Consider the following 72,089-nt stretch of genomic DNA (forward strand, 5'->3'; position numbering starts at 1 on the left):
AGTCCAATGAGTGCTGAGGCATGCAGTGGATATCATTATGTTCTTACTTCACAGATGATTTGAGTAGATGCTGAGAATATTTACTTGATGAAACACAAGTCTGAATTATTGAAAGGTTCAAGTAATTTCAGAGTGAAGTTGAAGATCGTCGTGACAAGAGGATAAAATGTCTGTGATATGATCATAGAGAGTATCTGAGTTACGAGTTTGGCACACAATTAAGACATTGTGGAAAGTGTTTCACAATTAATACCGCCTGGAACACCATAGTGTGATGGTGTGTCCGAACATCATAACTGCACCCTATTGGATATGGTGCATACCATGATGTTTCTTATCAAATTACCACTATCGTTTATGGGTTAGGCATTAGAGACAACCGCATTCACTTTAAAAGGGGCACCACGCAATTCCGTTGAGACGACACCGTTTAGAGAAACCTAAGTTGTCGTTTCTTAAAAGTTTGGGGCTGCGAGCTTATGTGAAAAAGTTTCAGGCTGATAAGCTCGAACCCAAAGCGGATAAATGCATCTTCATAGAAAACCCAAAACAGTTGGGTATACCTCCTATTTCAGATCTGGAAGCAAAAGTAATTGCTTCTAGAAACGAGTCCTTTCTCGAGGAAAAGTTTCTCTCGAAAGAATTGAGTGGGAGGATGGTGGAGACTTGATAAGGTTATAGAACCGTCACTTCAACTAGTGTGTAGCAGGGCACAGGAAGTTGTTCCTGTGGCACCTACACCAATTGAAGTGGAAGCTTATGATAGTGATCATGAAACTTCGGATCAAGTCACTACCAAACCTCGTAGGACGACGAGGATGCGTGCTACTTCAGAGTGGTACGTGATCCTGTCTGAGATATCATGTTGTTGGACAATACTGAACCTACGAGCTATGGAGAAGCGATGGTGGGCCCATATTCCGACAAATGGTTAAGAGCCATGAAATCCGAGATAAATGGATCTTTGAGAAGAAGACGGACGTGGACGGTAATGTTACCGTCTATGAAGCTCGACTTGTGGCAAAGAGTATTTCCACAAGTTCAAGGAGTTGACTACGATGAGATTTTCTCATCCGTAGCGGTGCTTAAGTCCGTCGGAATCATGTTAGCATTATCTGCATTTGTGAAATCTAGCAGATGGATGTCAAAACAAGTTTCCTTACCAGTTTTCGTAAGGAAAGGTTGTATGTGATACAATCAGAAAGTTTTTGTCGATCCTAAGGATGCTAAAAGGTATGCTAGCTCCAGCGATCCTTCCATGGATTAGAGCAAGCATCTCGGAGTCAGAATATACACTTTGATGGAGTGATCAAAGTTTTTGGGTTTATACAAAGTTTGTTAGAAACTTGTATTTACAATAAAGTGAGTGGGAGCGCTACAACATTTCTGATAAGTATATGTGAATGACATATTGTTGATCCGAAATGATGTAAAATTTCTGGAAAGCATAAAGGGTTGTTTGAAAGGAGTTTTTCAAAGGAAGACCTGGATAAAGCTGCTTACACATTGGGCATCAAGATCTATAGAGATAGATCAAGACGCTTGATGATACTTTCAAAGAACGCACACCTTGACATGATTTTGAAAGAGTTCAAATAGATCAGCAAAGAAGGAGTTCTTGGCTGTGTTACAAGGTGTGAGTATTGAGTAAGACTCAAGACCTGACCACAGCAGAAGAAAGAGAAAGGACGAAGGTCGTCCCCTATGCTTCAGACGTAGGCTCTACAGTATGCTATGCTGTGTACCGCACATGAAGTGTGCCTTGCCATGAGTTGGTCAAGGGGTACAATAGTGATCCGGGAATGGATCACATGACAGCGGTCGAACTTATCCTTAGTATCTAGTGGACTAAGGAATTTTCTCGATTATGGAGGTGAAAAGGAGTTCGTCGTAAAGGGTTACGTCGATGCGAACTTTGACACTAATCCGGATGACTCTGAGTAGTAAACCGGATTCGTATAGTAGAGCAATTATTTGAAATGGCTCCAAATAGCGCGTGGTAGCATCCACAAGATGACATAGATATTCGTAAAGCACACACGGATCTGAAAGGTTCAGACCCGTTGACTAATAACCTCTCTCACAAGCATAACATGATCAAACCAGAACTCATTGAGTGTTAATCACATAGAGATGTGAACTAGATTGTTGACTCTAGTAAACTCTTGGGTGTTGGTCACATGGTGATGTGACCTGTCAGTGTTAATCACATGGTGATGTGAACTAGATTATTGACTCTAGTGCAAGTGGGAGACTGTTGGAAATATGCCCTAGAGGCAATAATAAATAGGTTATTATTATATTTCCTTGTTCATGATAATCGTTTATTATCCATGCTAGAATTGTATTGATAGGAAACTCAGATACATGTGTGGATACATAGACAACACCATGTCCCTAGTAAGCCTCTAGGAGACTAGCTCGTTGATCAATAGATGGTTACGGTTTCCTGACCATGGACATTGGATGTCGTTGATAACGGGATCACATCATTAGGAGAATGATGTGATGGACAAGACCCAATCCTAAGCCTAGCACAAGATCGTGTAGTTCGTTTGCTCAGAGCTTTTCTAATGTCAAGTATCACTTCCTTAGACCATGAGATTGTGCAACTCCCGGATACCGTAGGAATGCTTTGGGTGTGCCAAACGTCACAACGTAACTGGGTGGCTATAAAGGTGCACTACGGGTATCTCCGAAAGTGTCTGTTGGGTTGGCACGAATCGAGACTGGGATTTGTCACTCCGTGTAAACGGAGAGGTATCTCTGGGCCCACTCGGTAGGACATCATCATAATGTGCACAATGTGACCAAGGAGTTGATCACGGGATGATGTGAGTTACGGAACGAGTAAAGAGACTTGCCGGTAACGAGATTGAACAAGGTATAGGGATACCGACGATCGAATCTCGGGCAAGTAACATACCGATAGACAAAGGGAATTGAATACGGGATTGATTGAATCCCCGACATCGTGGTTCATCCGATGAGATCATCGTGGAACATGTGGGAGCCAACATGGGTATCCAGATCCCGCTGTTGGTTATTGACCGGAGAACGTCTCGGTCATGTCTGCATGGTTCCCGAACCCGTAGGGTCTACACGCTTAAGGTTCGATGACGCTAGGGTTATAGGGAAAGCATGTACGTGGTTACCGAATGTTGTTCGGAGTCCCGGATGAGATCCCGGACGTCACGAGGAGTTCCGGAATGGTCCGGAGGTAAAGATTTATATATGGGAAGTCCTGTTTTGGTCACCGGAAAAGTTTCGGGTGAAATCGGTAATGTACCGGGACCACCGGGAGGGTCCCGGGGGTCCACCAAGTGGGGCCACCAGCCCCAGAAGGCTGCGTGGGCCAAGTGTGGGAGGGGACCAGCCCCAGGTGGGCTGGTGCGCCCCCCCACCAAGGCCCAAGGCGCATGGGAGAGTGGGAGGGGGCAAACCCTAGGTCCAGATGGGCCTTAGGGCCCATCTAGTGGGGCGCCTCCCCCTCTCCTCCCCTTGGCCGCCCCCTTGATGGGATCTAGGGCTGGCCGCCTCCTCTTGGGGGTGGAAACCCTAAGGGGGGCGCAGCCCCCTTCCCCCCTATATATACTTGAGGTTTGGGCTGCCATACACACACGAGAAAGTCTCCTTTTGGTGCTGCCCTACCCCTCTCCCTCCTCCTCCTCTCCCGCGGTGCTTGGCGAAGCCCTGCGGGATTGCCACGCTCCTCCACCACCACCATGCCGTCGTGTTGCTGCTGGATGGAGTCTTCCCCAACCTCTCCCTCTCTCCTTGCTGGATCAAGGCGTGGGAGACGTCACCGGGCTGCACGTGTGTTGAACGCGGAGGCACCGTACTTTCGGTGCTTAGATCGGAATCAACCGCGATCTGAATCGCTACGAGTACGACTCCCTCATCCGCGTTCTTGCAACGCTTCCGCATCGCGATCTACAAGGGTATGTAGATGCACTCCCCTTCCCTTCGTTGCTAGTAAACTCCATAGATTGATCTTGGTGATGCGTAGAAAATTTTGAATTTCTGCTGCGTTCCCCAACAATATGTGGGGAAAATGATATGAGAGGTTTATAAGTGTTGCTCGTCTCGTGTCACCGATCTCCAGGGGCGGACCCAGCCCAAATTTTTCAAGGGTGGCCCATGTGGGAGTGGGGTCACACTTGCTGTTGGGAATCGTAGCATAATTTTAAAATTTTCCTACGTTCACCAAGATGCATCTATGGAGTATACTAGCAACGAGGGGAAGGGAGTGCATCTACATACCCTTGTAGATCGCGAGCGGAAGCGTTCCAATGAACGTGGATGACGGAGTCGTACTCGCCGTGATCCAAATCACCAATGACCGAGTGCCGAACGGACGGCACCTCCGCGTTCAACACACGTACGGTGCAGCGACGTCTCCTCCTTCTTGATCCAGCAAGGGGGAAGGAGAGGTTGATGGAGATCCAGCAGCACGACGGCGTGGTGGTGGATGTAGCGGTTCTCCGGCAGGGCTTCGCCGAGCTTCTGCGAGAGAGAGAGAGGTGTTGCAGGGGAGGAGGGAGGCGCCCAAGGCTGTAGGTTGCTGCCCTCCCTCCCCCCTTTATATAGGCCCCCTGGGGGGGCGCCGGCCCAGGAGATGGATCTCATGGGGGGGCGGCGGCCAAAGGGGGGAAAGGGGTTGCCTTGCCCCCCAAGGCAAGGGGGAAGCCCCCCACCCTAGGGTTCCCAACCCTAGGCGCATGGGGGGAGGCCCATGGGGGGGCGCCCAGCCCACTAGGGGCTGGTTCCCTTCCACTTTCAGCCCACGGGGCCCTCCGGGATAGGTGGCCCCACCCGGTGGACCCCCGGGACCCTTCCGGTGGTCCCGGTACAATACCGGTAACCCCCGAAACTTTCCCGGTGGCCGAAACTGGACTTCCTATATATAATTCTTCACCTCCGGACCATTCCGGAACCTCTCGTGACGTCCGGGATCTCATCCGGGACTCCGAACAACTTTCGGGTTTCCGCATACATATATCTCTACAACCCTAGCGTCACCGAACCTTAAGTGTGTAGACCCTACGGGTTCGGGAGACATGCAGACATGACCGAGACGCCTCTCCGGTCAATAACCAACAGCGGGATCTGGATACCCATGTTGGCTCCCACATGTTCCACGATGATCTCATCGGATGAACCACGGTGTCGAGGATTCAATCAATCCCGTATGCAATTCCCTTTGTCAATCGGTATGTTACTTGCCCGAGATTCGATCGTCGGTATCCCAATACCTTGTTCAATCTCGTTACCGGCAAGTCTCTTTACTCGTACCGCAATGCATGATCCCGTGACTAACGCCTTAGTCACATAGAGCTCATTATGATGATGCATTACCGAGTGGGCCCAGAGATACCTCTCCGTCACACGGAGTGACAAATCCCAGTCTCGATCCGTGCCAACCCAACAGACACTTTCGGAGATACCCGTAGTGCACCTTTATAGTCACCCAGTTACGTTGTGACGTTTGGCACACCCAAAGCACTCCTACGGTATCCGGGAGTTGCACGATCTCATGGTCTAAGGAAAAGATACTTGACATTGGAAAAGCTCTAGCAAACGAAACTACACGATCTTTTATGCTATGCTTAGGATTGGGTCTTGTCCATCACATCATTCTCCTAATGATGTGATCCCGTTATCAATGACATCCAATGTCCATAGTCAGGAAACCATGACTATCTGTTGATCAACGAGCTAGTCAACTAGAGGCTTACTAGGGACACGTTGTGGTCTATGTATTCACACATGTATTACGATTTCCGGACAATACAATTATAGCATGAACAATAGACAATTACCATGAACAAAGAAATATAATAATAACCATTTATTATTGCCTCTAGGGCATATTTCCAACAGTCTCCCACTTGCACTAGAGTCAATAATCTAGTTACATTGTGATGAATCGAACACCCATTGCGTCCTGGTGTTGATCATGTTTTGCCCTAGGGAGAGGTTTAGTCAACGGATCTGCTACATTCAGGTCCGTATGTACTTTACAAATATCTATGTCTCCATTTTGAACACTTTCACGAATGGAGTTGAAGCGACGCTTGATATGCCTGGTCTTCCTGTGAAACCTGGGCTCCTTCGCAAGGGCAATAGCTCCAGTGTTGTCACAGAAGAGAGTCATCGGGCCCGACGCATTGGGAATCACCCCTAGGTCGGTAATGAACTCCTTCATCCAGACTGCTTCCTGTGCTGCCTCCGAGGCTGCCATGTACTCCGCTTCACATGTAGATCCCGCCACGACGCTTTGCTTGCAACTGCACCAGCTTACTGCTCCTCCATTCAAATATACACGTATCCGGTCTGTGACTTCGAGTCATCCAGATCTGTGTCGAAGCTAGCGTCGACGTAACCCTTTACGACGAGCTCTTCGTCACCTCCATAAACGAGAAACATATCCTTAGTCCTCTTCAGGTACTTCAGGATATTCTTGACCGCTGTCCAGTGTTCCATGCCGGGATTACTTTGGTACCTTCCTACCAAACTTACGGCAAGGTTTACATCAGGTCTGGTACACAGCATGGCATACATAATAGACCCTATGGCCGAGGCATAGGGGATGACACTCATCTTTTCTCTATCTTCTGCCGTGGTCGGGCATTGAGCCGTGCTCAATTGCACACCTTGCAATACAGGCAAGAACCCCTTCTTGGACTGATCCATATTGAACTTCTTCAATATCTTGTCAAGGTATGTACTCTGTGAAAGACCAATGAGGCGTCTTGATCTATCTCTATAGATCTTGATGCCTAATATATAAGCAGCTTCTCCAAGGTCCTTCATTGAAAAACACTTATTCAAATAGGCCTTTATACTTTCCAAGAATTCTATATCATTTCCCATCAATAGTATGTCATCCACATATAATATGAGAAATGCTACAGAGCTCCCACTCACTTTCTTGTAAACACAGGCTTCTCCATAAGTCTGTGTAAACCCAAACGCTTTGATCATCTCATCAAAGCGAATGTTCCAACTCCGAGATGCTTGCACCAGCCCATAGATTGAGCGCTGGAGCTTGCATACTTTGTTAGCATTCTTAGGATCGACAAAACCTTCCGGCTGCATCATATACAACTCTTCCTTAAGGAAGCCGTTAAGGAATGCCGTTTTGACGTCCATCTGCCATATCTCATAATCATAGTATGCGGCAATTGCTAACATGATTCGGACGGACTTCAGCTTCGCTACGGGTGAGAAAGTCTCATCGTAGTCAACCCCTTGAACTTGTCGATAACCCTTAGCGACAAGTCGAGCTTTGTAGATGGTCACATTACCATCCGCGTCCGTCTTCTTCTTAAAGATCCATTTGTTTTCTATGGCTCGCCGATCATCGGGCAAGTCAGTCAAAGTCCATACTTCGTTTTCATACATGGATCCTATCTCGGATTTCATGGCTTCTAGCCATTTGTCGGAATCCGGGCCCGCCATCGCTTCTTCATAGTTCGAAGGTTCACCGTTGTCTAACAACATGATTTCCAGGACAGGGTTGCCGTACCACTCTGGTGCGGAACGTGTCCTTGTGGACCTACGAAGTTCAGTAGTAACTTGATCCGAAGCTTCATGATCATCATCATTAACTTCCTCCCCAGTCGGTGTAGGCACCACAGGAACATTTTCCCGCGCTGCGCTACTTTCCGGTTCGGAAGGGGTGACTATCACCTCATCAAGTTCCACTTTCCTCCCACTCAATTCTTTCGAGAGAAACTCCTTCTCCAGAAAGGACCCGTTCTTGGCAACGAAGATCTTGCCTTCGGATCTGAGGTAGAAGGTATACCCAATAGTTTCCTTAGGGTATCCTATGAAGACGCATTTTTCCGACTTGGGTTCGAGCTTTTCAGGTTGAAGTTTCTTGACATAAGCATCGCATCCCCAAACTTTTAGAAACGACAGCTTAGGTTTCTTCCCAAACCATAATTCATACGGTGTCGTCTCAACGGATTTCGACGGAGCCCTATTTAAAGTGAATGCGGCAGTCTCTAAAGCATAGCCCCAAAATGAGAGCGGTAAATCGGTAAGAGACATCATAGATCGCACCATATCCAATAGAGTGCGATTACGACGTTCGGACACACCATTTCTCTGAGGTGTTCCAGGCGGCGTGAGTTGTGAAACTATTCCACATTTCCTTAAGTGTGTACCAAATTCGTGACTTAAATATTCTCCACCACGATCTGATCGTAAGAATTTTATTTTCCTGTCACGTTGATTCTCAACTTCACTCTGAAATTCCTTGAACTTTTCAAAGGTTTCAGACTTGTGTTTCATTAGGTAGACATACCCATATCTACTTAAATCATCAGTGAGAGTGAGAACATAACGATATCCTCCGCGAGCCTCAACACTCATTGGACCGCACACATCGGTATGTATGATTTCCAATAAGTTGGTTGCTCGCTCCATTGTTCCGGAGAACGGAGTCTTGGTCATCTTACCCATGAGGCATGGTTCGCACGTGTCAAATGATTCGTAATCAAGAGACTCCAAAAGTCCATCTGCATGGAGCTTCTTCATGCGCTTGACACCAATGTGACCAAGGCGGCAGTGCCACAAGTATGTGGGACTATCGTTATCAACTTTACATCTTTTGGTATTCACACTATGAACATGTGTAACATCACGTTCGAGATTCATCAAAAATAAACCATTGACCAGCGGGGCATGACCATAAAACATATCTCTCAAATAAATAGAACAACCATTATTCTCGGATTTAAATGAGTAGCCATCTCGAATTAAACGAGATCCAGATACAATGTTCATGCTCAAAGCTGGCACTAAATAACAATTATTGAGGTTTAAAACTAATCCCGTGGGTAGATGCAGAGGTAGCGTGCCGACGGCGATCACATCGACCTTGGAACCATTCCCGACGCGCATCGTCACCTCGTCCTTCGCCAGTCTCCGTTTATTCCGTAGTTCCTGTTTTGAGTTACAAATATGAGCAACCGCACCGGTATCAAATACCCAGGAGCTACTACGAGTACTGGTAAGGTACACATCAATTACATGTATATCACATATACCTTTGGTGTTGCCGGCCTTCTTCTTGTCCGCTAAGTATTTGGGGCAGTTCCGCTTCCAGTGACCACTTCCCTTGCAATAAAAGCACTCAGTCTCGGGCTTGGGTCCATTCTTTGACTTCTTCCCAGTAACTGGTTTACCGGGCGCGGCAACTCCCTTGCCGTCCTTCTTGAAGTTCTTCTTACCCTTGCCCTTCTTGAACTTAGTGGTTTTATTCACCATCAACACTTGATGTTCTTTTCTGATCTCCACCTCCGCTGATTTCAGCATTGAATATACCTCAGGAATGGTCTTTTCCATCCCCTGCATATTGAAGTTCATCACAAAGCTCTTGTAGCTTGGTGGAAGCGACTGGAGGATTCTGTCAATGACCGCGTCATCCGGGAGATTAACTCCCAGCTGAGACAAGCGGTTGTGCAACCCAGACATTCTGAGTATGTGCTCACTAACAGAACTATTCTCCTCCATTTTACAGCTGAAGAACTTGTCGGAGACATCATATCTCTCGACCCGGGCATGAGCTTGGAAAACCAATTTCAGCTCCTCGAACATCTCATATGCTCCATGTTTCTCAAAACGCTTTTGGAGACCCGGTTCTAAGCTGTAAAGCATGCCGCACTGAACGAGGGAGTAATCATCAGCACGCTGCTGCCAAGCGTTCATAACGTCTTGGTTTCTGGGATTGGTGCTTCACCTAGCGGTGCTTCTAAGACATAATCTTTCTTGGCTACTATGAGGATGATCCTCAGGTTCCGGACCCAGTCCGTATAGTTGCTGCCATCATCTTTCAGCTTGGTTTTCTCTAGGAACGCGTTGAAATTGAGGACAACGTTGGCCATTTGATCTACAAGACATAGTGTAAAGATTTTAGACTAAGTTCATGATAATTAAGTTCATCTAATCAAATTATTTAATGAACTCCCACTCAGATAGACATCCCTCTAGTCATCTAAGTGAAACATGATCCGAGTTTAACTAGGCCGTGTCCGATCATCACGTGAGACGGACTAGTCAAGATCGGTGAACATCTCCATGTTGATCGTATCTTCTATACGACTCATGCTCGACCTTTCGGTCCTCCGTGTTCCGAGGCCATGTCTGTACATGCTAGGCTCGTCAAGTCAACCTAAGTGTATTGCGTGTGTTCCGAGGCCATGTCTGTACATGCTAGGCTCGTCAACACCCGTTGTATTCGAACGTTAGAATCTATCACACCCGATCATCACGTGGTGCTTCGAAACAACGAACCTTCGCAACGGTGCACAGTTAGGGTGAACACTTTCTTGAAATTATTATAAGGGATCATCTTACTTACTACCGTCGTTCTAAGCAAATAAGATGCAAAAACATGATAAACATCACATGCAATCAAATAGTGACATGATATGGCCAATATCATTATGCTCCTTTGATCTCCATCTTCGGGGCACCATGATCATCTTCGTCACCGGCATGACACCATGATCTCCATCATCATGATCTCCATCATTGTGTCTTCATGAAGTCGTCACGCCAACGATTACTTCTACTTCTATGGCTAACGCGTTTAGCAACAAAGTAAAGTAAATTACATGGCGTTATTCAATGACACGCAGGTCATACAAAATAATAAAGACAACTCCTATGGCTCCTGCCGGTTGTCATACTCATCGACATGCAAGTCGTGATTCCTATTACAAGAATATGATCAATCTCATACATCACATATATCATTCATCACATCTTCTGGCCATATCACATCACATAGCACTTGCTGCAAAAACAAGTTAGACGTCCTCTAATTGTTGTTGCAAGTTTTTACGTGGTTTGTAGGTTTCTAGCAAGAACGTTTCTTACCTACGTATGACCACAACGTGATTTGCCAATTTCTATTTACCCTTCATAAGGACCCTTTTCATCGAATCCGTTCCGACTAAAGTAGGAGAGACAGACACCCGCTAGCCACCTTATGCAACTAGTGCATGTCAATCGGTGGAACCTGTCTCACGTAAGCGTACGTGTAAGGTCGGTCCGGGCCGCTTCATCCTACAATGCCGCCGAAACAAGAAACGACTAGTAGCGGCAAGAAGAATTGGCAACATCAACGCCCACAACTGCTTTGTGTTCTACTCGTGCATAGTAACTACGCATAGGCCTGGCTCATGATGCCACTGTTGGGAATCGTAGCATAATTTTAAAATTTTCCTACGCTCACCAAGATGCATCTATGGAGTATACTAGCAACGAGGGGAAGGGAGTGCATCTACATACCCTTGTAGATCGCGAGCGGAAGCGTTCCAATGAACGTGGATGACGGAGTCGTACTCGCCGTGATCCAAATCACCGATGACCGAGTGCCGAACGGACGGCACCTCCGCGTTCAACACACGTACGGTGCAGCGACGTCTCCTCCTTCTTGATCCAGCAAGGGGGAAGGAGAGGTTGATGGAGATCCAGCAGCACGACGGCGTGGTGGTGGATGTAGCGGGTCTCCGGCAGGGCTTCGCCGAGCTTCTGCGAGAGAGAGAGAGGTGTTGCAGGGGAGGAGGGAGGCGCCCAAGGCTGTAGCTTGCTGCCCTCCCTCCCCCCTTTATATAGGCCCCCTGGGGGGGGCGCCGGCCCAGGAGATGGATCTCAGGGGGGCGGCGGCCAAAGGGGGGAAAGGGTGCCTTGCCCCCCAAGGCAAGGGGGAAGCCCCCCACCCTAGGGTTCCCAACCCTAGGCGCATGGGGGGAGGCCCATGGGGGGGCGCCCAGCCCACTAGGGGCTGGTTCCCTTCCACTTTCAGCCCATGGGCCCTCCGGGATAGGTGGCCCCACCCGGTGGACCCCCGGGACCCTTCCGGTGGTCCCGGTACAATACCGGTAACCCCCGAAACTTTCCCGGTGGCCGAAACTGGACTTCCTATATATAATTCTTCACCTCCGGACCATTCCGGAACCTCTCGTGACGTCCGGGATCTCATCCGGGACTCCGAACAACTTTCGGGTTTCCGCATACATATATCTCTACAACCCTAGCGTCACCGAACCTTAAGTGTGTAGACCCTACGGGTTCGGGAGACATGCAGACATGACCGAGACGCCTCTCCGGTCAATAACCAACAGCGGGATCTGGATACCCATGTTGGCTCCCACATGTTCCACGATGATCTCATCGGATGAACCACGGTGTCGAGGATTCAATCAATCCCGTATGCAATTCCCTTTGTCAATCGGTATGTTACTTGCCCGAGATTCGATCGTCGGTATCCCAATACCTTGTTCAATCTCGTTACCGGCAAGTCTCTTTACTCGTACCGCAATGCATGATCCCGTGACTAACGCCTTAGTCACATAGAGCTCATTATGATGATGCATTACCGAGTGGGCCCAGAGATACCTCTCCGTCACACGGAGTGACAAATCCCAGTCTCGATCCGTGCCAACCCAACAGACACTTTCGGAGATACCCGTAGTGCACCTTTATAGTCACCCAGTTACGTTGTGACGTTTGGCACACCCAAAGCACTCCTACGGTATCCGGGAGTTGCACGATCTCATGGTCTAAGGAAAAGATACTTGACATTGGAAAAGCTCTAGCAAACGAAACTACACGATCTTTTATGCTATGCTTAGGATTGGGTCTTGTCCATCACATCATTCTCCTAATGATGTGATCCCGTTATCAACGACATCCAATGTCCATAGTCAGGAAACCATGACTATCTGTTGATCAACGAGCTAGTCAACTAGAGGCTTACTAGGGACACGTTGTGGTCTATGTATTCACACATGTATTACGATTTCCGGACAATACAATTATAGCATGAATAATAGACAATTACCATGAACAAAGAAATATAATAATAACCATTTATTATTGCCTCTAGGGCATATTTCCAACACTTGCTTTGTCAACTAGGGGGGCAACTAGTGAAAACTGAGCTTCCAAGCTAAAAAACAAAAATTGAGTGGGCCTAGGCCCCCACTCGGCCCAACATGGGTCCACCCCTGTCGATCTCCACTCATGTCTTCGGGGGGGGGGGGGTCTCTAACACATCCTCATAAGTTGATAAACAGTCATATCGTTCAACAAAAATGATGGTTCCTTGAAAAATCAATATGAAATAATAAAATTAAAATGACAAAAAGATTATATTTGTGTTTGCAAACATGTCGATTGGTGCGGAATAATCTAGCTTGATCAACTCAAAGCAATAAAAGACCAAGGGGTTGGAACAAAATTTATTCTAAACCTGACATAACAGTGACTTTTCAATCGAATAGACAACAATGTCAAACAACTTGGCACTCTGCGAAGGAAGTTAATGCAAATGTTATATGCAGTTTGCAAGTGTTGACCATTACGGCTCAACGAGCATTGTCACTCCTATCTCTAGGACGGTTCGATTCTTCACACACACTGGTTGTGTAAGCACAACGCCCTGACTTTCCAAATAGATGGACAGATGTCAAATAGCTAGGTGGGCCACGATAAAAAGAAAGATATATGTGGAAAATAATGCTATCGTAGGTTCGCAAGTGTTGCTTGCCTCGTGTCACCGATCTCCACTCATATCTACACAAGGGGGGGGGGTGCTCTCTAACACATCAAGATAAGTTGACAAACAGTCATATCGTTCAAAGGAAAGATGATTATACAGGTGTTTCTCGTATAGTATAGATGAGCACCATGTGTGTCTAGGGAAGGTGCTATGTAGAACATACTCAGCACCAGATGTGTCTAAGGAAGGTGCCTTGAACAACACTATTTCGAGGAAGTTCTTTACAAAACATGCTAAGCAAACTAGACAACTTCTCTAAGTGAGACAACAAATGTAGAATACTTTGAAGCTCACGATGAGTTAGTGTATGTGTCGCTTCCGTGTTATCAATGGGTGACGCTTGTATCTAGCTAGGCATGCATGAGTATACTAGCAGGTTTCTCAAGCAAATCAGCAGAAGTTAAATAACTCGAGACTTCAACAGAAATTTATACAAATGTTATTTGAGTTTACTAGTGTTTCTTGTGTTGGGAGGTGTGCAACACCCATACATGGGCAGGGTGCTTTCTTTCTACAAAATTTTAGAATACAAACCGATTTTCCGACAAAAATGAGAGTTCCAAAAGAAAAAAAAATATGAAAGAACAAGATCAAAATGACAAAAATATCACATACATGTGTGCAGGCGTATTGATTGGTGTGGAAGAATCTAGCTTGATCAACACAAAGCGTGTGCAAACATGTTGATTAGCATGAAATAATCTAGCTTGATCAGCACAGAGCAACACAGACCAATGGGTTGGAACAAACTTAATTGTAAACATGATATAACTAAATTGTGTATTTTGTAGGATTGATTGCTATGGTTTAGAGGGGGTTGAAAATTCTGCTCTGTTTTAGTTTGGCAAGTAGGAGTATTTAACTTTTTTATCAATGTTCCTTAGACAACCTAAACATGCAAGGCTTCAAAAAAAGTATGAATATAGAAGTGAAATGTGCTGAAGGTAGGAGTATGAGAAAATGTTGCAAACACAATTGACGTGGTGATGTTTTCCCAGGGTTCAGATAGTTGACGCTTTATTCTCCTCGTTGGTGCATAATTGGCTACTGAATCCTAAGGCTACAAAGATCTCGACCAAATTATTACAAAGATGGTCCACTAAGGTCAATGACACTAAACTTCGGGTGCACTAAACACCTTGGCCTCCCATTCCACCATGGAAACCGTTGAGGAATCTCACTAGGGTTGATCTTGCACGAAGAAAGTGATCTTTGTGCCTTGCACAGACTCTTGATTCCTTCACATCTTGAAGGATCTCCAGTGAATTCTAACTATCTAGGAGGCGCATACCCTTACAGGCGAAGCAATGTCACCTGGATGAACTCAAAAGTTCTTCAATCAACTCTCTCAAGAACCCATATGATCTCTCTCTATCGAAAAAGGGTTTTCACTCTGCTTTATATATAAAGCAACACTAAGGTTTCCACTAAGGTCAATGAGACAATGACACTAAACTTCGGGTGCACTAAGCACCTTGGCCTCCACCATGGCAACCATTGAGGAATCTCACTAGGGTTGATCTTGCACGAAGAAAGTGATCTTTGTGCCTTGCACAAACTCTTGATGCCTTCACATCTTGAAGGCTCTCAAGTGACTTCTAACTGTCTAGGAGGCGCATACCCTTACAGGCGAAGCAATGTCACCTGGATGAACTCAAAAGATCTTCAATGAACTCCCTCAAGAACCCATATGATCTCTCTCTATCGAAAAATGTTTTCACTATGCTTTATATATAAAGCAACACATCCGGACCGATGCAAGGGGGTAAGAGATCCTCTTACAAAGCATATCAAGTGTAAAAATAAAAGTATAACAACAACCCATCCTACCACGAAATGACTTAGATTACTGACAAGAAAAGGACTGGGCCTCCTTGGAAAACTTGGACCTCAATGCACCGCTCACACCAAGCTATCATCAGGCGCTCCCGCTCCGAAGGTGGAGCACTAAGAAATGGTACAAGAAAAGGGAGTATCTTGGTCTCCAAACTCTCAAGTTTATGCTCTAAAGATATGTCCAAGTCTTTCCTAAATGTGCACCCAACACATGGTGTATGTGGTCTATTTATAGAAAAAGGATAGAAATCACACAGTTACTAAAACAAGTAGCTAGCCTGTTAGCCCTGGAAGAAAATTCTCGGTACTGCCATACGCGTTCAAATTTTCAGCCGGAAGAGAAATGAATGTTCCCAGAAATGTGCGCCGCTGTGATGTACCAGCTTGTTGTGTAAGCCTTATAGAAATCCAAAAACCCGAGGGTATTGGAAACAAAAAAGCTAGTGTACTAGACACAAAAGGCAGCTCATTTATGCGAGAAAAAGAACATGCCTGGAGATGCTAGAGAAATGACTCTTTGAGGTAATAGGGTCGATAATGCATGTCTCACAGGGGGGGGTGTAGAAATGGCTAAGTCATAGCTTGGAGGTGTTGGGAGTTTTTGCTTAGAAGTACCAAATCTATACTAAAACATCGAGTTGAATCAAAATGAGAGGTGTTCGTATGTGCCAAAAATGGTTAGGCTCGGAGGTACCGAAGGTAACATACATAGTCTGGATGAAAACAAAGATCAGTTGTACTGGAGAAAAGTTCTTGGTAATTCCAAACCAAGCCAAAGAAATGAAGTGGAATTATTGGCATTAGGTCGAGAATGTTGACGTGGAGTTCAATGCTAGTTATTTTTGCCTATGCCACCTCTTTGATTGTACGGTTGTGCTTAAACTCAAAGCACAAAAAGTATGGGCCATCAACAAAGTTTCCACTTGTCAAAGTAAACTCGATAAATTCTTAAATTGCCTTGTTATTAATCACAAACCCACTTAAGATGCACTTTCAATGTGCTAAAAGTAGACTACGATGAAGGTGCATGAAGTGGTTAGACGCATGGAGGCAGTTTTCTTTAAGCATGGTTTATCCTCGCTAAAATTTACAATATTTTTCAAAAAAGAGAGCAGACTCTCCTATTTCAGTTAACAGAAACCACCATGTTCACAACGAAACTTAGAAAAGGACAATAAAAGGACAAAGGAAGCGTGGATCTGCTATAAACTAGACTTCCATGTACCGGAATCTAGTACAACAGTCCACAACCCCGCAAACGGGAAGTTCACTGCATCAACCAGGATCAAAACAACACACATGATGGAGACTCCAACACAAAAAACATATAAAGTTCATAAAGGAAGAGGAAACCCATGTCTAACTGAACGGAACTCCAACAAAAGAGCACAACATGTGTATGTGAAGGAGAGAATAAACCAACAAGAGAGGGAGGGTCAGCTCACCGCGATTCTGCTCGTTTACACCCGCCACCCATGCACCATTATGAAGACCTCATGTGCTATCATTTCGAATATTCTTACCCCCCATCACATTGCTCTTTGATTTTTTGGTTCTGTCTGCAAAACAACCTAATCATCGAGCCATCGAGCAACCATATTAACATGAATAGTAGGATCATCAATTCCTTTATTATCAAAGACAACACTATTTCTTAGATGATGGTCCAAAAGACTGCAGACATCCCAACTAACATGAGGTTTTCTCATTTTTACCAAATCTTTTAATCCACACATCAAACATTTCATGCACATTATCAAGAATGTTTATCAGATCAAAAGCACATTTCATAATATTCCAAAGCATTGCATATGCACTTATTGAAAAGGCTTTTGCCCCACTTTATACTTAAAGCAACCCGCCACAACCACAAGGTAACACAAATAAGTTCACACACACATGGCAGCACACGCACAAAGAGGTAGTAAGGGTACTACCGAGGGCACAACTCGACAAGCTCTAAAGAGAAAACACAACAACAGGTAGTAGCCAAGGACACGACCCCAAGACACTGCAACGACAACACGAAGTGCCTAATCTGTCTCAGGAGGTGGCGATGGAAGCGGGCGGGGTCAAGCGGAAGGCTAGCGCACGAAGATCGATGATGAAGATGTCGATGGCGTCCCGATCATGCAAGCGACTAAGCAATCGCCAAAGCTGCAAATAGCCACACATTTTAAAAATCATGCCAGTGGCACATCGAAGAGGAGCACGCTGGATAACAAGCTTATTGCGGACCATCCAGAGCGTCTAAGCAAGAACCCCAATGCCTAGCCACCTATTGTGGCGGGAGCGAGGCGCGGAGAACTGGAGTTCTACGAACAGGTTGGAGAAGTTGGTGTTGCACCAACGACCCCCAACCACCTCGCAGAAGCAACTTCAAAGGAATTGCGCAGGTACACACGTGAAGAAGATGTGATTCGAATCTTCCGCCGTGCAGCAGAGCGGGCAAGTCCCATCCCCAGGGCCATTCCGCTTAAGAACCTCCACCCCAGACGGAACCCGGCCCCGAGTCCAGTGCCATAGGAAGATCCTAATCTTCAGCGGCAACCGGATATCCCAAATGATAGCAAAAGGCGCGGGGCCGGGGAGGACGCAATCGCATGGTATAGCAACTTGGGGAAGAAGCAGCCCGACGGTTCCAGGTGCCAAGAGATGTTGTCGTGCGCGTGATTGACGTCCATGGGTTGGAGAGCGATGCTCTCGAGCAGCTCATTCCAGGCGGCCACTTCTGGAAGACCGAAGGGCTGACAGAACGCGAGGCGCCCTAAGTCAATAAGGGCCACCTCGACAGAGACCCGAGGGTCCACCGCGATGGAGAATAAGTCTGGAAAGCGGGCGGCGAGGGGGCGATCCCCCACCCACCGGTCAAACCAGAAAAGGGTCGAGGAGCCAGACGCAACCAAGACGGAGGTTCCTATGCGGAGGACAGGCAAGAGCTGGATAACGGATTGCCAAAACTGGAAACCACCAGTGCGCTGGCAGAAGGCAAGCGGGTGACCTCGAAGGTACTTGTTTCTAATGCATATGCACTTCATGCCTACTCTTCAAGGTTCCACATCTAAGCAGGACTAATTTTCATCCATGGTCTTCTTCCCTCTCATTATCGGCTTTCAAAAACCCTAGGATATGACACATCCAACGTACTGTTTTCAACTTTCCCGGGTTTTTTCCTTTCTCGTTAGCTTCGTGCAACAAACTTTGTTGTCGGTCGTGGTGAGTTCTGACCCTAAATTAAGGTTGTACTACACATATATATGGCGTTATTCTCGGCAGCTATCCACCGGACAAAGCCAAGCATAATTTATCTCAGGTATGTACGTAGTCTGCAACGGTATACACACAACCGTGGCTTCCAAGCAGGCCATAGTTAATAAGGCGCACGCACCATCGAACTCTTTATAGGAGCACGTCGTTTTCCTAAACCGTTGCAAGCTAGGTCACTCACGCATGACATGAGCATGCTGCGTTAGTGTGTTTGTATATGAGCCATGGCCAAGTAGCCTAGCTCAGCTTAGCTCAGCTTCGTGCATGTTTCCAAGAGTATTACCAACGAGAAAAACGTGATCATCGACACCGGGAACAAATGCCGCGCCAACAAATTTTGAAGAACTGCCTTTGGTAGTGGAATAGTGGCTGCAAATCGGCCCAGTGATATCTACGTTACGAGTAGCCGTTACCCGCAAAAAAAAAAATCTACTAGTCATTAACTTGAGGTTTATCTTTTCCTTTTGCCAGAAACTTGAGGTTTATCTACTACAGGGCAGTGGTGCTAATCTTGATTCTATCTTTTTTCCGGAATAAAGACAATACCTGCTGCATGCCTCTATAATTTATTATCCAAAATCGTCGGGCCTTTTCCTGCAGATTCTTACTTCTGCGCCACTCTTCCTGCACAGTATAGCACTTTAATATTCCTACCAGCCACAAAACGGTACTAGCATGGTAAGATTCCATTTCCATTTCCACAGGAGATAATTTGCGTACGAAACAAAACGTGCATTTTCAGGCCCGGAATGTGTAGTACGAGCGGATAAGTTACCTTCTAGAAGGAGGGATTAATTTTCTCAACAAATAATTTACACCGCCAGGTGGCAGATTCTTTCATGCAAATTCATCTTATATATCTTTTCGAAGGAAAAAAAATGCAAATTCAGGATAAAGAAAGTGGGCCGCCAGATCGGCACTGCAGTAATTATTGTTAGCAAAATAATACTACAAATGAGTAATTTTGATTTGGCATATATCTTTTAGGGAAATCAGAGAAGAAGTGGCAGGGCTCGATCGATGATGGTAGAAGCTGCTGGGTTATTATAATCTCAAATTGCAAGCTTGCAACTACTAACTCAGCATCTCATGATCATGCCTAGGATTCACATGTGCAGCGCCCTCCCTTTTTTCTAGCAGTTACGCATATGGAGAAAATATTTGTATTAATCGTTCGTGTAGTAGCTAGGTAAGCCATGATGCGAGAAGGCTAAATATACTAGTGTCCAAGCAGCAAAATGGTGGCGACCGACCGATCAATCTAACGAGGCCATCAGCAGCAACATTTGGATTATTTTCTTTCTAGGCACCTTAATACGGCTGGCGCGGGCAAAATAAAAGGCGAGGCATGTTGTTAACCATGTGATGACCCGCTTAGTTTATAGTTTCGCCTTACAGGCAGGCAGGTCACTTGAGCAGGAATCCAGACTTTATCGGCTCATGCTACTACATGTCAGCATGCATCTACACACAATGCGTGGTCGACCGATCCGTCCTGAAAGACTCGCCAATATATTCTCAAAGAAGAGTTCAGGTCTGTCGCCGTATGCATTTTTCCCAGGCTCTCGCTTGTTCAGATGCAGCGAACTGTCAGGAAAAATCATGGCAAAAATGGCCTCCGAAGTCAAGACCGGCTCCTAGAAAACCCCAAAACTGCGTCTGACTGACCTCACCTGCATCGCATTGATGTCCTCCTCCTCCTCCTCTGGCGATGAAGCCAGTTCTCCGGTGCCTTCCCTGCAGCACAGCTCGGATCTAAAATCTGCCGAGGAGGAAGGAAGGATGACGCTGCGTGAGTCAGCAGTAGAAAGGAGAGTGGAGTGAGATATACTTTGTGATTTAACTAGTCCTAGTATGGTTAGATTAAAGTTAAACGTACCCTAAAAAAAAGATTAAAGTTAAACGCTGCACTTTGGCGGGGGGGGGGGGGACTACTGACGGACGGACCTCTCTTTGTGGAAACCATCCATGATGATGATGCTGTCCTCCTCGGGCGGGGAATATTTGGTGGCGTCACCCCGCGTCACCGCAAAGGCCGGCCAGAAGAGCAAATAAGATTTTGGGCCGCTTTTGTCAGCCCAGCCCCCACCCACTGCCACTGCTACTGTGCGTGCGTGAGGCAGCGTGCCAAATCATGGCCGCGCTCATCCCTAGTTTAAGCCTAAAGCCTGCGTCTGATGCCGGTAAACACGCTCTCTCTCTCCCTCTCGTCTCTGTGTGGGACGAGCACCGTGGCAGTACGTGTCGCCCTGCGAGAGGCTGCCCAAAACCATTGTACTAGTACGTATACTTGGGAGGGTCAAGATAGAGTAGATAACCATCTGCCGCCAACTAGCATGGACGGGACGTCGCACGGCGCCAGTGCAGACCCTGGCGCGTACCTACGCTTCGGAATGCATGTCCAGGATGGAAGATGGATGGATTGACGGACGGACGGACGCGCGCACGCCGGCCGCCACCAAGGAACAAAACGGGACGGAATCACTCGTGTTGCCTTCGCCTTGCCCTGTGGCTGTGGGCGTGGGCATGGCCGCATGGGGGACGAAGAAGCAGCAGCGGAGCCGCGGATGCAGGCATGGCGTATGGTTATTCGATCGGTCCTAGCTGGAAATATCGTCTAGTATAGCTAGCTTTAATACCGCCGGTGCTGGATTAGCTGGAGCCCCGGTGGACCAGCCCGGAGACACGCTGGCGTTGCCATGCATGTGTGCTCGCTCGTTCGCTCGTACGACCGAGCCTGGCGGCAAGCAAGCGACCGAGGATATACGCACGCCCATCTGCAGCGGCTTCTTTCGCTCGCGCGCTACCCATCCATGTCCAACCGAGGGAGGCCGCCACGAGCGATCTCTCACGACGAACCAACGCATAAATGACCAAGGAGCTGATGCTAATCGCATGCATGGATAAGTTGATACCCCCCTTTTTTTTGCTGTACTCCTCCATGGCCGAGACGGAGACGTATGTAGTTCACGGCCAAGGAGAAGCGACAAACAATAACTTGCATATCCCAACCCTAGCTGCCCCTCCTCCTCCCTAGCTGCCCCTCCTCCTCTTCCCTTCCTCGCCGCCGCCGGGCAAGCCCGGGGCGCCAAGGATGGTGGCGGCGGGGCCTCGGTTGCCCTGCCTCTGCATGGGGAACTCCGGATCTGGAGCGGCGGCTTCATTGGCAAGGCACGGCCGGCTACCAGCCGTGCGGGCGGTGGATCTGGCGTCCCGACCATGCGGGCGGCGGGATCCGGTGGTCGTTGGCGGCCGGCGGCGGTTTCTGCGGTGACCGGTGCGCGCGATCTGGCGCCTCCCCTCCTCCCCTGTTTGGTGTGCGGGCCAACCTCGTCGGGCCGCGCTTCCTTGGGTCGCCGGTTCTGTACAGGAGGCGCTGCTGGTGGCGGGGATCTAGTTCGGGAGAAATCCCTGGTCGGCCATGGCCGGCCGCGTCGACGGCGACGCCCGAGGGTGCCGTTCCCCTCCTTGGAGGCGTCGGTATGGACTGATCCCCTCACTTCCCCTTCCTCTAGGTCTCCCGGGCGAAAACCCTAACTTTGTTGGGCGGCGACGGCGCTCACGGCGCAGTTCCCTTCTTGAAGGCGCCGCTTTGGGAACCTTGAGGCTGGGTGGCGCTTGTGGGTGGTGGGCGACGGCAGTGGTGCGGCCCTATCCTAGCATGGATCTGCGTCCGTTGCTTGGAGATGGACTCACGTAGGTGGATGTCGTCGTTTGGCGTCATGATGGCGGAGGCACCTACCAAGGTTGGCACCTCAACCTGCTCTGAAGATGGACTAGTGGAAGATGGCGGCGACGACACATGTGAGTGCGTCAGACCGGTTTGTGCCCCGGACCCGGTATGTGGCTCGGTCGGGGCCTCCGGCTTTAGATGTAAAGCTTAGGTGAGAGGTCTGGGTATTTGGCCCAGTTTGCACCCCTTCATCATATGGATTGGAGTAGCGGCAGATGTTGCCAAGATGATGGATTCAGGCATATTGTTGTACTACTTTGTAAGGTCCTAAATAATAATCAATAAAATGGCCGTATGCATCTCTCAGATGCAGAGGTCGGGATCATCCCTCCTTTTCTAAAAAAATACGTAAACGTCAGGACAGACCGTATGAAGGTACATCTTGCATGGTATTATAGTGATCTAAACAATCTTATATTTCTTTATGAAGGCTCAGAGGTACCCAAAAACCTTACTTCTGAATTCTGACCACAAGTTGTGATGTCGTACAGTAACAGTACATAACTGGTTACAGAGGCCGTGTGAAGGAAAATGTTGAAGCAAGCATCCACGGCGCGCGTGTTCCCCGCCGTGGAACCAACCATATGGGTGTCGCCCCAAATGCAAGAATTAATCATTTGAGACGAGCAGGAGAGCAACGGGGGGTGCACCTATCTTGTTTTTGTTTTGCGAAACAACGGGAGATGTATTATGCATGTGATCGAGATCATGAGAGTGGTTGGTACGGTATTCTACTGGTATGAATGAGGAGCTACCTACGCCAGCCGCTAGGGCCGGCATACCGTGCGAGAGATCTAAGGTTAGGGGCTGGTTCATGAGTGGTACGTAGTATGCTTGTTGGGCAAATGATTGATGTGTCATTAAAAGGTTGCATACGTGTTGCGTGTACCCAAGCTTTGCAGGAGGCCAAGATTTTCTTAGAATACTATAGCTTGGATCGATTTTGCATACAGAAACTGATCATATATATATACACACACACACACACATGCAGTGTAAATTTTTGCGTTAAAAAATATGCGAGAAGCGCAAAGTTATTCTTATGCCTTTCTTAAACAGTTCTACGGTTCATTCATTCATACATAACCCTCTTTTAACTTGAGGAACTCGATCCGAGTCATACAACAAACACACGATGCTAGTCAACTCAAGGCAAGCCAACCAAGCGATTCTATCACTAAATTACGGTTACACCAGGGATCTCGATGAGGTGGCAGCACATGTGGTTCTTCAGCGCGAGGATCAGTTAGGTTAGTGCTCCTTAATTAATCATCACTGAGACTGAGTGGTAGTAGTAGTAGCCTGCATGAACAAACCAGCTTATTCAAACCGTTCTTTAATCGTCCTCTGAAATCAACGTCCCTGCTGCAGGTACTGCTCCTTCGGGATCTGAAAAGAACCTAGTCTCCCGGGAGGTCATTCTCCTCCATGCTAGTGCATAATTTCTTAATCAGTCGGATACTTCACTTGGATATATGTTACTCTGAATAAACACCGCTGTCAGATACGCAGTAATTTACAGCTACTGAATCCACCATTGTTGCGTCCGGAAAACCGCGAGAGCGAGTCTGAACCCACCGGTGGTCCAGCTTGCTTTGCGGACGAACGCAAGGCGATCCTGCAAGCCACCATGAACACGTTAAGCGGCTTAATTACCTGGGACTGGGAACACGTTGATACAGATCTCACTGTCAGAGGCGAATAGTCTCTGCCCGGGTTCAACAGTGCCGGCCTCCAGTGGGGAGCGGTCAAGGTCATGCATGCTTGTCCCACCCAGACCCAGCCGAGCTGAAGTTGAAGCTGAAGCTCTCGTTCATGTCGATTCGACTGTTGCAACACATGGGGATGGATGGATGGATCCCTCCTCCTCCTCTCCCCGGGTCCTGTATATCTCTCTACGGTGGCACTGCACCACCTACCTGCAAGTCACCGTTTTTTCGAGGTTGCATGGAAAAACGGGCCAGGCTGAGTAGAGCCTGGTTGAGGAGATACATGCTAAAATACAACATCTGCATGTTGATTAGTTACCTGCATAGTAAAAGACTCCTCTACTTTGTGTTTGATGGTATACATGCATCGTGATTAGGAGTTAACAACTACATTGAGGTGAGCGGCTAAAGTAGAATGCTCACTCTCACTATGACTGGAACCGAGACTCCTCGCCTCCTCCTCCTCCGCGATGGTAGCACGAAGCGCGGGCGAGCGCCGGGGGTCCTCCTTCGCAAGCACGGGGGGCTGGAGCCCATGAACCGCGATAGGAGGTCGCTGTCGGACGAGGCGCCGCTGAGCTTGTGTCGTTGACGAGTGACCTCCGCAGAGAGCATGGACCGCACCGTTGCAGATCATATGGCACCGTGTCGCGCGTCCACAAACGCCAATACCGGCATGAAAAGCTCGAGGCAGCCCGGGTCGAGGCCGAATGAGATCTTGCGGGCCTGTGCATGCCATGGCCAGCAGGGGCAGCGAGCGCCACGGTGCACCGCGTGACCGCGAAGAAGGCGCCGACCACGCGCGCCTGCAACGAGAACACCCTATTGCGACAAGCAAGCACGGCGGGGGAGGCGCGTGGCAGGGGGATGTGGGCGGCGGGGGACGCGGATGGCACAGGACGGCGAGCGGCGGGGGGACACGGGCATGCGGGCGGCGGGGGAGGCGGGCAGCAGGGGGCGGCTGAAGGAAATATGCCCTAGAGGCAATAATAAAGTATTATATATTTCCTTATATCATGATAAATGTTTATTATTCATGCTAGAATTGTATTAACCGGAAACATAATACATGTGTGAATACATAGACAAACAGAGTGTCACTAGTATGCCTCTACTTGACTAGCTCGTTAATCAAAGATGGTTATGTTTCCTAGCCATAGACACGAGTTGTCATTTGATTAACGGGATCACCTCATTAGGAGAATGACGTGATTGACATGACCCATTACGTTAGCTTAGCACCCGATCGTTTAGTATGTTGCTATTGCTTTCTTCATGACTTATACATGTTCCTATGACTATGAGATTATGCAACTCCCGTTTACCGGAGGAACACTTTGTGTGCTACCAAACGTCACAACGTAACTGGGTGATTATAAAGGTGCTCTACAGGTGTCTCCAAAGGTACTTGTTGGGTTGGCATATTTCGAGATTAGGATTTGTCACTCCGATTGTCAGAGAGGTATCTCTGGGCCCACTCGGTAATGCACATCACTATAAGCCTTGCAAGCATTGTGACTAATGAGTTAGTTGCGGGATGATGTATTACGGAACGAGTAAAGAGACTTGCCGGTAACGAGATTGAACTAGGTATCGAGATACCGACGATCGAATCTCAGGCAAGTAACATACCGATGACAAAGGGAACAACGTATGTTGTTATGCGGTCTGACCGATAAAGATCTTCGTAGAATATGTGGGAGCCAATATGGGCATCCAGGTCCCGCTATTGGTTATTAACCGGAGAGGTGTCTCGGTCATGTCTACATAGTTCTCGAACCCGAAGGGTCCGCACGCTTAACGTTACGATGACAGTTTTATTGAGTTTTGATGTGCCGAAGGAGTTCGGAGTCCCGGATGAGATCGGGGACATGACGAGGAGTCTCGAAATGGCCGAGACGTAAAGATCGATATATTGGACGACTATATTCGGACTTCGGAAAGGTTCCGAGTGATTCGGGTATTTTTCGGAGTACCGGAGAGTTACGAGAATTCGTATTGGGCCTTAATGGGCCATACGGGAAAGGAGAGAAAGACCCCAAAGGGTGGCCGCACCCCTCCCCATGGGCTAGTCCGAATTGGACTAGGGAGGGGGGGGGGGGGCCCTTCCCTTCTCCTACTCCCACAAGGAAAGGAGGAGTCCTACTCCCGGTGGGAGTAGGACTCCCCCCTTTGGCGCGCCTCTTCCCTTGGCCGGCTGCCTCCTCCTTGCTCCTTTATATACGGGGGCAGGGGGGCACCCCATAGACACAACAATTGATCCTTGAGATCTCTTAGCCGTGTGCGGTGCCCCCCTCCACCAAATTACACCTTGATAATACCGTTGTGGAGCTTAGGCGAAGCCCTGCGTCGGTGGAACATCATCATCGTCACCACGCCGTCGTGCTGACGAAACTTTCCCTCAACACTCGGCTGGATCGGAGTTCGAGGGACGTCATCGAGCTGAACGTGTGTAGAACTCGGAGGTGCCGTACGTTCGGTACTTGATCGGTCGGATCGTGAAGACGTACGACTACATCAACCGCGTTGTGATAACGCTTCCGCTGTCGGTCTACGAGGGTACGTGGACAACACTCTCCACTCTCGTTGCTATGCATCACCATGATCTTGCGTGTGCGTAGAATTTTTTTTGAAATTAGTACGTTCCCCAACAGCGGCTAGGGCGGCGGCCGACAAGGGGCGAGCGGGCAGGTGAACGCGGCGGTTGCTGCGGCAGGGTGCGGCCATGGAATGAGGAAGGGGACGAGGGGGCAGATGGATACGTGATTAGGTGCTGACACGTTTCCAGCGAGCCACCCGCGTATGCTTCCTCGCATCGCTCGGGCCTGACTTGCTGGAAATGGCCGATTTGAGCATTTGCAGCGATGCGGTAACAATGATGCTTTAAGAACTGTGCTATATAGACTCAACAATGTTTGCATATAACTAAACAACTCAACACCGAAAAGATACTGTATATAGCGGGCCAGCTTAAACTTCTGTGGGGACCAAACGCATCCTTAGCGTAGGTGGGAGTACGTGCGAGCGTCGACGGCCAGCTTGTTCGTCAAGAATTCATGACCTCATCAGATCAGAGTCAGGGATGTGCCCATCTTTTGTTTGGTTTGTCATCGACCTGCGATGGGCGCGGCGGTACGGACCATTGATTGTTCCCTGCCTGAACACCCACTTGAACAGTAGGACGAGGGCTACTGTGGCAACAAGGTGTCGGTGTAGGCGTCGGTGCGAGATTTTCAGATGCATGCAAGGGATCACTTGTGACCTGCAGGAGCACAAATTTGAAATCAATCGATATGTAGCCAATCTTGATATATTGCTGCTGCTTCTTTGGGGGTAGCTGTACTGATTTTCTTCAGTCCAGCCTTTTCGGAAAAAGAACATCTTCAGTCCGAATCCTGAATAATTTGCAGTTGAGAGCGGAGTAAAACTCTGTCATTTGAGAAAATAGACAAACTGACAGGTTTAAGTTCCACCCAAAAGTCTGAATAGCCTGGAAAATGTCAATTCTTATACAAATCAGAAGACAATCAACCCAAGCAATGTTCACATGGCACTTTGCTTTTGTATCTCCACGAGCCACGACCGATGAAAAGTCAAGTCGCACGATCTTTGCATCGCAGGCTCAGAGTCAATCTGTGGGCGAAGCCGGATGGATCCACCATGCATGCACCAAAGCGTCCTACTGTCGGTTGGACGGTCCGAATAATCCGTGGAGCCGGCCGTGTCAACAAGAAGAGCTGGAGGAGTCGAACGTGGAGACCCTCCGGCGTTTGTTGCCGGCCAGGAGCGAGTCCCTCGGCGAGAACTCGAAGGCGGCGGCGGCGCTGGCGACCCTGTCGAGCACCGAGTCGAGCGCCTGGCGGACCGAGGCCGCGGTCACGGCGCCCTCGCGCGACATGGCGACGGTGATCCGGACGCGCCCGCCCAGCGTGGTGACCTCCGAGCCGACGACCCTCGGCGCGAGCGGCTGCAGCGCGCGCCTCACGTCGGCGAAGAGGTCCGCGCAGCCGTCGCCGCAGCTGAGCGTCGCCTTGACGAGGAAGGCGGCGCCGGTGCGGTCGTGGTGGGGGGATTCTTGCGGTTGCTGGACGACCTCGACGGTGACCTCGTCAGCGCCGGACGGGACGGGGCAGTGCTTGCCCACCCGCGCCGCCTCGCTCTTGAGCTTCTTGACGTGGTTTATCACCTCCGCGAGCAGCGCCGCCTTGTCCATCTGCAAAAGCCAGTAAGGGAGTAACCATGCATGTAGCGATGTAGACGTACGAGCAGGAAGCTGGCAATGCCGGGGTTTGAAGGATCGTCCATTCGGCTCCATAGTTTGCCTCCATTGCCGCGTCTCACACGTCGGCCACCCGCACCAACGTCCCGCGACGCCCGTCTGATCGCCACCCAAACGAACCGGGCCAAATCGTAGATATACTGTCTAACTAGGCTTTCTATGGGCGGAGAATAGAGGGACTCTATGGACCGCCCAAATATGTCACTTCTATTATGTTCAAAATATTTCAATTTAATAAAATGTTTTTCCAAAAAAAAATATTATAAAAAAAATTTCATGCAATGAAATTTTTTGTTTACTAGAAAAATACTTTTTTCAGAAAAATGTTATAGATTTCATAATTCTTCATATTTTTAGCAATAGAAATTAAGGCATGAAAAACAAAAATAAACAAGTAAAAATAAAAATAAAATAAAAGGAAAACCAAAAAAGGGAAATGGAAAACAAAAGCCAGCGAAGTGACGGAGAGAAAAAAAAAGGGGCCATACCTAATAAGGCAAGGGGCTTGCTATTTGTGGTCCTATCTTACGCGATAGGCGTAGAATAAGATTTGCCGCAAGGCAATGAGCCATGTTGTCCTCAGAAGAAGGTAAGAAAGTGCAACGGACATGCCAGATATGTCCATATATCAGCCGACCGAAGTGCCAATGTTATTTTTGTGAGTTGCCGATTGCGCCTGGCTGGCTGATACGTATGCACCGCCGCTAGCCAACATGGGGTTGTACAATTGTCCACTAGCAAGCTGCCCTAGTCTATGGTGAATAATTCATAACTTCCATGCGAGTACAGGTGCCACAGCACGGTGACGAGTTGCCTTCAGACTGGTAGCCACACGCTGCCTATAAGGATTCTTCCATGAGGAGTTACCATATATCTAGAGCCAACCTAATAGTTGACATGTAACGTACTAAGTTTTAAATGTGTATTATTTTGTTAATAGTTGGCCCACCTTACAATCTTACAGTGTCTTGGGATCATGCCGCAGCTGGCTACTAATCTTCTCTTATCTCTTCTCCAACTTATTGTACTTGCTCTTAGGTGAAAATTGAGTATCCGGCATATGATGTCGTTTATGAGCATCCTTCACTCTTCCAGATGTGTTTGTATTGAGGTTCTCGTGATGCTTCCACTCTGTTCCTTCTTTGGGGTAAAAATCCATGGGACGATTTTGATGGTTTAGGTGGAGGTCGTGAGGGCATCTTTTTCGAGTTCCGAACCCTCGACTCTTCATCGGTGATAAAGTTGTTGGGGATGCGCATGGAGAGCTAAGGGGCGCAAGGTGGATTTTTTCTAGGACGACAATCGTGATCGTCAAGCCCATTAGGGTTGAGTGCCCGCCATGCCCTGCTTCTCTTGGGAGGACTGATTACTCGATCTTCGGCTGCCCATTCGCAACTAAGTCTTGGGACCGACTGGTTGTCCCTTCCGTGGGCTCCTTTGCGACGCATTCCCCGCTACTCACCCTTCTATGCTGCTCGCACCTACGAAAGCATGTAACACCCCCGAGCTGACTATCGGTACCGGGTATAAGACCACTACGTCTGGCTACCACCCGGGTCTAGACTAGGCTCACAAAACCAACACTAGCCTTTTCGGCACACTTTATCCTTACTCATGCACACTTGGGTCAACACCCGAGTCGTTCACCCATCCTCAAATTACCCTAAGCCAAACACGCTTAACCTGGAGGTTCTTTCGAGATGAGCTTCCGAGAAAGGAGATGCACCGTGTTCAGGGGCGGATCTAGGCCCCAGGCCGGGGGGCCCAGGCCCAGGGCGCGAGGCCCATTTCCTTTGTGGGCTGTAGCAAAAGTACTATAGCAATTGCTACAGTATACGAAGGGGGCCCGGGGCGCTGGGCTGGGCTGGATCCACCCCTGACCGTGTTGATGTGAGTATTCTATTAACCCCAATGTTATAAAAATGGGAATGGGATGGTATTCTGCGGGCAAGAAGATGCACCGTGTTGATGTGAGGGGTGGTATTCCACGGGCTCGGGCCCTCCCTATCCCTTACGCCCTAGTGCCGCTATTGGTGTGTGTTGGCTATGTGTATATGCTCGATGACTTGTCATTTGTTATTCCAGACCGAGTTTATCATTTTGTATCATCTTGATGCTTTAATAACATCATTTTCCGAAGAAAAAAAATAGGGTGACGAGAAATAATTCAACTGGGAGGAGTAAAAGAAAAAAAATACAGAAATTAGCGACTCAACGAGGAGGAGAAGGCACTGACCTTGTCGGTGCAGGGGAGCATGCTCCGGAGCGTGGCCAGGTGCGCGTTGATCCTCTCCCTCCGCCGCCGCTCCGCTTCGCTGTGGCTCCTGAGTGCCGTCGCCGCCTTCTCCTCCCGCCCTCCTCCCTTCCTCTTCGGCACGTCCGCGGCGGCGGCTGCGCCCAGCTCCCCCGTCTCGCCGTCCAGCAGGACCGACGACGTCGACGCTCCCAGCTGCTGGCCAAAGCCATGTTCAGGCCCATGCCCGCCGCCGAAACCACCGTAAAACCCATCGTAGAGCCCCACCGCGCCGCTGAAGAGGCCAGAGTTCATGTCGTCCCACAAGGCCAAAGGATGCAAGATCGAGAGCGTACTGGCTGCAGCTGCAGCTACAGAGAAATCGGCGAGGTGAAATGCAAACCAGGGGTCAGAATATTGTTTCTTGAACTGCCACGGGGGAGACAAGCTCGATCGACGCTTGCGAAGCAAGGATTTACAGGCACGAGGGCCAAGAACCGAGCACGCTTTGTCGTCCCGAATGTCGCAGATCTTCGCGACAACGACGAGAGAGGAGCAGGCTCCGAAGCACAAGCACCTGTGTTTCCCAAGAAATATGTTGACCTGCAGCAGCCGCAAGCGCAGACAACGGAGGCCAACAGGAAGGAAACAACAGCGAGACCGACGGCCTGGTTCCCAAGAACACGGTGGTCCAGACAGGTCAAAGACCTTCTCCCAAGGTCAGTCGCCTCAGAAATGGCGGACCTTGGGAGCAAAGCTTCCAACAAGATCACAGGAAAAGCAGAGCCCTGTCGTTGAAGCCGCGGAGGACAGGATCAGACACAAGAAGGAGAAGCGCGCAAGGATCGTAGCTTGCTCCCTGAGACTGTTCACGAACCGTAGGACACAAATCGAAAGAGGCAGATCGAGAGAGAGGAAGAAGCAGAAGACCGGAGCGCCGAGCAGGCAGGCTCAGGTGCCCGGAGGCCGGTTGGGAGGGCAGGACCAGGAGGGGAGCTCGACGCGCCGTAGCTTCCTCTGCTCGGACTCCACCCTACTCCCGCCGGCATCGGTCCTCGGCGTGCCGCCATGCGCTTCCATCATCGCCATCGATGGGCTTCCGCTCGAGGGCTGGCGCAGCTAGATCAACTCGGAACTCCTTTGCTCTATAAACGGGATCATCTTCTCTTCTCACGCAGATGGAAGCACTATGTGTCCGCGGTTCCTCTCAGTTTCTTGGCGACAGGCCGTTTGGATTGTGGTTTCTTCCTCGAAAAATTCTGCGAGGAGAGGAGGGAGAACAAGTGTTTCTTTTCTAGGGATGCTGTGGAAGTGTGGAGCTTGGAGGAAGAAGAACACCCGTTGTTTCTGAAGAACGGAGAGCTACCTCTCTTTGATGGGAAGGGTTGGGAAGAGGGATCGTCTGTAGCTTGTTATATGTGTGCGTCTGATTCGTGGTTGTTTTCTAAATTTGACACACAGGATAAAGACATGCTGTGCAAATTCTACGCTTTGCTTGTTGGATTTGTTTTTTGGTTGCTTACTTGGCGACTTGGATCTTTGTTTGGGTATATCTTCTTCCTTGTCCTGGCCCCAGATGGTACCACCAGAATTTCTTTACCACTTCGCTGGTATCATCATGAAAAAAGAACACCTCCGGCCTCCCCCACTTCTCTATTACTAGTATACACGCAAAGTTTACAAGATCCAACAAGTCTCAAGATAAAACAAGAAGAGCAGTAACTTTTTCCACTGCAAGCATGACTTTTGCCACCAAACTTTGCATCACCGAGATTCAATGAGCATATATTAGGTAGAACCGTAGAAGTGGCTATTCAGTGCCCCAATCGTCAAATTTAACTGGTGATAGCAACATTGCATCAGTTACATTGAAAAATGATCTACGTCTCCATATTACCCTAGATTGACTGGCCGATCATAGACGCCGTATTGATCCTTCAACCTCCCATCCCAGATTAGACGCCGATTCTATGATTTGCAACTCTATTGTAGAAATTCAGGTAATCAAAACTCTCACAACCTTGGTGACGAGGCATTTGGCGCATTGAGCTACCCTTGTTGGTTTGCAGTAGAACAACATCTTATATCTTATGCATATCTTGTAACTTCTTTATCCTCAAATTGCCCTTTTGAATAACATATCCAGTGGATAGAATAGTATACATAAAATGAATGGGCATGTATTACTTGGGTGGTTCAACTAATTGAATATATTTTCTATACACCCTGCAATTTGTTTTTGCGATGATCTTGCCGGCCAGCACGGCTCTGAACTTCTTGATGTTGCCACTTCAACCCTTTTCCTTGGCTGTAGCCTCCAATAAGTTATCTATGTTATCAACTGTTCTGTGTGACATTCTGATTCTCCAGTCGTCCTCATAAGCCTATAATAATTCGTGACAAGATGTTTGGCTTGGACAATTGAGTCCCCTCATCCATTAAACAAGCAAAAAATGTTCTTGCGAGGTGACTAAATCCATTTCCTTTTGTTTGACCTAGCATATAAATCCTTCCAAGACGTGTGTGGTTGTACCAGTAGGGAGTGCTACAACATGTCTGACCAGGTCGATCAACCTCAGTTGGCATGGATTATCAAAGGGAAGTGCTACAGACATCGTGGCGATCGCGCCCCGCAGGCTTAGGGTCTGACCGTCTCCTTCCTCCCGCCTTCGTGCTCGATAGCCTTCCACTTTGCCCCCCTTCTCCCCCGCCACGAGTATTTAACCAAAAACTACCACAATTCGCGGACGAAAACTACCACTTTACGATTTTGTCCCGAAAACTACCACTTTTTTATTAATCCGTGGCAAAAAACTACCAAGTGCGAAAACTGCTCGCTTTGCCTGGGTTAAACGCGAATCTGACTGCCCGACCCCACACATAAGCGGGCTAAAAATGCAATCGGGTCCCTAGTTTTTCTTAAAAAAGCAATCGGGTCCTCCGCCTCCTTCTCCTCCTCGTCGCCGGCCTCCTCCTTCCCCAGCCGCTTGCCGCCGGCGGACGGGAACGGCTGCTGCTGCTGCGGTGTGGAACCGGTCGGTATCATGCACTCATGTCTACAGTATCGTATATGTATCTAGCACCTAGCAGAGCTTAATCAAGCTAGCAGAGGATTGCCACGGCGACGAGCAATAGGAGCGGGGTGGCCGTGGCCGTCGACGTCTTCTCGGGCGACCTGGTATTGGTGTAGGCCGCCGCGGGGGAGGCGGAGGAGGTGTCGGGCTCGGAGAGGGAGCTGAGGCTGAACCGCGGGTTGGAACCGTAGAGCGCCTGCATGCCGCGGACGTTGTCCAGGTTAGCTCCGTCTTGCGCGTCCGCGGCTTCAGGCTCGGGTACATGACGGCGTCCGGCACCGACGAGTGCGCCAGCCCCAGCATGTGGCCGATCTCGTGCGTGGCCACCGACTCCAGGTTCACGGCGCCGGCGCTGCCGAGGACGGCCCAGCGCTCGGCGGCGTCGAGGTGGAGCTGGCCGCTGGGCGGGGAGAAGGCGTGGCCGAGCACGCCGAGCGGCCCGTCGAAGGGCTCGCCGTCGCCGTGGTCGCCGGAGAGGAAGCCCACCCTGACGTCGGCCATGTTGTAGTCCCGCGTCTCGCGGAACCGCACCGGGATGACGCGCGCCCAGCGCGCGAAGGCGCGGCGGAAGTTCCTCCAGATGCAGCCGTTCCCGTCCGCCGGCGGCAAGCGGCTGGGAAAGGAGGAGGCCGGCGACGAGGAGGAGAAGGAGGCGGAGGACCCGATTGCTTTTTTAAAGAAAAACTAGGGACCCGATTGCATTTTTAGCCCGCTTATGTGTGGATCGGGCAGTCAGATTCGCGTTTAATCCAGGCAAAGCGAGCAGTTTTCACACTTGGTAGTTTTTTGCCACGGATTAATAAAAAAGTGGTAGTTTTCGGGACAAAATCGTAAAGTGGTAGTTTTCTGTCACGTTTCCGCGAATTGTGGTAGTTTTTGGTTAAATACTCCCCCCGCCACACACCGACAACATCCACCGCTGCCGCCACCGTCCAGTTCGTGTGCTGTAAAATGTGGCTCATTATTGGATTGCAGGATGCATCATCATACAGGAGGTCTATCAGATTCTTGGGAAGTGGCACTTGTACGAGTGCCTACATTAGTGACCGGATCACTGTCACTGGAACAGCACAGTGTTACTCGTCATCTTCTATAGATCAACTTCTATCACAAGGAAGCAAAAGTGATTGGTTGAGCAGCTCAAAGCTGACAGCACCAGGGACTAGCTAATAATCCCTCCAGGGATAATCTTGAACACCTGGCCCTTTTAGAACCATGTGTTCCAGAATTTAATTTTGAGCATTGCTGTCGTGGTGTCAACTTGTCTTCATTGGGTTAGCAAAAATAAACTCGTCTTCATTGGAATGTTTAAAAGGAGTGTAGTACTCACCTTCCTTTTCTACTGGAATTTATATTACTAGCGAAAATGTCTTGGCTTTTAGCCTTAAAGTGACCACAATGTTTGAGAATTTTGGGAAGCAGCAGCTAATAAATCAGTCGAACCATTTGTGCTGTCGTTGTCATCCATCATTTCCGCAGGATGGCGCACACACAACACTTCAACAACCTCAGGATATGCAAAGAGTACCACAGTAAAAGCAACAAAACACTTAAACAACAAAAAGCAAAAGTGCTTCCAGCCTAGACCATCTATGTTGGAATGGAGGCAGCATTCTAGCATGGAGCACGCTAAAATGGGATACCCTGGCAATGGGGCTATTTCATTTTCTCGAAAAGGGGGATGATCCCTGGCCTGCGCATAGAGCGATGCACACAGCCATCAATGGGGCTATGTCATGAAATATACCGGGCAAGTATGTATCTTTTTAGCATTCAATCAGAACTCACAATGTTAAACAAAACAAACAGATGAACTACAGTCACAGGTGCACAGGTGTTAAGAACAGACGACTGCAATGCGCCTACGGGCGAACGGATTTTCTTGACCAAACAGCTTATTAACAATTGAAAGTGGGACTTACTGCAGTTTCTCAGCTTTTCCCCGACGAAGCTAAGATGATACCTCCAGTTGCACACGGAAAATATGCTGTACATTCACCTCTCTGTTTACGGTATGCTTCTATAGTTCCAGCAAATGTACACACAGTTCCTACCAGTGCAGGCATTATCTACACAGAGGCGGGGTTAACCACAGAGTTTGCACTTTGCACTGCACACAGCACCAACTCAGCTTGTGATCACATAAAAACAAACTCCTTCGCTATACTGACTGCTTTCTCTCGACCAAATAGCTTCTCAACAATGGCCAGGGCGAACTCTGTCGCAGTCCCTGGGGCTCTGCTAGTGATAAGATTCCCGTCAATCACAACCCTGTTCTCACATAGGCTCTGGTCTGTAAGCAGGTGCGCCATGGGTGGAAATGCCGTCGCCTTCTTCCCCTGCAATGACGGAAAATCCTCCAAGTTAGATCAGCTCAAAACTTATAAAATGTTTTCTCCAAAATTCGGGAATAATGCCTTCACTGCTATCTCTAGATGAAAACAAGATGTCGTAGGAGCATAATGGTTTTTAACACACGTGATGTGCATATTTGTCATCACAGTACCTTCAGTAAACCGTGGGGCTCGAGGACATGAGCTGGGGAAGCACATATTGCACCATAGGGTTTACCAGATCCTGCCTGCTTTTTCAGTAGATCAACAAGTTTGTCTGTACTAGCAAACTTTTGAGCACCCGACAGACCGCCCTGCATACAATAGGCACTTGAGTAAGTGAAGTGCTCTTAAGAATACCACTAGACAAATAAATGAATAGCTCAACAGTTATGTACCGGCATGACAATCAGATCAAATTCCATTTTAGCAGCTTCGTCCAACATCATGTCAGCTATCAGATTAAACTTGTGACGCCGGGTCACGATTTGCAGGGTATCCTCAACTGATGCAACTGTAACATTTGCACCTGCTCTACGCAAGACATCTATTAAATTAAGAGCTTCAATTTCCTCTGAACCATTAGCAACTGGCACAAGAACCTGCAAGGGATATCACAGAAAAAACAATTACATGTATATCAAACTCAACTCACATTAAACTCCAAAACAGGAAAGTGTTAGCATCAGGCCACCATACCAAATCCTGCAGGTTTATTGTCTTGTTATTGACTCATTTTTTATCTTCTCATATTTAATGCCAGCACGTTTCTTGCTTAATATTTCCATATGAGCCAATTATTGCCAACTGATGACATGTGTTCCTGAACTATGAATAGTCTACACAAGAACATATAGGACCCTATTGAGTGGTAACTCGACTATGGTACTCCCTCCGTCTCAGTTTACAAGTCCTACGCGTATACCTAGGTTGTCAATTTTATCACCATAATATAAACTATATAACACAAAAATTATACCGTTTGAAAATAGAACATCTGAAGTTTATATTGGTATATTTTTTGTAATATATGACTTGTATTAGGTTGGTCAAATTGACGACCTAGGGGTACGCGCACGCCCTGTAAACTGAGAGAGAGGGAGTACATGCTTATGTGCCTCTCCTCCCCCACACTACCCAAATAAATGCACCATAGATCATATAAATGGAAGTTTACAGCTGCTTACACCAATTATCGTTGTAACCACTTATTTACTACAGTAACATACCGCTTCCTTCTTACATAAACCAGGAATATGTATTTAATGAACAACCACGATCCGCTAATACAATTGTAGTTATGACTAATAGGTTTAAGAAACATGTGAATATATTGTTCGACTGTCAACATTAACCAAAGGTTTGTAATCATGAACGCTGATTTTATGGCAGACACAAGATTGGAAGAGGATGGAGAAAGAATGCCCAGGAGCAGGCTGCAAGATGTCACCTTTGCTCAAATGTTTGTAAACAGAAGTAATATAAAACACATGAGTTATCTACGGAAGAAAAGCAGAAGGCAACCTAAGATGTGTGGATATCATTTTCTTAACAAGTGAAATTCAATTTCATCTCATACCTGAGGTGTACCACTGCATTTCCATTCAACCGAATTAAGCTCTTCGCTGGTATACTCGGCTCCATGTTGAGGGCGCACATACTAAATGAAAACAAAACACCACTGAGATTGATGAAATACGAACCCAAAAAATTCAATTCCAGAAAATTGTTCAGAAAAAACTACTTCAAGTTATAGGATCTTATGAACATAGATCAATAGATGGTTTTAGTTTTTTCTATACTATCTATTTAGTGTAGCAGTTTTGAATTGGACCTATAGATCAATCCTAACCATTGGTCTGCTAAATCTAATGGGTGAGAGCAATTGGATTCGTGGTGAACAGTAAACCGTGGCTGTCTCCATCCTATAGAACCATCGCATCGCATCCTTCCTAGAAAAGCCCATAAGTAATGCGCCCCCTGGGCCATGTTGCAACCTGAGCAGAGGAGACGTTTAAGCCCAAGCGAGATGGTCCGGTTAAAATACTTCTTTTTAGTTCTTCTCTTTGTCACCATCAGTGCATTGTGTATTAATTTATACTTTTGTTATACTTAATTTCTGCCTTGTATAGTGACATTTGTCATTTTTTAAAACCAAAATCACTCTGTAATTTAAGACATGCAACACACGTGTATACATACTAGTAAGGATAGTAGATGAAAGGGTGTCTCTGTTAGGACATTAGATCATACCAGCCCTGTAGACCTAAACATAATTCCAGTGTGCGTTATTTGTAAATTGTAAGGTGAAGCAATAACCCATTCAGATAACTGATTCACAGTAAATCACCCTAAGTGTAAATTAACAATTTCCAGGTATCACCTATGTGAACAATATCCTTTTTATTGTACAGAATCATATATTGAAATTGCCATGTTATTAATAAAGAAAAAATCTGTAACAAAGCAAAAAAAGAAACAGATATAGGGTGCTGCAGTTTATAGCTCACCAAAGGTCCAGCAACCTCCTCCATCTTCTCTTTGTCATATAGCTGCTCCACCAAAGCAAGAGCAAACTCGATTGCTGTTCCTGGACCCTGGCTGGTCACCACATTTCTATCCACCACCACCCTGGAGTTCACAGGGATCACTTCAGCAGTGAACTTCTCCATGAACGACGGGTAGCAAGTTGCCTGAGGTAACAAAGGGCAACAACAATTTGTGAACGCAATTCATCTTTCCAACAAAACCACCCTCACAACAGTCAATTGATCCTAAACGTTGATCAATTATTCACCTTTAAACCTTTGAGCATGCCCCAATGGGCCAACGTCACTGCCGGCGCAGCGCAAATGGCGCCGTAGAGTTCCCCCTTCTCTGCATGCATCTTGACCATCTTCTCGAGTACTTTACATTCTCTAAGATTAGTTGATCCCGGCATCCCGCCCTACACCGAATTAAGCAGAAATACCAAATGATCAGGCCATATGTATCAGCATCTTGATCTTACAGCGAGTGCGCACACCAATGGAACAGTTAGGCGGACTCGGCGGTTGTTAATTCAGGGGGAAAGGCTGATTGGGGAGATTGTGGTCGGAGAGGGGAGTGGTGGACGCACCGGCAGGGCGATGAGGTCAAAGGCCTCGCCTTCGAGGTCGGCGACGCGGGCGTCGGCGACGAGCTTGACCCCGTAGGCGGCCTCCACGAGGAGGCCCTCGTCCCCGGCCGGCGCGAAGGCGACGGTCGCGACGGTGACCCGCGCGCCGGCGCGGTTGAGGACGTCGGCCGTGGCGGCCGCCTCGACCGGCTCCGTGCCGGCCGCGACCGGCACGAGCACCCGCTTGGCCGGGCGGGCGGCGGCGGCTGCGAAGGCGCGGGAGAGGAGCAGGCGGCGGCAGGAGACGGCCCGCCTCGCCAGCGAGGACGCGGCTGCGGCCATCGGGAATCCGGCCGGGGATCGCGGGGCGAGGATTCTTGGCTTTGCTCGGCGGAAAGGTGGTGCGGCGCCGAAGCGAGAGTGGGAGTCTCGCCTTCTTGCTTCGCTTTCTTTTCTTCCGAGTAGTTGGGGCTGCTGCGAGTAGCCTTGATTCCCGTTCTCTTCGCCCTTTTTGAGGGATTGATTCCCGTTCTTGGCCGTGCTGAGTGCTGACTTGCCGTCGCTTTTTCTGGATGGAAATGCGGTTGCCGTCGTGTGTGTCAGCGAGTCTTCTCGGTCGCCGTCGTTTTTCTAGATAGAGTAGTGGTAGTGGATCATGCGCTGGACTCGATTGGTAGCATGCTCCTGCCTGTCGTGCAATTTCTTCTGTGGATAACGATGAATGACTCCCGTTGGGGCAAGGGGCAAGGAACACGTGAGCCTGGCCTCAGTATCCATTGAAAGAAAGCTCAAAGAAGAGTCCGGAATTAATGAAGCCATCAACCGGTAAATTTGCATCGACCAACATTGAAAACAAAGCGAGAAGATACATGTTGTTGTGTAAACAGCTAATCGGCTTTGAGGAAACCACGAACAATGAGGAAACCAATGTTGCAATTCGGCTAGAAGTCGAAGAAGCCGTCCATAGCGAGCAGACCACATCGTAGGCACACCAGCAGGACCTTGGGGAGGAACAAACCGTAGTTGAAGGGGCGCCTTTGCCAGCTCCATGAGCTCTAGTCGACTCATTATCGACCTCCTCCATCTTCGAAGGGGCTCCCTGTTCTCTCACCCTGTCATGAAGGGCGCCAATCCATCAGAAGATGAAGATGCTCACCCGAGGGCTAAGGTTAGAAGCGACGCATTGTCATCCGGAAGACCAAACAAGGACACCATCACCAAGCTACGACGACCTCGGCCAAGGGAAGCTTCGGCACTGAATGACACCTACATTGTTGAAGACATTGTTGAGAACATTCTCCCCGTCTTCTCAACATGACATATCTTGTTTAAATGCTCTCTCTGGGAGCCAACCGAATAAATGTTTTAACTCTCAAGAGATACTTTCACTTTCCAGAGAAATCTGTACGGTCAAATCTCACAATGATGGATAGAAGAATACGTAGAGCTACCAAAAAAATGTCCACATCTAGTGAAGAGCCGAACCAACGAATCCTTATCTTCATTTAGATAAACCGAAGAACAAACAACCAAAAGCTTATCTAAATCAAATTTCCTTTCTCCAACCATAGGCCTTTTAAATATCAAGTTTCTTAAAGCTACTAAAGCCTCATGCACTCTAATATTATAATCGGAGGAGATGGCATGGGGGTTTGGATTGAACTGCAAAAATGCATTCTCCCATCCATATGTCTTCCGAAAACCTAGTTTTCTCTCTACTACCAATTTGGAATCTATAACAACTTAAAAATATTTTCTTAAACTCCAATAGACCTTGCCAGAAATGTGATTCTTCAGGGTTAGAGCTCACCTGGCCAAGGTTCTTATGAGCCAAATACTTTTTAGTTAGTAGATTGTGGCACAAACCATTAGTATAAAAAAGTTTCTACAACCACTTAGATATGTGGGCACGTGATAGAATGTGTAGGTAACGATGGCCAGATCTTTCACTATGATGTTAAATTAATAATTATCTTCTCTTGTCCTACTCATAACCTCCAATATATAATCTCCATCCGTGTATGGGGATACACGAATAAAGATAATGACCCATCAGATCAACTCGTACGTGTCGATGTAACGATCAATCATATGTCGTTGGTAAATTTCCTCATGGAAAATCATAGAAAATACACACGGCCTGGTAACCATAGACTTGGGAGTTTTGTTGCATTTCTTCATAAACTCTCAAAAATACATCTTTACAATGGTCATAGCCTGGCCATTTAATAGCCAACTTATGTTCCTTTCAGGAAAAAAATTAACAGGGGAAAGGTTTCCCCTCAATCAACTGATCATTGGTGTGTGCCGATCGCCTTCCTAGTCATCTGAAGAAGATGAATTTGATTTGTAAGAACAATTTGAACCTTGTAATTTTTGAATTTGGGCCTTGTAATGCTGGAATTTGAACCTTGTAATATTACTGGTATTTGTGATATAGCGTAATTGGATGTTTAATTTGGTTATGCAATCATGTCCTTATAAGTATATATATTGTTGTTCTGTAGACAGAGCATAGATGTTGTGTAGACTGGGCAAATCACATCGCATACAGATTAAACTATGGAACCCGTCAGTGATTGTTTCATCAATCGCTAACAATTGTTTACCACCAACAGTTTGCCCACAACACACACAACTTGTTTGGAGCAATTGTCTGTGTTATTATCGGCTTTCCGCACACTTTTGATTACTGACCTGCTTGTTGCGTATCACACACATCTTGTTAAGACGAACCGTTTCTATTGTGTTGGCTAATCGTAAACAGTTCATCCGAGTGGACTGTATGCCATATATCAGTTAGAAGAATAGGTTTAGGGTTTTCTGTGGGGCAAAGCCTCTCCACGTCCTTCTATATATAATGACCAGCACATACAAGTTACATACATACAAAATACGTGTACATGTCATGCTAGACCTATTTAACACTCCCCCTCAATCTGAACTTCTACTCAGTACAAGGTTTAGATTGGTACTAAAACGGTCTAGCATCCGTCGAGTGGCTGGTTTGGTGAACACATCAGCCAACTGATCATTTGAAGAAATGAACCTGACCTCAAGCGCTCCAGAGGCAACACGCTCACGCACAAAATGGAAATTGATCTCAATGTGCTTGGTGCGTGCATGGAAAACTGGGTTGGCAGTCAAGTACGTGGCTCCTAAATTATCACACCATAGAACGGGGACACGCTGCCGTGAAACACCAAGCTCATTGAGTAGTGACTCTAGCCAAATGGCTTCAGCAGCTCCATTTGCCAACGCTTTGTACTCGGCCTCTGTACTGGACGCGACACTGTCGGCTGTTTCTTAGAACTCCAGGAAATGAGGTTCGGTCCAACAAAGATGGCAAAGCCTCCTGTGGATCGGCGATCGTCAAGGCACCCTGCCTAATCTGCATCAGTAAAAATACTAATGCTAGTGGAAACAACTTTCCGAAACTTCAGTCCTGTGTGCAATGTTCCTTTGACATAGCGCAGAATACGCTTAACTGCTTCCCAATGAACATCAGTGGGCTGTGAAAGGAACTGGCATAGCTTGTTCACTGCAAACGAAATATCTGGATGAGTGAGTGTTAAGTACTGTAGTCCACCAACCACACTGCAATACCGGAAAGAACCCGCGGTACTGAGGGGTTGTCCAGACACTCGTGCAAGCTGATCCGATGTAGACAACAGTGTGGAAGTGGGCTTACAATTCTCCATACTCACACGGTGTAAAAGATCCAAAGCATACTTTCGTTGAGTTAATGTCAGCCCCCCTGGATTGTACGACGCTTCCAAACCGAGAAAATACTCCAACGGCCCAAGGTCCTTGATAGGAAAACTGGCCGCAAGGGAGTGAACAAGGCCATCAACAACTCTTTGAGAGGATCTGACAATGACAATATCATCCACATAGACAAGCATATAGATCCGAACGTCACGGTGGAGAAAGAAAAACAGAGACGTGTCTGCTTTGGAGGAGCGAAAACCCAGTTCAAGAAGACGTGCACTGAGCCGAGCATACCACGCACAAGGAGACTGTTTGAGACCATAGAGAGCCTGCTGCAGCTTGCACACATGTGAGGGATACCGGGCATCCTCAAACCCAGGCGGCTGCTGCATATAAACATCCTCAGAAAGGTAACCATGAAGAAATGCATTACTGACATCAATCTGCCGAAGGCTCCATCCTCGAGACACAGCAAGAGAGAGAACCAGTCGAACGGTAGTTGGTTTGACAACTGGACTGAACGTGTCGCCATAGCCAATGCCAAGCTGCTGGGTGAAACCACGAGCTACCAGTCGTGCCTTATATTTGTCAACAGAACCATCCTGTCGATGCTTGGTCTTGAAGATCCACTTACTCCCCACAACGTTAACCCCTGGCGGACGAGGCACAAGAACCCATGTCTTGGTGCGATGAAGAGCAACAAGCTCATCAAGCATCGTTGCACGCCAGGCAGTCTCACGGAGAGCATCGTGATGGGAAATAGGCATCGCATGAAACGCGCGCCGGCGAGGATCATAGCGCACGGTCCCGTTAGTCGGAACGAGCGCACACCTGGTATGATAGCGGGTGCGCGTGACCATCGTGTGACCTGGAACAGCCGGAGGCGTCGCGGTCAAGGGGGGAGGAGTACCCTCGACAAAAGGCGGTGCGGGCTGTTCGACTGGCGTCGACGGAGCATCATCTGCCTGCACCTGGGTGGAGGATGGGCCAGCATCTGCCTGCACCTGGGCGGAGGTTGGGCTGGGCGAGGCGTCCCGAGCGGCGCTAGGCGAGGGCGCCGTCGAGGGGACGGGTGAGCGGGTCACAGGAGGCGTGCATGCGCCATGCACGTCGATCACGTCGTCGGTCGCGTGGGGTGGAGAAGCATCACGCGCGACCTGAGGTTCCTCCACAACGGGAAAACTGCCTAAAACAGGCGAGTGGGTAGACAAATAGGACAAGTCATATTTGCGCAAATTGTCACCCGTAGCCGGTTCATTGGAAGGGAAAGAGAGCACATCAGCCAATGTGGAAACATCTACGATGACGCTAGGAGTGGAGTAGGGAAAAACAGACTCGTCAAAAACGACATCAAGAGAGATATATATACGCCCCGTGGAACGATCCAAGCACGTGTATCCCTTATGCATCTGGCTATACCCTAAAAACACGCACATGGTGGAGCGGAAAGCTAGCTTGTGTTCATTATATTTGCGCAAACTAGGCTAGCAGGCACAACCAAACATGCGAAGGAAAGTGTAATCGGGTTGCAGCTTGAGGAGATAATACAGGGGCGTATCTTGTTGTAGAAGTGTGGGCATGCCTTTAATGAGATAACACGCAGCAAGGAATGCCTCATCCCAGAAACGCAATGGGAGAGAAGAGTGAGCCAGCAAGGCAAGACCTGTTTCTACAAGATGACGGTGTTTGCGTTCAGCAACCCCATTTTGCTCAGATGTATGTGGGCAGGACACACGGTGAGAGATCCCAGTGTGCTGAAAATAACAGTGCAATTTGTGATACTCGCCACCCCAGTCCGACTGAACGACTATGATTTTAGTGTGAAGAAGACGCTCAACATGAGTCTGAAAAGCGTAAAACACTTGCTCAGCATCAGACTTGTGCTTGAGGAGATATATCCAACAAAAACGAGTGTAATCATCGACAAAGCTAACATATTACTTATAACCTCTAGAGGAGGCAATAGCAGGCCCCCAAACGTTAGAATGAATCAACTCAAGAGGCATTGTGGAGACACGATGAGATAAATTATATGGCAATCGTCGACTCTTAGCATGCTGACAAGCATCACAAACTGAAGTCCGACTTTCAGAAGAACACACTAAATCATTATTTTTGACAATGTTTCGAACGAAATTATTTGAGGGATGACCGAGACGCTGGTGCCACCGGGACGGGGTGATCTTGACGCCGAGAGACGCTTGGCGAGTGGAGGAAGATGATGCACGACTAAGAGGGATGGGGTAGAGGCCGCCATGACTTAAACCATGAAGAAGAATTTTCTTCGTGAACTTGTCCTTAACAAGGAAAAAGAAACGATGAAATTCCACAAAAACATCATGTCGGTGACAAGACGATAAAGAAAAAGGAGATGTTGATTAATATGTGGATGACGAAGAATATTTCTTAAACAAAGAGATGAACCGGCTAAAGTGGAATGACAAATATGCGAAATAGACAAACCTGCACCATTGGCCACTTGCACTTGATCCTTCCCGCCATAGCGCTCGTGGAAGTGTAGACGTTCAAGAAGACTCGTCAGGTGGTCCGTTGCTCCGGAGTCCATGATCCAGTGCGGCGGCTCATGCGCGGAGGAGGAAGAGGACACGGAGTTGGCGACGCGGTGATCATGATCATAGCGGCTGCGACAGCTGTCCGCCTCATGCCCCCAGCTTTTGCAGATTTGGCACCTGGGGTGCCAGCGCTGGTTGCGACCATTGCCGCCCCCATTTCCTCCGCCATTGCGGCCATTGCCACCACCATTGTCGTTGCCGCTGTTGCGGCCTAGGGCGCCGCCACCCTGGCCTTGGCTGTAGCCACCCGACCCTTGTTGGGAGGAACCGCCGGCAGGGCGACCGCCACTCGGGCGTCCAGAGTCATATGCGCGGCCCGGGTTGGTGTTGTAGACCGGTCGCGACGCAGTGTTGGCGGAGGAGTGCCAATCCTCGACATCCGATTGCTGCTACTGTAAAGCCTCATAGTGAAGAACACTTGAGTAAAACACGGGAAATGTGATAGGCATGCCCGCAAAGTTCATCGAAGCAGCGATGGGGTTGAACGCTGAGCCGAGCCTGGTCAGCATGTAGTCGATGATATCATCATCGTGAAGAGGAGATCCGGCGGCGGCCATGGCGTCAGCGAGCGCCTTGACCTTCTGCATGTACTCGGCGGTGGGCTTGTCTTCCTTCCTCAGCGCCTGGATCTAGCGTCGGAGATTACGAACCCTGGCACTGTTCTCCACGACGAACATGGTGTGCACGGCTGCCCAGGCAGCGGCAACCGTCTTGCAGCCGATCAGCTGCGAGGAGATCTCCACGTGCATTGAACCGAGGAGATGCCCGAGGACCTTCTAATCAAGAGTCCACCACTGCTCGTACTCGGGGTTGGACACGATCCGAGCGGCATCGCCGGTGCCTGTCGTCACGGTCGGGGCCGGCGCCTTTGCCGAGCCATCGAGGAAACCGTGGAGGCATACGCCGGTGAAGTTGGGGAGGGTGAGCGCCCTCCACAGCATGAAGTTGCTGCAATCCAGAGAGACCGCTGTCGGTGTCAAAACCGGCGGATCTCGGGTAGGGGGTCCCGAACTGTGCGTCTAAGGTTGATGGTAACAGGAGACGGGGGACACGATGTTTACCCAGGTTCGGGCCCTCTCGATGGAGGTAATACCCTACTTCCTGCTTGATTGATCTTGATGAATATGAGGATTACAAGAGTTGATCTACCACGAGATCGTAATGGCTAAACCCTAGAAGTCTAGCATGTATGATTATGATTATCTCTACAGACTAAACCCTCCGGTTTATATAGACACCGGAAGGGCCTAGAGTTGTACAGAGTCGGTTTACAGAGGAAGGAATCTTCATATCCGAATGCCAAGCTTGCCATCCACGCAAAGGAGAGTCCTATCCGGACACGGGAGGAAGTCTTCTATCTTGTATCTTCATGGCCCATCAGTCCGGCCCACGTCACATAGCCCGGTCGCCCGGGGACCCCTTAGTCCAGGACTCCCTCAGTAGCCCCTGAACCAGGCTTCAATGACGATGTGTCCGGCACGCAGATTGTCTTCGACATTGCAAGGCGGGTTCCTCCTCCGAATACTTCAAAGTAATCCTCGAACACAGAAAACGTGTCCAGCTCTGCAAAACAAACTCCACATACAACCGCGAAGAGTATAATATTTAACAAGTCCCATCTACTGGTATCCTTTGTAGTGAGGCGCCATGTCTCTGCACGGTCATTATTTCGAATCGTTTTCCAGCCTCCCGCTCCGTGTTTCGAGGTGCGGTTTCCATTGGCATGTCTTGTCGAAGCAGAGATCGTGTTCCCTTATCACGGGATCCTCATTAATATGGGCGTGGGTAATCCAACCGTGTTCGTTGGCTATCCCTTGGGAATAGGTGAGCTTTAAGGCCCGTGAGTAGGCGTTCGATATTCCTTCGACTTTATAAAGGGGCACATATCCGTCTTTCTCCCCCCGCGTCTACCTCTTCCTCAACCTTCCCAACCCCAGGCTCCAACGCCCAGGATTCGATTTCTTCCATTGTTACCAGGCCCTCTAGTTATGTACGGATCCATCTCCCCAGGTAGGTGGGCAGCCTCCTTGGTCACCAAGGAGGATATTGCGAAGCTTCGAAAGGCGAGGTACCTGACTGCGGAAATCCCCCACAGGCTCCCTACTAAAGGGCAGGCCATCCCCACACCAAAATCTGGCGAGAGGGTTGTATTCATCTCCCACTTCCTCCGCGGGCTAGGGTTTGCTCTTCACCCCTTTGTTCGCGGCCTCATGTTCTATTATGGGCTAGATTTTCATGATCTAGCTCCGGACTCTTTTCTTCACATATGGCGTTCATCGTCGTGTGCGAAGCCTTTCTCCGCATCCCCCCACACTTTGGTCTATGGCTCAAGACTTTTAATGTGAAGCCGGAGGTAGTTAACAAGGAACAAGCGGAGTGCGGCGGTTCTATGGTGAGCAAGCTTGCCAATACTACCTGGCCAAAAGGTACCTTAGCGGAAGCCTCCAACTTATGGCAGCAAGAGTGGTTCTATATCACCGAACCCCGCGTCACTAAATGGGCCGCCGCACTGGTGTTCTGATCTGGCCCTCCATTGCGGCTCGCATCATGGATAAATAAGGGGCTAGACTGGGGATCAGCTGATGAAGTACAGACGCTGCAAAGTCGTACCCAGAGTATCCTCAAAAGGGATGTTGGTCTTATCAACGTGATCCAAGTGATGCTAGTCCGCCGGATCCTCCCGTGCGAGCGACGACCTCTCCGTATGTGGGAGTTTAATCCAGAAGGACCGCGGACCCTTCAGCAATTCTTCGGCACAACACACGAAGGGATGTGGAAACTATTCTTCAAGACTCGAAAGCAGTGGCCGGACACATCAGAGGACGTCGATCTCGACTGCAACCATCCGGATACTTCGGTAAGCACCCAATTTCTGACCGCAACTCGGTTGATTATCCCATAGCGATGTACTGAGAGTTTTATCTTTGACCAGGGCTGGATAAAGAAGGTAGAACGGATTAGGTGTTCAACTCCACTTCCTGAAGACTCGGCCGATCCTATGTTGACGAGGATGCTGGTCCCGGCGCCGTATCAAGTGCCAGCGCAAGAGGGAAAGAAGAGGAGCGAAGAGGCCGAAAGCGGCCTCCGCTCTGCAGGTATGTCGGACACTATGTCCGGGGAGGCTGAAGCTTCGTCTTCGAAAGACGAAGGGGAAGGAGAAGGTGATATCCCTTCCCCTCATGGGAGGAAAAGGACTGCATCCGAAGACTTGGAGGTGGAAGCGCCCAAGATAGGGAAGGTATCCCTTCCATATGGCTCCGGTTCCGAAGCCGATGTCGTCGCAAGGCACCACTCTAGGGAGAAGCCCCTTTCCGAATCGTAAGTGAACAAGGATGCTCCATACATATCCCGTTCTTTTCGGGTTGCAGGGGTAACATTTAAACTATATGCTTGTAGTTCGACCCACAGTCCACCCCGACAGTCCTCCTCATCAGGGGACTTAACTCTTGGAATGATGGAAAGCGAGATGCCTTCTCATGCTTCCTCGCCTCTTAGGGTGGACGACTTCAAGGTGTCATCTCGGAGAATCTCCCCTGACCATCAAGCGGCATGGGGGACGATGAAAACAACGCCCGAGGGTGGTACTTCGATCATCAAGGGTCCAGGGGGCGCAACCCCTATGGGGGCCAGTAATGAAGGCTCCGAACTATCCGGCTTACGGCCGAAGACGACTCCAGGGTCAAGCAGGCGTACCCCTTTGAAGGGAGTGCATATTCCCGCAACAGACTCCAGGAATCCGAAGGTGCCGGATACTCTGATGGGTACATTACAAAGTGTGTCCATCTCAGAGGAACATCGTACCTTAATGGGTACGATAGTTGAAAGGGTTCTGTCCGCGAGAAGCGGATTGAATGAAGCTTTCATGAGCCTGTTGAGAGGCTTCGAGGTATGCAATGTAATAGCTTAACTATTTTTTCATGCACAATGCACCTGTGTATAGATAGTAGCCCCTGATGCTCTAGTCGGCTTCCACAGGGAGGCGATCAGAGGATCAAAAAGATATGCTCAGGAAATAACCTAATTAATTTGAACACAGGCTGTTACGTCCATGGCGACCGCCCAAGCTATGGAAGTTGCAGATGTAAAGTAGAAACTTGAGTTAGCGGATGAAGACCTCACTCTTATTAACAGGCGGCTCGATGAGGCACAAGGTATGTGTTGGGGCAGCTTGTTTATGCATGTATACTAGTATGAGCACGAGGCTGAAAATCATATACTGTGACATGCATAACTGTAGATGGTGCTGCCGCGGTTGAGACCCTTCGGGCTGAACTTGCCCGGGCCAAGGAGCAGACCAGAGTGAGCGACGTAGCTGCCAAGAAGGCGTATGCGGATTTAAAGGCCGAACATGCCACTCAACGCCAATGCCAGGAGAGAATATCTACCATGGAGTGGGAGCTGAAGGATGCCACTAGAAGATGCAAATCCCTCGAGGAGGATAACAAAGCCAAGGCAGTGAAACTCGACAAAGCCTTACTAGAGGCGAAAGAAGCGCGATCCGAATATAGAGCGGCTCGAGAGGAGATCCGACAGGCTGGGGAGATAGCGGCTGGTAAGCCCTTTCTTTACAAACTAAGTTTGGCGACCCACAGTATGCTCAGCTTAACCAAATGTGGAGTTCTCCGGACGCGTTCTTGGATCTGCCGAAGAGTGTTTTCGATGCGGCGCAGTTCTTCCAAGCACAGGAAGGACGTGCTACAGAGAGGCTTTTTTGGTCGCAATTCAGCATGGCAAGGCGTCCGGCACTGCTGAATGAACAGATGGCCTAGTGGGCCGAGCTACACAAGATGTCTGGAGCTGCCATTAAGGATGTCGTGGTTCGGCTATGGCCAGCCGAACCCGTTCCGAGCAGCTATTTTGGTTTGGTGCAGCGGCTTGCCGATGCAGTGCCACGTATTGACGCTGTCAAATGGTCGGTGTGCATAGAAGGTGCCCGGATGGCCTTCGCCCGTGTAAAGATCTACTGGGCAAAGATGAAGGCCACCGATGTTGCAACCAAGGGTCCGCCTGGAGGCAAGGACCATCGCACGCAGGAGCATTATTTGGAGGACGTCCTAGAGGGCGCCTGCTTGATAGAGAATCAGTGCTCGAAGGATATTATATTTGAATAAATGTACCAAAATTGTGAAAACAATATTATGATACGTTAAAGCTGTGTTATATACATTTGCCATTATTTCCTCCTGTGCGGCCGTTTCTTATAACCTGAAAGTTTGCCAGTCGTCGGCTTCGGCCCCCTCGCATATAATACGGGGGTGTTCGGAATAGCACCTGATCACTCTTAATCCAACGTCTTGGTCCAGAATGGAGGTGTCAGTGCGGCGAACTAGGCAATCGGACTATAGGGCTTTAACACCTTCACTTAGCCATAGGAGTTTTACGGTAGGTCTACGATGTAGCCCCTGGTATGTACGCAGTTATCCGAATACGGTTGCGTTACATAGGTGACCAGAAAAACGGTCCTTCGTGTAATACGGAAGAAATTGCAAAAGATTCTGATAAGTCACCGAGTGGTTGACCAGCTCTCGCCGCATCATGACAGTCAGTTTTCGGCTTTCTCTACTAAGGTGTTTGACCAGGCGAACTGGAAACACAATCGTAGTAATTCTCCCTTTACTACCCTAGCCGATAAGACGGAACGTAGGGTAGCAAGCATAGGAGCCGGGCAACCCAACTATTGACCAAAGACATGATTCGGAGCTGATGCATGTAATGCCAAACTCGTGACTCCGAAGTATGCTATAGAGCTATTCGGACTTTTTTGGCAACCCACATGTTGCCGTATCAAGCCTCTGGCGATTTGTGCCAAGGTGTCTGCGTGAAACAACCAATGAAGCAAGGTGCGCTTGTATGCAGAAAAGCAAATACTGAGGATTATGTTCACTAAAATCTGATTGATACGCCGAACGTAATCTTACAGATTATGACACCACCACCCTGGCCATTTTATGTGCCAGGGGTCAAGGGCTGAGGAAAAAAAAGGCTTTGTACAGGTTTCAAATAGAGTTTTTTGTCTACAAAAAATCTTTTGGACCTCCTGTCGCACGTCTACGCCGCCTGTGCCTCCACAAAAAGGCTTCCTTAGAGGGAACAGTCCCTGGCTATTTGTAGGAAAACTGGGCTCATAAAGAGTCCTTTCAGGTCCATAGGACGGACAGGTATTGATTCACCTGTGGAAAAAAGGTAAAAAAAAGTTAGAAAAAGGAGAAAAGGCTAAAGTCCGGACGAACCGCTTTGTAGGCCTGTCCGTATTATGCCTCTGCAGATTACCAAGGTATTTTGAGTGCATAATTATGTATGCGCGGTGCAAGGTCCGCGGGTGCAAGAGGCGAACGACGGAGGTGGAGCTGCTAATCCAGCTCCAAAATTGACTGGTCCTGTGTAGTAGAGGCTGGCGGTTTAATGACCGATGAGGTATGCGGCTTGAGGAGGCCGCTTTGTACTTCGGCTGTGATTGCCGCAGTGTGCCCCTCAGTGCGGAGGGAGCATTCCTTGTTTCCGTTGACCGTTATGGTGCCGCGTGGACCGGGCATCTTAAGCTTGAGATAGGCGTAGTTTGGGACCGCATTGAAACGAGCAAAAGCGGTCCGCCCGAGCAGTGCGTGGTAGCCAATGCGGAATGGGACAATATCGAAGATCAGGTCTTAGCGTCGGAAGTTTTCCGGTGAACCGAAGACGACTTCCAGTGAGATTGAGCCTGTGCCGTGGGCTTCTATGCCGGCTATTACTCCCTTGAAGGTGATACGTCCATTTTGCATCATGCTTTTATATCGATATTTATTGCATTATGGGATGTTATTACACGTTATGCCACAATACTTATGCCTATTCTCTCTTATTTTACAAGGTTTACATGAAGAGGGAGAATGCCGGCAGCTGGAATTCTGGGCTGGAAAAGGAGCAAATATTAGAGACCTATTCTGCACAGCTCCAAAAGTCCTGAAACTTCACCGAAGTCATTTTTGGAATTTATAAAAAATATTGAGCGAAGAAAATACCAGAGGGGGCCCACACCCTGGCCACGAGGGTGGGGGCGCGCCCTACCCCCTGGGCGCGCCCCCTGCCTCGTGGCCCCCCTGGCAGGTCTTTTACCCTGGAAAAAAATCATAAGCAAGCTTTCGGGAAGAAACTCCGCCGCCACGAGGCGGAACCTTGGCAGAACCAATCTAGGGCTTCGGCAGAGCTGTTCTGCCAGGGAAACTTCCCTCCGGGAGGGGGAAATTATCAGCATCGTCATCACGAACGACCCTCTCATCGGGAGGGGGTCAATCTTCATCAACATCTTCACCAGCACCATCTCCTCTCAAACCCTAGTTCATCTCTTGTATCCAATCTTTGTATCCAAACCTCAGATTGGTACCTGTAGGTTGCTAGTAGTGTTGATTACTCCTTGTAGTTAATGCTAGTTGGTTTATTTGGTGGAAGATCATATGTTCAGATCCGATATGCATATTAATACCCCTGTGATTATGAACATGAATATGATTTGTGAGTAGTTACGTTTGTTCCTGAGGACATGGGAGAAGTCTTGCTATAAGTAGTCATGTGAATTTGATATTCGTTTGATATTTTGATGAGATGTATGTTGTCTTTCCTCTAGTGGTGTTATATGAACATCGACTACATGACACTTCACCATTGTTTGGGCCTAGAGGAAGGTGATACGTCTCCAACATATCTATAATTTTTTATTGTTCCATGCTATATTATATTCTGTTTTGGACATTATTGGTCTTTATTATACACTTTTATATTATTTTTGGGACTAACCTATTAACCGGATGCCCAGCCCAGAATTGCTATTTTTTTGCCTATTTCAGAGTTTCGCAGAAAAAGAATATCAAACGGAGTCCAAACAGAATGAAACCTTCAGGAACGTGATTTTCGGAACGAACGTGATCCAGAGGACTTGGACCTTACGGCAAGACATCAACCAGGAAGGCACGAGGTAGGGGGGTGCGCTTACCCCTCCTGGGCGCGCCCTCCACCCTCATGGGCCCCACGTTGCTCCACCGACGTACTTCTTCCTCCTATATATACCTACGTACCCCCAAACTACCAGATACGGAGCCAAAAACCTAATTCCACCGCCGCAACCTTCTGTACCCGTGAAATCCCATCTTGGGGCCTTTTCCGGAGCTCCGCCGAAGGGGGCATCGATCACGGAGGGCTTCTACATCAACACCATAGCCTCTCCGATGATGTGTGAGTAGTTTACCTCAAACCTTCGGGTCCATAGTTATTAGCTAGATGGCTTCTTCTCTCTTTTTGGATCTCAATACAATGTTCTCCCCCTCTCTTGTGGAGATCTATTCGATGTAATCTTCTTTTGCGGTGTGTTTGTTGAGACCGATGAATTGTGGGTTTATGATCAAGTTTATCTATGAACAATATTTGAATCTTCTCTAAATTCTTTTATGTATGATTGGTTATCTTTGCAAGTCTCTTCGAATTATCAGTTTGGTTTGGCCTACTAGATTGATCTTTCTTGCAATGGGAGAAGTGCTTAGCTTTGGGTTCAATCTTGCGGTGTCCTTTCCCAGTGACAGTAGGGGCAGCAAGGCACGTATTGTATTGTTGCCATCGAGGATAACAAGATGGGGTTTATATCATATTGCATGAGTTTATCCCTCTACATCATGTCATCTTGCTTAAAGCGTTACTCTGTTCTTATGAACTTAATACTCTAGATGCATGCTGGATAGCGGTCGATGTGTGGAGTAATAGTAGTAGATCCAGGCAGGAGTCGGTCTACTTGTCTCAGACGTGATGCCTATATACATGATCATACCTAGATATTCTCATAACTATGCTCAATTCTGTCAATTGCTCAACAGTAATTTGTTCACCCACCGTAATACTTATGCTCTCGAGAGAAGCCACTAGTGAAACCTATGCCCCCCGGGTCTATTTTCCATCATATTAATCTTTCAACACTTAGTTATTTTTATTGCCTTTTATTTTACTTTGCATCTTTATCATAAAAATACCAAAAATATTATCTTATCATATCTACCAGATCTCACTCTCGTAAGTGACCGTGAAGGGATTGACAACCCCTTTATTGCATTGGTTGCGAGGATTTATTTGTTTGTGTAGGTGCGAGGGACTCGTGCGTGGCCTCCTACTGGATTGATACCTTGGTTCTCAAAAACTGAGGGAAATACTTACGCTACCTTACTGCATCACCCTTTCCTCTTCAAGGGAAAACCAACGCAGTGCTCAAGAGGTAGCAAGAAGGATTTCTGGCGCCGTTGCCGGGGAGTCTACGCAAAAGTCAACATACCAAGTACCCATCACAAACCCTTATCCCCCGCATTACATTATTTGCCATTTGCCTCTCGTTTTCCTCTCCCCCACTTCACCCTTGCCATTTTATTCGCCTTCTTCCCTTATGTCTTTTGTTTGTGCGTCCATGTGCCTTCTATTTGCTTGCATCTTTGCTTGCTAAAAATCTATTGTTATGGATCCACTTAAAGTGTTCTACTTGGATCATCTTCGATCCTTATGCTCTCGTGCTGAAACCCCGACTAGCCTAGTTGATGGGAAATCTTTAGATGAGCATGCTCATTTTGTGCGTCATCGTTTGTCTAAAAAAGGGAAGCTCTTATGGTATCATATAAATAGTTTTATATGCTATGCTTGGAATCTTTGTGAAATTTGTGATTTTACTTGTTGCTCTAAGAACCCTAAAAAACACCTTCCCTGCCTATGTGAGTTCAATGATAATGAAATCTTATCTTCTTATGCAAAGGGTGTTTATAGTTACTATGATATCGAACAAATTGAAGAATTTGTCATTTTTAAGGGTGCTCATGAAGTTGCTTCTTTGATTGAAAAGTATGATTTTACTCTCAACAAATCTGAAAATTCCGTCATACTTAAATATTGCAATGAAAACTTTGCTCATAATGTCTATGTCCAAGAATTTATTGAAAGAATGACCGTTGCTTTGGAAGAAAATAATGATATGAATGAATCTATAGATAATGATGATTCCGATGATTTGGTTGAAATATCCCTTCATGAACATGATGCTTGCTATTCTTGTGGCCATGATGCCAATATTTATGAAGACGAATTTGCTATAGTTCCTTATGTTAAAAATGAGATCGTTGCTATTGCACCCATGCTTGATAGTTCCTTCGATGAAAAGCATGATTGCAATGATTGTACTATAAATTCCCTTGATGTCAATTGTGCTAATAATATGCAAAACCCTAAGCTTGGGGATGCTAGTTTTGCTATGTCCACTATTTGTTGCAATGATCATGATTGGGGTGATTTTTCTTATGATCTTGAAAATTTATTTAATCCCCATGATGAATATGAGATTGATAATATTGTTTGCAATAATATTGAAAATGGGTTTGGAAGAGTGTCAACTTTAGATCCCACATATTTGGAGAATATTCAATCTTATGAAATTTTTGATAAAAGTGGGTTTGGAGAGGTCATGACTTTAGTTAATGTTAATCCCACTATTTCGGAAGAGTGTCAACTTTGCATGCATGTGGATCGTGTTGAAAATATTTTATATGATAGCTATATTGTTGAATTTGCTTATGATCCTACATGTAATTATTATGAGAGAGGAAAATGTGGTTGTAGAAATTTTCATGTTACTAAATTACCTCTCGTTATGTTGAGATTGCTATTGTTTCTTTCCGCTTCCTTGCATATGCTACCTTTTGCTTACCTTGATAATTTGTTTGCCTACAAGATGCCTATGCATAGGAAGTATGTTAGACTTAGATTTGATTTTCACATGTTTTATGATGTTCTCTTTGTGTTTCAATTACTATCTTTTATGTGAGCGTCATCGAAATCTCAATGCCTAGCTAGGGGCGTTAAACGATAGCGCTTGTTGGGAGGCAACCCAATTTTATTTTTAGTTTTTAGTTTTTTGCTTCTGTTTAGGAATAAATGTTTGATCTAGCCTCTGGTTATATGTGTTTTTATGTTTTAATTAGTGTTTGTGCCAAGTTTAACCTATAGGATCTTCTTGGATGATAGTTATTTGATCTTGCTGAAAATTTCAGAAACTTTCTGTTCACGAAAATAATTGTTAAAAATCATCAGAACGTGATAAAATATTTATTCCAATTGCTGCTGATCAATAAACAAATTGTCTAGGTCTTCCTATTTTGGCTGAATTTTTGGAGTTCCAGAAGTTTGCGTTAGTTACAGATTACTACAGACTGTTCTGTTTTTGACAGATTCTGTTTTTCGTGTGTTGTTTGCTTATTTTGATGAATCTATGGCTAGTAAAATAGTTTATAAACCATAGAGAAGTTGGAATACAGTAGGTTTAACACCAATATAAATAAAGAATGAGTTCATTGCAGTACCTTGAAGTGGTGTTTTGTTTTCTTTCGCTAACGGAGCTCACGAGATTTTCTGTTAAGTTTTGTGTTGTGAAGTTTTCAAGTATTGAGTGAAAGATTTGATGGATTATGAAACAAGGAGTGGCAAGAGCCTAAGCTTGGGGATGCCCATGGCACCCCAAGATAATCTAAGGACACCTAAAAGCCAAAGCTTGGGGATGCCACGGAAGGCATCCCCTCTTTCGTCTACTTCCATCGGTAACTTTACTTGGAGCTATATTTTTATTCACCACATGATATGTGTTTTGCTTGGAGCGTCTTGTATTATTTGAGTCTCTGTTCTTAGTTTACCACAATCATCCTTGCTTTACACACCTTTTAAGAGAGACACACATGATTCGGAAATTGTTAGAATACTCTATGTGCTTCACTTATATCTTTTGAGTTATATAGTTTTGCTCTAGTACTTCACTTATATCTTTTAGAGCACGGCGGTAGATTTGTTTTATAGAAACTATTGTTCTCTCATGCTTCACTATATCTTTTTGAGAGTCCTATAAAATAGCATGGCAATTTGCTTCAACTAAATATCATGAGAAATTTGATACTAGATAATTGTTTTGAGATATAAAGGTGGTAATATCATAGTTGTGCTAGTTGAGTAATTGTGGAATTGAAAAATACTTGTGTTGGAGTTTGCGATTCCCGTAGCATGCACGTATGGTGAACCGTTATGTAACAAAGTCGGAGCATGAGGTATTTATTGATTGTCATCCTTTGTGTGGCGGTCGGGATCGCGCGATGGTTAACTCCTACCAACCCTTCCCCTAGGAGCATGCGTAGTAGTACTTTGCTTCGAGGGCTAATAAATTTTTGCAATAAGTATATGAGTTCTTTATGACTAATGTGAGTCCATGGATTATACGCACACTTACCTTTCCGCAATTTTCTAGCCTCTTCAGTACCGTGCATTGCCCTTTCTCACCTTGAGAGTTGGTGCAAACTTCTCCGGTGCATCCAAACCCCTGTTGGGGAACGTAGTAATTTCAAAAAATTTCCTACGCACACACAGAATCATGGTGATGCATAGCAACGAGAGGGGAGAGTGTTGTCCACGTACCCACGTAGACCGAAAGCGGAAGCGTTAGCACAACGCGGTTGATGTAACCGTACGTCTTCACGATCCGATCGATCAAGTACCGAACGCACGGCACCTCCGAGTTCAGCACACGTTCAACTCGATGACGTACCTCGAACTCCGATCCAGCCGAGCTTTGAGGGAGAGTTCTGTCAGCACGACGGCGTGGTGACGATGATGATGTTCTACCGACACAGGGCTTCGCCTAAGCACCGCTACGATATTATTGAGGTGGATTATGGTGGAGGGGGGCACCGCACACGGCTAAGAGATCAAGATATCAATTGTTGTGTCTATGGGGTGCCCCTGCCCCCGTATATAAAGGAGCAAGGGAGGTAGAGGCGGCCGGCCAGGAGGAGGCGCGCCAGGAGGAGTCCTACTCCCACCGGGAGTAGGACTCCCTCCTTTCCTAGTTGGAGTAGGAGAAGGGGGAAGGAGGAGGGAGAGAGGAAGGAAAGGGGGGCGCCGCCCCCCCTCCTTGTCCAATTCGGACTAGAGGGGGAGGGGGGGCGCGGCCTGCCCTGTCCGCCCCTCCTCTTCTCCACTAAGGCCCATGTAGGCCCATTAAACCCCCCCCCCCCCGGGGGGGGGTCCGGTAACCTCTGTTACTCCGGTAAAATTCCGATTTCACCCAGAACACTTCCGATATCCAAATATAGGCTTCCAATATATCAATCTTTATGTCTCGACCATTTCGAGACTCCTCGTCATGTCCGTGATCACATCCGGGACTCCGAACTATCTTCGGTACATCAAAACACATAAACTCATAATATAACCGTCATCAAACTTTAAGCGTGCGGACCCTACGGGTTCGAGAACTATGTAGACATGACCGAGACACGTCTCCGGTCAATAACCAATAGTGGAACCTGGATGCTCGTATTGGCTCCCACATATTCTACGAAGATCTTTATCGGTCAGACCGCATAACAACACACGTTGTTCCCTTTGTCATCAGTATGTTACTTGCCTGAGATTCGATCGTCGGTATCTCAATACCTAGTTCAATCTCATTACCGGCAAGTCTCTTTACTCATTCTGTAATACATCATCCCGCAACTAACTCATTAGTGGCAATGCTTGCAAGGCTTATAGTGATGTGCATTACCGAGTGGGCCCAGAGATACCTCTCTGACAATCGGAGTGACAAATCCTAATCTCGAAATATGCCAACCCAACAAGTATCTTCAGAGACACCTGTAGAGCACCTTTATAATCACCCAGTTACGTTGTGACGTTTGGTAGCACACAAAGTGTTCCTCCGGTAAACGGGAGTTGCATAATCTCATAGTCATAGGAACATGTATAAGTCATGAAGAAAGCAATAGCAGAATACTAAACGATCGTGTGCTAAGCCAACGGAATGGGTCAAGTCAATCACAACATTCTCCTAATGATGTGATCCCGTTAATCAAATGACAACTCATGTCAATGGCTAGGAAACATAACCATCTTTGATCAACGAGCTAGTCAAGTAGAGGCATACTAGTGACACTCTGTTGTCTATGTATTCACACAAGTATTATGTTTCCGGTTAATACAATTCTAGCATGAATAATAAACATTTATCATGATATAAGGAAATAAATAATAACTTTATTATTGCCTCTAGGGCATATTTCCTTCAGTCTCCCACTTGCACTAGAGTCAATAATCTAGATTACACAGTAATGATTCTAACACCCATGGAGCCTTGGTGCTGATCATGTTTTGCTGTGGAAGAGGCTTAGTCAATGGGTCTGCAACATTCAGATCCGTATGTATCTTGCAAATTTCTATGTCTCCCACCTGGACTAGATCCCGGATGGAGTTGAAGCGTCTCTTGATGTGCTTGGTTCTCTTGTGAAATCTGGATTCCTTTGCCAAGGCAATTGCACCAGTATTGTCACAAAAGATTTTCATTGGACCCGATGCACTAGGTATGACACCTAGATCGGATATGAACTCCTTCATCCAGACTCCTTCATTTGCTGCTTCCGAAGCAGCTATGTACTCCGCTTCACACGTAGATCCCGCCACAACGCTTTGTTTAGAGCTGCACCAACTGACAGCTCCACCGTTCAATGTAAACACGTATCCGGTTTGCGATTTAGAATCGTCCGGATCAGTGTCAAAGCTTGCATCGACGTAACCATTTACGACTAGCTCTTTGTCACCTCCATAAACGAGAAACATATCCTTAGTCCTTTTCAGGTATTTCAGGATGTTCTTGACCGCTGTCCAGTGATCCACTCCTGGATTACTTTGGTACCTCCCTGCTAAACTTATAGCAAGGCACACATCAGGTCTGGTACACAACATTGCATACATGATAGAGCCCATGGCTGAAGCATAGGGAACATCTTTCATCTTCTCTCTATCTTCTGCAGTGGTCGGGCATTGAGTCTTACTCAACTTCACACCTTGTAACACAGGCAGGAACCCTTTCTTTGCTTGATCCATTTTGAACTTCTTCAAAACTTTGTCAAGGTATGTGCTTTGTGAAAGTCCAATTAAGCGTCTTGATCTATCTCTATAGATCTTGATGCCCAATATATAAGCAGCTTCACCGAGGTCCTTCATTGAAAAACTCTTATTCAAGTATCCCTTTATGCTATCCAGAAATTCTATATCATTTCCAATCAGCAATATGTCATCCACATATAATATCAGAAATGCTACAGAGCTCCCACTCACTTTCTTGTAAATACAGGCTTCTCCAAAAGTCTGTATAAAACCAAATGCTTTGATCACACTATCAAAGCGTTTATTCCAACTCCGAGAGGCTTGCACCAGTCCATAAATGGATCGCTGGAGCTTGCACACTTTGTTAGCTCCCTTTGGATCGACAAAACCTTCCGGCTGCATCATATACAACTCTTCTTCCAGAAATCCATTCAGGAATGCAGTTTTGACATCCATTTGCCAAATTTCATAATCATAAAATGCGGCAATTGCTAACATGATTCGGACAGACTTAAGCATCACTACGGGTGAGAAAGTCTCATCGTAGTCAATCCCTTGAACTTGTCGAAAACCTTTTGCAACAAGTCGAGCTTTATAGACAGTAACATTACCGTCAGCGTCAGTCTTCTTCTTGAAGATCCATTTATTCTCAATGGCTTGCCGATCATCGGGCAAGTTAACCAAAGTACACACTTTGTTTTCATACATGGATCCCATCTCAGATTTCATGGCCTCAATCCATTTTGCGGAATCTGGGCTCACCATCGCTTCTTCATAGTTTGTAGGTTCGTCATGGTCTAGTAACATAACCTCCAGAACAGGATTACCGTACCACTCTAGTGCGGATCTTACTCTGGTTGACCTACGAGGTTCAGTAACAACTTGATCTGAAGTTTCATGATCATCATCATTAACTTCCTCACTAATTGGTGTAGGAGTCACATGAACCGGTTTCTGTGATGAACTACTTTCCAATAAGGGAGCAGGTACAGTTATCTCATCAAGTTCTACGTTCCTCCAACTCACTTCTTTCGAGAGAAACTCCTTCTCTAGAAAGGATCGAAATTAGCAACAAAAGTCTTGCCTTCAGATCTGTGATAGAAGGTGTACCCAACAGTTTCCTTTGGGTATCCTATGAAGACACATTTCTCCGATTTGGGTTCGACCTTACCAAGTTGAAGCTTTTTCACATAAGCATCGCAGCCCCAAACTTTAAGAAACGACAACTTTGGTTTCTTGCCAAACCACAGTTCATAAGGCGTCGTCTCAACAGATTTCGATGGTGCCCTATTTAATGTGAATGCAGCCGTCTCTAAAGCATAACCCCAAAACGATAGCGGTAAATCAGTAAGAGACATCATAGATCGCACCATATCTAGTAAAGTACGATTACGACGTTCGGACACACCATTACGCTGTGGTGTTCCGGGTGGCGTGAGTTGCGAAACTATTCCGCATTGTTTCAAATGAAGACCAAACTCGTAACTCAAATATTCTCCTCCACGATCAGATCGTAGAAACTTTTTTTTCTTGTTACGATGATTTTCAACTTCACTCTGAAATTCTTTGAACTTTTCAAATGTTTTGGACTTATGTTTGATTAAGTAGATATACCCATATCTGCTTAAATCATCTGTGAAGGTGAGAAAATAACGATACCCGCCGCGAGCCTCAACATTCATCGGTCCACATACATCTATATGTATGATTTCCAACAAATCTGTTGCTCGCTCCATAGTTCCGGAGAACGGAGTTTTAGTCATCTTGCCCATGAGACACAGTTCGCAAGTACCAAGTGATTCATAATCAAGTGGTTCCAAAAGTCCATCAGTATGGAGCTTCTTCATGCGCTTTACACCAATATGACCTAAACGGCAGTGCCACAAATAAGTTGCACTATCATTATCAACTCTGCATCTTTTGGCTTCAATATTATGAATATGTGTATCACTACTATCGAGATTCAACAAAAATAGACCACTCTTTAAGGGTGCATGACCATAAAAGATATTACTCATATAAATAGAACAACCATTATTCTCTGATTTAAATGAAGAATCGTCTCGCATCAAACAAGATCCAGATATAATGTTCATGCTCAACGCTGGCACCAAATAACAATTATTCAGGTCTAAAACTAATTCCGAAGGTAGACGTGGAGGTAGCGTGCCGACCGCGATCACATTGACTTTGGAACCATTTCCCACGCGCATCGTCACCTCGTCCTTAGCCAATCTTCGCTTAATCCGTAGTCCCTGTTTCGAGTTGCAAATATTAGCAATAGAACCAGTATCAAATACCCAGGTGCTACTGTGAGCATTAGTAAGGTACACATCAATAACATGTATATCACATATACCTTTGTTCACCTTGCCATCCTTCTTATCCGCCAAATACTTGGGGCAGTTCCGCTTCCAGTGACCAGTCTGTTTGTAGTAGAAGCACTTAGTCTCAGGCTTAGGTCCAGACTTGGGTTTCTTCTCCTGAGCAGCAACTTGTTTGCTGTTCTTCTTGAAGTTCCCCTTCTTCTTCCCTTTGCCCTTTTTCTTGAAACTGGTGGTCTTGTTGACCATCAACACTTGATGCTCCTTCTTGATTTATACCTCCGCAGCCTTTAGCATTGCGAAGAGCTCGGGAATCGTCTTATCCATCCCTTGCATGTTATAGTTCATCACGAAGCTCTTGTAGCTTGGTGGCAGTGATTTAAGAATTCTATCAATGACACTATCATCCGGAAGATTAACTCCCAGTTGAATCAAGTGATTGTTATACCCAGACATTCTGAGTATATGCTCATTGACAGAACTATTCTCCTCCATCTTACAGCTGTAGAACTTATTGGAGACTTCATATCTCTCAATCCGGGCATTTGCTTGAAATATTAACTTCAACTCCTGAAACATCTCATATGCTCCATGACGTTCAAAACGTCGTTGAAGTCCCGGTTCTAAGCCGTAAAGCATGGCACACTGAACTATCGAGTAGTCATCAGCTTTGCTCTACCAGACGTTCATAACATCTGGTGTTGCTCCTACAGCAGGTCTGGCACCTAGCGGTGCTTCCAGGACGTAATTCTTCTGTGCAGCAATGAGGATAATCCTCAAGTTACGGACCCAATCCGTGTAATTGCTACCATCATCTTTCAACTTTGCTTTCTCAAGGAACGCATTAAAATTCAATGGAACAACAACACGGGCCATCTATCTACAATCAACATACACAAGCAAAATACTATCAGATACTAAGTTCATGATAAATTTAAGTTCAATTAATCATATTACTTAAGAACTCCCACTTAGATAGACATCCCTCTAATCCTCTAAGTGATCACGTGATCCAAATCAACTAAACCATGTCCGATCATCACGTGAGATGGAGTAGTTTTCAATGGTGAACATCACTATGTTGATCATATCTACAATATGATTCACGCTTGACCTTTCGGTCTCAGTGTTCCGAGGCCATATCTGCATATGCTAGGCTTGTCAAGTTTAACCTGAGTATTCCGCGTGTGCAACTGTTTTGCACCCGTTGTATTTGAACGTAGAGCTTATCACACCCGATCATCATGTGGTGTCTCAGCACGAAGAACTTTCGCAACGGTGCATACTCAGGGAGAACACTTATACCTTGATAATTTAGTGAGAGATCATCTTATAATGCTACCGTCAATCAAAGCAAGATAAGATGCATAAAAGATAAACATCGCATGCAATCAATATAAGTGATATGATATGGCCATCATCATCTTGTGCTTGTGATCTCCATCTCTGAAGCATCGTCATGATCACCATCGTCACCGGCGCGACACCTTGATCTCCATCGTAGCATCGTTTTCGTCTCGCCAACTTATGCTTCTACGACTATCGCTACCGCTTAGTGATAAAGTAAAGCATTACAGGGCGATTGCATTGCATACAATAAAGCGACAACCATATGGCTCCTGCCAGTTGCCGATAACACGGTTACAAAACATGATCATCTCATACAATAAAATATAGCATCATGCCTTGACCATATCACATCACAACATGCCCTGCAAAAACAAGTTAGACGTCCTCTACTTTGTTGTTGCAAGTTTTACGTGGCTGCTACGGGCTGAGCAAGAACCGTTCTTACCTACGCATCAAAACGACAACGATAGTTTGTCAAGTTAGTGTTGTTTTAAACTTCTTAAGGACTGGGCGTAGCCACACTCGGTTCAACTAAACTTGGAGAAATTGACACCCGCCAGCCACCTGTGTGCAAAGCACGTCGGTAGAACCAGTCTCGCGTAAGCGTACGCGTAATGTCGGTCCGGGCCGCTTCATCCAATGATACCGCCGAACCAAAGTATGACATGCTGGTAAGCAGTACGACTTATATCGCCCACAACTCACTTGTGTTCTACTCGTGCATATAACATCTATGCATAAAACCAGGCTCGGATGCCACTGTTGGGGAACGTAGTAATTTCAAAAAAAATTCTACGCACACACAGGATCATGGTGATGCATAGCAACGAGAGGGGAGAGTGTTGTCCACGTACCCTCGTAGACCGAAAGCGGAAGCGTTAGCACAACGCGGTTGATGTAGTCGTACGTCTTCACGATCCGACTGATCAAGTACCGAACGCACGGCACCTCCGAGTTCAGCACACGTTCAGCTCGATGACGTCCCTCGAACTCCGATCTAGCCGAGCTTTGAGGGAGAGTTCTGTCAGCACGACGGCGTGGTGACGATGATGATGTTCTACCGACGCAGGGCTTCGCCTAAGCACCGCTACGATATTATCGAGGTGGATTATGGTGGAGGGGGGCACCGCACACGGCTAAGAGATCAAGAGATAAATTGTTGTGTCTATGGGGTTTCCCTGCCCCCGTATATAAAGGAGCAAGGGAGGGAGAGGCGGCCGGCCAGGAGGAGGCGCGCCAGGAGGAGTCCTACTCCCACCGGGAGTAGGACTCCCTCCTTTCCTAGTTGGAGTAGGAGAAGGGGGAAGGAGGAGGGAGAGAGGAAGGAAAGGGGGGCGCCCCCCCTCCTTGTCCAATTCGAACTAGAGGGGGAGGGGGCGCGCGGCCTGCCCTGTCCGCCCCTCCTCTTCTCCACTAAGGCCCATGTAGGCCCATTAAACCCCCGGGGTGGGGGGGGGGGTTCCGGTAACCCCCGGTACTCCGGTAAAATCCCGATTTCACCCGGAACACTTCCGATATCCAAAATAGGCTTCCAATATATCAATCTTTATGTCTCGACCATTTCGAGACTCCTCGTCATGTCCGTGATCACATCCGGTATTCCGAACTATCTTCGGTACATCAAAACAGATAAACTCATAATATAACCGTCATCAAACTTTAAGTGTGCGGACCCTACGGGTTCGAGAACTATGTAGACATGACTGAGACACGTCTCCGGTCAATAACCAATAGCGGAACCTGGATGCTCATATTGGCTCCCACATATTCTACGGAGATCTTTATCGGTCAGACCGCATAACAACATACATTGTTCCCTTTGTCATCGGTATGTTTCTTGCCCGGGATTCGATTGTCGGTATCTCAATACCTAGTTCAATCTCGTTACCGGCAAGTCTCTTACTCGTTCTGTAATACATCATCCCGCAACTAACTCATTAGTTGCAATGCTTGCAAGGCTTATAGTGATGTGCATTACCGAGTGGGCCCAGAGATACCTCTCCGACAATCAGAGTGACAAATCCTAATCTCGAAATACGTCAACCCAACAAGTACCTTCGGAGACACCTGTAGAGCACCTTTGTAATCACCCAGTTACGTTGTGACATTTGGTAGCACACAAAGTGTTCCTCCGGTAAACGGGAGTTGCATAATCTCATAGTCATAGGAACATGTATAAGTCATGAAGAAAGCAATAGCAGAATACTAAACGATCGTGTGCTAAGCTAACGGAATGGGTCAAGTCAATCACATCATTCTCCTAATGATGTGATCGCGTTAATCAAATGACAACTCATGTCAATGGCTAGGAAACATAACCATCTTTGATCAACGAGCTAGTCAAGTAGAGGCATACTAGTGACACTCTGCTTGTCTATGTATTCACACAAGTATTATGTTTCCGGTTAATACAATTCTAGCATGAATAATAAACATTTATCATGATATAAGGAAATAAATAATAACTTTATTATTGCCTCTAGGGCATATTTCCTTCAACCCCGTGATATGATACGCTCTATCACACATAAACCTCCTTACATCTTCCTCAAAACAGCCACCATACCTACCTATTATGGCATTTCCATAGCCATTCCGAGATATATTGCCATGCAACTTTCCATCGTTTCATTTATCATGACACGTTCCATCATTGTCATATTGCTTTGCATGATCATGTAGTTGACATTGTATTTGTGGCAAAGCCACCATTCATTATTCTTTCATATATGTCGCTCTTGATTCATTGCATATCCCGGTACACCGCCGGAGGCATCCACATAGAGTCATATTTTGTTCTAAGTATTGAGTTGTAATTCATGAGTTGTAAATAAATAAAAGTGTGATGATCATCATTATTAGAGCATTGTCCCAAGTGAGGAAAGGATGATGGAGACTATGATTCCCCCACAAGTCGGGATGAGACTCCGGACTAAAAAAAAGAGGCCATAAAAAAAGAAAAGGCCCAAATAAAACAAAAGAAAAATGAGAGAAAAAGAGAGAAGGGACAATGTTACTATCCTTTTACCACACTTGTGCTTCAAAGTAGCACCATGATCTTCATAATAGAGAATCTCGTATTTTGTCACTTTCATATACTAGTGGGAAATTTCATTATAAAACTTGTCTTGTATATTCCAATGATGGGCTTCCTCAAAATGCCCGAGGTCTTCGTGAGCAAGCAAGTTGGATGCACACCCACTTAGTTTCTTTTTGAGCTTTCATACACTTATAGCTCTAGTGCATCCGTTGCATGGCAATCCCTACTCCTTGCATTAGCATCAATTGATGGGCATCTCCATAGCCCATTGATTAGCTTCGTTGATGTGAGACTTTCTCCTTTTTTGTCTTCCCACATAACCCCTACCATTATACCTTATTCCACCATAGTGCTATATCCATGGCTTGCGCTCATGTATTGCGTAAGAATTGTAAAGGCTGAAGCGCGTTAAAAAGTATGAACCAATTGCTTGGCTAAAACCGGGGTTGTACATGATATGAATATTTTGTGTGGGGAAGATGGAGCATAGCCAGACTATATGATTTTGTAGGGATAACTTGCTTTGGCTATGTTATTTGATAAGACATAATTGCTTCGTTAGCATGCTTGAAGTATTATTGTTTTATGTCAACATTAAACTCTTATCCTGAATCATATTAAAACTGAACATTCGTGCCACAATAAGAAGAATTACATTGAAATTATGCTAAGTAGCATTCCACATCAAAAAATTCTGTTTTTATCATTTACCTACTCGAGGACGAGCATGAATTAAGCTTGGGGATGCCTGATACGTCTCCAACGTATCTATAATTTTTGATTGTTCCATGCTATATTATATTCTGTTTTGGACATTATTGGGCTTTATTATACACTTTTATATTATTTTTGGGACTAACCTATTAACCGGAGGCCCAGCCCAGAATTGCTGCTTTTTGCCTATTTCAGAGTTTCACAGAAAAAGAATATCAAACGGAGTCCAAACGGAATGAAACCTTCGGGAACGTGATTTTCGGAACGAACGTGATCCAGAGGACTTGGAACCTACGTCAAGACATCAACCAGGAAGGCACGAGGTAGGGGGGCGCGCCTACCCCCCTGGGCGCGCCCTCCACCCTCATGGGCCCCACGTTGCTCCACCGACGTACTTCTTCCTCCTATATATACCTACGTACCCCCAAACTACCAGATATGGAGCCAAAAACCTAATTCCACCGCCGCAACCTTCTGTACCCGTGAGATCCCATCTTGGGGCCTTTCCGGAGCTCCGCCGGAGGGGGCATCGATCACGGAGGGCTTCTACATCAACACCATAGCCTCTCCGATGATGTGTGAGTAGTTTACCTCAGACCTTCGGGTCCATAGTTATTAGCTAGATGGCTTCTTCTCTCTTTTTGGATCTCAATACAATGTTCTCCCCCTCTCTTGTGGAGATCTATTCGATGTAATCTTCTTTTGCGGTGTGTTTGTTGAGACTGATGAATTGTGGGTTTATGATCAAGTTTATCTATGAACAATATTTGAATCTTCTCTAAATTCTTTTATGTATGATTGGTTATCTTTGCAAGTCTCTTTGAATTATCAGTTTGGTTTGGCCTACTAGATTGATCTTTCTTGCAATGGGAGAAGTGCTTAGCTTTGGGTTCAATCTTGCGGTGTCCTTTCCCAGTGACAGTAGGGGCAGCAAGGCACGTATTATATTGTTGCCATCGAGGATAACAAGATGGGGTTTATATCATATTGCATGAGTTTATCCCTCTACATCATGTCATCTTGCTTAAAGCGTTACTCTGTTCTTATGAACTTAATACTCTAGATGCATGCTGGATAGCGGTCGATGTGTGGAGTAATAGTAGTAGATGCAGGCAGGAGTCGGTCTACTTGTCCCGGACGTGATGCCTATATACATGATCATACCTAGATATTCTCATAACTATGCTCAATTCTGTCAATTGCTCAACAGTAATTTGTTCACCCACCGTAATACTTATGCTCTCGAGAGAAGCCACTAGTGAAACCTATGGCCCCCGGGTCTATTTTCCATCATATTAATCTTCCAACACTTAGTTATTTTTATTGCCTTTTATTTTACTTTGCATATTTATCATAAAAATACCAAAAATATTATCTTATCATATCTACCAGATCTCACTCTCGTAAGTGACCGTGAAGGGATTGACAACCCCTTTATTGCGTTGGTTGCGAGGATTTATTTGTTTGTGTAGGTGCGAGGGACTCGTGCGTGGCCTCCTACTGGATTGATACCTTGGTTCTCAAAAACTGAGGGAAATACTTACGTTACCTTACTGCATCACCCTTTCCTCTTCAAGGGAAAACCAACGCAGTGCTCAAGAGGTAGCAGAAGGCATTGGGAAGTAATAAGTAGATGATGGGTTGCTAGAGTGACGGTAGCTTAAACCCTAGTTTATGAGTTGCTTCGTAAGGGGCTGATTTGGATCCATATGTTTCATGCTATGGTTAGGTTTACCTTAATAATTCTTTTGTAGTTGCGGATGCTTGCAATAGGGGTTAATCATAAGTGGGATGCTTGTCCAAGAAAGGACAGCACCCAAGAACCGGTCCACCCACATATCAAATTATCAAAGTACCGAATGCGAATCATATGAACGTGATGAAAACTAGCTTGACGATAATTCCCATGTGTCCTCGGGAGCGCTTTTCTCTATATAAGAGTTTGTCCAGGCTTGTCCTTTGCTACAAAAAGGATTGGGCCACCTTGCTGCACTTTATTTACACTTGTTACTTGTTACTCGTTACAAATTACCTTATCACAAAACTATCTGTTACCGATAATTTCAGTGCTTGCAGAGAATACCTTGCTGAAAACTGCTTATCATTTCCTTCTGCTCCTCTTTGGGTTCGACACTCTTACTTATTGAAAGGACTACGATAGACCCCTATACTTGTGGGTCATCAAGACTCTTTTCTGGAGCCGTTGCCGGGGAGTAAAGCGCCTTTTGGTAGGTGGAATTTGGTAAGGAAAAATTTATATAGTGTGCTGAAATTTACTGTCACTTGTTACTATGGAACATAATCCTTTGAGGGGCTTGTTCGGGGTATCTTCACCCCGTCCAGTAGAGAAAATAGTTGCTCCTCAACCTTTTGAACGTACTGAAATTTTTTACTTTGAAATTCCTTCAGGTATGATAGAGAAACTGCTAACTAATCCTTTTGCAGGAGATGGAACATTGCATCCCGATTTACACTTAATCTATGTGGATGAAGTTTGTGGATTATTTAAGCTTGCAGGTATGCCCGATCATGTTATCAAGAAGAAGGTATTCCCTTTATCTTTGAAGGGAGAGGCATTGACATGGTATAGGCTATGTGATGATATGGGATCATGGGACTACAAGCGATTGAATTTGGAATTTCATCAGAAGTTTTATCCTATGCATCTCGTTCATCGTGATCGTAATTATATATATAATTTTTGGCCTCACGAAGGAGAAATCATCGCTCAAGCTTAGGGGAGGCTTAAGTCAATGTTATATTCATGCCCCAATCATGAGCTCTCAAGAGAAATGATTATTCAAAATTTTTATGCTCGGCTTTCTGACAACAATCGCTCCATGCTCGATACTTCTTGTACTGGTTCTCTTATGATGAAGACTATTGAATTCAGATGGGATTTATTGGAGAGAATTAAATGCAACTCTGAAGATTGGGATCTCGACGAAGGTAAGGAGTCAGGTAGAACAGCTAAGTTTGATTGTGTTAAATCTTTTATGGATACCGATGCTTTCCGTGAGTTTAGTACTAAATATGGACTTGACTCTGAGATAGTAGCTTCTTTCTGTGAATCATTTGCTACTCATGTTGATCTCCCTAAGGAGAAGTGGTTTAAATATAATCCTCCCATTGAAGTAAAAGTATTTGCACCTATTAAAGTTGAAGAAAAGACTATCACTTACAATGATCCTATTGTTCCTACTGCTTATGTTGAGAAACCACCTTTCCCTATTAGAATAAAGGATCATGCTAAAGCTTCAACTGTAGTCAACAAAAGTAATATTAGGACACATAAACCCCGTGAGCAAGTTAAAGTTGAACCTAATATTTCTATGGTTAAAGATCTATTGGCTGATAATATTGATGGGCATGTTATTTACTTTTGTAATGAGACTGCTAGAATTGCTAAACCTTGTGCTAAAGATAAACATAGACCTGTGGTAGGCGTGCCTGTTATTTATGTTAAAATAGGAGATCATTGTTATCATGGCTTGTGTGATATGGGTGCTAGTGCTAGTGCCATACCTCATTATTTATACGAAGAAATTATGCATGATATTGCACCTGCTGAGATAGAAGCTATCGATGTTACCATTAAGCTTGCCAATAGAGATACTATTTCACCGATTGGGATTGTTAGAGATGTTGAAGTCTTGTGTGGAAAGGTTAAATATACTGCTGATTTTCTTGTTCTTGGTTCCCCTCAAGATAGCTTTTGTCCCATCATATTTGGTAGACCCTTCTTGAACACTGTTAATGCTAGGATAGACTGCGAAAAGGATGTTGTTACTATTGGTTTGGGTGATATGTCTCATGAGTTTAATTTTGCTAAATTTAGTAGACAACACCGTGATGAGGATTTTCCTAGTAAAGATGAAATTATTGGTATTGCTTCTATTGCCGTGCCTCCTAATGATCATTTAGAACAATATTTGTTCGACCATGAAAATGATATGTTCATGAATGAAAGAAGGGAAATAGATGAAGTATTCTTTAAACAGGGACCTATTCTGAAACACAACTTGCATGTTGAAATCATAGGGGATCCTCCTCCACCCAAGGGTGATCCCGTGTTTGAGCTTAAACCATTACCTGATACTCTTAAATATGCTTATCTTGATGAAAAGAAGATATATCCTATTATTATTAGTGCTAACCTTTCAGAGAAGGAGGAAGAGAAATTATTGAAAACTCTGAAGAAGCACCATGCTGCTATTGGATATACTCTTGATGATCTTAAGGGCATTAGTCCCACTCTATGTCAACACAAAATAAATTTGGAGAAAGACGCCAAACCAGTTATTGATCACCAACGACAGCT

At 46.7% G+C, this 72,089-nt stretch overlaps 2 protein-coding genes across 2 annotated transcripts; both read right to left on the reverse strand.

Moving 5' to 3' along the window:
* Positions 1-27,421: 27,421 nt before the first annotated feature.
* LOC123077726 (transcription factor bHLH30) lies at positions 27,422-32,055 on the reverse strand. The gene is made up of 2 exons (XM_044500037.1): positions 30,643-32,055; positions 27,422-28,340 (listed from the first exon to the last, which is right to left on the reverse strand). Exons 1-2 carry the CDS (start codon positions 30,952-30,954, stop codon positions 27,852-27,854), a joined length of 801 nt encoding a protein of 266 aa, XP_044355972.1. The 5' UTR covers positions 30,955-32,055; the 3' UTR covers positions 27,422-27,851.
* A 3,402-nt stretch (positions 32,056-35,457) lies between these two features.
* LOC123077727 (protein DJ-1 homolog B) lies at positions 35,458-39,761 on the reverse strand. Its single transcript, XM_044500038.1, has 7 exons — positions 39,165-39,761; positions 38,844-38,993; positions 38,557-38,739; positions 37,626-37,706; positions 36,445-36,648; positions 36,220-36,360; positions 35,458-36,052 (listed from the first exon to the last, which is right to left on the reverse strand). Exons 1-7 carry the CDS (start codon positions 39,483-39,485, stop codon positions 35,852-35,854), a joined length of 1,281 nt encoding a protein of 426 aa, XP_044355973.1. The 5' UTR covers positions 39,486-39,761; the 3' UTR covers positions 35,458-35,851.
* Between the last annotated feature and the right edge of the window lie 32,328 nt (positions 39,762-72,089).

This window comes from Triticum aestivum, chromosome 3D (assembly GCF_018294505.1).
Source record: "Triticum aestivum cultivar Chinese Spring chromosome 3D, IWGSC CS RefSeq v2.1, whole genome shotgun sequence".
Lineage (NCBI taxonomy): Eukaryota > Viridiplantae > Streptophyta > Magnoliopsida > Poales > Poaceae > Triticum > Triticum aestivum.

Bases quoted from the DNA above. Each gene is read 5' to 3' on its own strand.
- LOC123077726 (XM_044500037.1), bottom strand. From the start codon at position 30,954: ATGAACTCTGGCCTCTTCAGCGGCGCGGTGGGGCTCTACGATGGGTTT. The intron at 28,341-30,642 runs GTCAGTGCCTTC...TGGCTTTTGCAG, and splicing joins TGCTCCCCTGCACCGACAAG to ATGGACAAGGCGGCGCTGCT.
- LOC123077727 (XM_044500038.1), bottom strand. From the start codon at position 39,485: ATGGCCGCAGCCGCGTCCTCGCTGGCGAGGCGGGCCGTCTCCTGCCGC. The intron at 38,740-38,843 runs GTGAATAATTGA...TTGTTACCTCAG, and splicing joins GCATGCTCAAAGGTTTAAAG to GCAACTTGCTACCCGTCGTT. The intron at 36,053-36,219 runs GTACTGTGATGA...CCGTCATTGCAG, and splicing joins AGCCCCACGGTTTACTGAAG to GGGAAGAAGGCGACGGCATT.